Genomic DNA, 72,089 nt, shown 5'->3' with positions numbered 1-72,089 from the left:
ACTATCAAAATATGTTGCTGCAATAGCATCCCATATTGCCTTGGCCGTTGGAAATCTGATGTAGCTTCCAATCAGTTTTGGATCCATAGAATTAATTAGCCATCCCTTTACCACTGCATTTTCAGTTCTCCATTTTCTGAAATTGGGATCTGATTCTGATGGTTGTAAGAAATCTCCATTTATATATCCCCACTTATCTTTTCCGGAGATATACATCTCTACAACTTGTGACCAAAGTCCATAGTTTGTGCCATCCAACTTAATACCAATTGGAACAGCAACAAGTTCATGGATCATTGGAGTTGGTGGCTAACTCAACATCTGTGATATCTTAGTCGTGAAGTCCTCAACCATGCTTGGGAACTTTCTGTTGAAGGAGTACGATCTCCCATTCTTCCCTCCTATTCATTTCTTTCGTTTTGTAATCCACAAAAAGAATTACACAGGTCCTAGAGTCTTTTGCTCTAACACCATGTTGAAAATGGTTTTCTCTTTTATTAATTGTCATTTCTAAAATACATGTTTCCCTATTTACATATACACAATACTACCAACTATGGAAAGAGCCAACTAGTTTACACAAGTTTAGGCTAGAATAATGGTAATACATGATTTAAGAGATTAATTGATCCTTATTCCATAATTACAGCAATCAGTCCTATTGATAGTAAGAGATAGCTAATGCTAACAAATACTAGTCCGTCCATATCTTGCTTCTCTCTTCCATTTACGTCCCTAACTAATATTCTGATTATGTACTCATCTACCTAATCCCACACCTTCTAATAAGTTTCCAAGACTATCACCCTCACTCACCCTTTCCACCACTGTACTAGCAATCCCACCCTCAGCTAAACAACCATTAAAGAGACCCTCCTCACTGAGACACTCAACACCCTCAAAAGAGTCCTCAACCAATGATTCATCCCTACTATCTACTTTACTACTACTATTAACCTCTACTGCCATTTCCCTTTGAGGTGGAATATTAATCTTATTAACTAACTTCGAGCCACCATCAAAATCATTAAAGTTTAGTTCCTTAACCAATGTCGTAATTAAATCCCCCTCCGTTTCTCGTTCCTCATGCTGACTCCTTAGAATTTTCAGAGGGGAGGCTCTAAGCCATTCGCCATATTAACACTGAGTACCTCCTCTCACGTCACTACTCTCAAGCTCACAATCAATATCAATATGGCCCAACGTTCCACATTGTAACAAAAACTACCTAGACGTTCATACTTTATTTGAATCCACTTCGACAATCATTCTCTTCTTTTATGTTAACTCCTTTAAGCAGCCTCCTTTTGACGTTCATTTTGATCCTCACTCTAACATATCTGCTCCACCCACCTAATCTTCTCATGAATCTCAATCACCTCCCCTACCTACGCACCAAGCACGCGAGCAGTTTCCACATTCATTCTTCTCCAAGGTAAATTGTATAGCCTAATCCAAACGTGAATAGACGAGAACTGAATTTCATTAGGCACTTCATTTATGGTCATCTCATGTAACAGTATCGGGTGATTATCAAACATCCAAGGGTTTCCCTTGATCACTTTTATTTTATTTCTCTCATGAAAAAATTGAAACACAAAGATATTGTCACCCCATTCCTTCACAGTGTAACCTCTGTGTAATCTCCATACACTAGAAAATGTTCTGTGGATCGCGTCACAATTCATTGGCTTAGAGGACAGGATCTTCCTCACCAAATACATGCATACCCTGATCTCGTTCTCTTTATTCTGGATTTCATGTAAAAAGATTTTAACCGATTCCTCATTCATTGAAACTAGATTCTCAACATCCCTCCCCTTCTAGATCCCATTGCACCCCCCCACAGCTATGGTCTGATAGTCCCAAAAGGAAGACAAAAGCTTGAACTACAAGAACTGACGAAGTCCTGCAAAACCCTAGCCTCCAGAGAAAACCTAAGTTAAGAGAAGAGTTTTTTTTTATAATTCACTATATTAACAATACATTTTTATTATTTATGCGAAAGCAACGAATTAAATAAAAAAAAACTAAATACATATAAATTATAAGGTATTATTAGTTTGGTTTATATTATTAAATAACTATATTTTTTCTCATCTAAAGTTTATAAATCATAGATTACTAATATTATGAATGGTAAAAAGAAAAATTCAAACTAAGATTTGTACAATCCTCACGGATGAAATCACCAACTATAGCTACAATCTAAGGCAGTGAACATATCGATGTAGAGTAGCACAAATGGTGAGTATCAAGGTCGTATTCTCGGGAAAAGGGTGATCCTAGAGCTACTGTAGCGTCTTATGTTATCTAACCTAAACAAATCAATGAAGTGTTATGCTATGATTAAATATGAATAAACACTTAATTAAATGTCAAATAATCTGAAAGGATTTAGAAAAACTCTCGAAGGAAAAAAGCAAACCCTAGGGGACCTAAGTTAATTGGATTTTAGTGAAGATAGAGATTAAATTGATTATCAATTATAATTACTCGTGGACGAAGTCTTATCTGAATTCGGGCTCCCTTTCGAGATAACCGAATTTTTCCTAAACCTAATAACCTAAAGTTGGAATCTCTTCTTAACGATCGATTATTCGATTAGCATTAAGGTTTAACCCGCCTCTATTAAGCTTTGTTAATTCTTAATCCGGCTAGTCAATTACCCTTATCTCTAAGTGATTATTAACCAGTTCTTGCTATTCAAATTTCCAATTACTAAACGAATTTCTCAATTACATAAAGCAATCTAAATACCATAATTCACAATGTCTCATGAATAAAGTGATTTCTCATTAATAATGAAAGCAAGAAGAATTAAGAATTGACAATCAAAATCTCATAATATTAAAATCAATCCAACAACATAGGAACCCCAATTGGGTTTGAAAATTTAGCTACTCATACTAATAAGCATCACAAAATAAAGAATAGGTTCAGAAAAGTAAATTAAAGGCATGTACACCCTTCTTCTTCAAGTTGGATGAGAAACCCTAAATTTCCAATTCATAATAGCAAACCCTAATTTGCCTCTTGAATGCTCCCAAATCTTGTCTTGATCTTCAATTTGATGTTAAAACAAGTGTAATCCTTCCTTCAATTGATGAAATAATCTTCCAAGGTCAAGAATTGAGTCTAGAAACATATGGTTTAAGCTTGTATAATGGAAATCAAGTTAGAAAATCGAACCCTAATTCAGCAAATCGTTTTTACCTATATAGTCCCTTCAGCGCAACCGTGGTCAAGCCTGTGCTGATCAGTACGGGCGGAGTCCAGGCCGTGCTCAACCTCAAAATGCTAGTCCTTGCTCAATTTGATGGATTCTGGTCTGTAATTACGCATATTTCCCTCGATCATTGATAATGTCCTTCAATAATGACCTGAAACGTGAAAGGAACTAAAAGACAGGTGATTCTAGCATAAAATGAGATAATTATGCACAAGAATGTAAACAATTGGGCATGTAAATATGTATAATATGAGGCCTATCAAATCACCTCACACTTAAGCTTTTGCTTGTCCCCAAGCAATCAATAACTCAGTACATGCACAAGCAACAATCACCCTTTAGAATCCATGCTAAAGTCCACAACTCAACCTTATTCAACATATAAAGAATGAAACTCAAGTAACTAACAAGTTATACACCTTTAAGAAAGAACTATAATCATATCATCTCGAAACACAACTTACATAACAATCAGCATTAAAGTCTAAGAACCATTGCCTCACAGGAATCTCTCAAATCACTCACAGTGTTTACAGTTAAATAAGAAAACTCCCTCAATGCAGCTGCATAAAACCTGTTTACCATAAGCTTGCTCATAAATCTCATCTTCGCTACCGTGAATAATTGAATACCAAAATCAAAGGGTCTTTTTAAGGGTTGTAATGAGGCTGAGGTAAAGGTATGCATATTTGGATAGCAATGTAAAGTATACTGAAAAATTATGCACTTAATTGAACTGAATGCTTCAGGAACTGAGTGCTAAATAATAAAAGTATTCACTAAGCCTTATTTGAAGTAAAGGATGCTCACAAGAGTTAAATTCAAAAGAGCTAAAAGCTAAGAAGTAAGTCATAAATTTTTTTTCTTTCTTTTTCTCTATATATTTTTTTCTTTTTTGTTATATATATTATGTACATATATCACAGCAGCTTACAAAGGGGCTGCTATGATTAGTGACATAAACAATAAGAATAAATATCCAATTTGGAATGAAAGGAGCATAAAAGAATGACTGAAAAGATTAAGTGAATTAAAAAAAATGTTAGGCACTATGATCCCATAAATGAAGAAACATAACACATAATTACTCAGTATACAAGGTGAAAGGAAAGACAGATGTAAAGAATGGTGTATGCGTAGTGATTAGGTGTAAATTATGAAGAAAAGATTACGGCTCAAACTAGCTGACTAATGGAAACAGAGGGTAGGCTTTTGCCCAGATGTGGTGAAATCCTAAGTTACCCAAATCATCTAATGGTATTCAAAAATTCATGTAACCGCAACAAGCATTTTAGAGCAAGTTCTAGAAACGAAAGTAAGTACAGCGCACATTCAAACAAGAAAAGTCATGAGCATAATATGCAATGGATGCTCAATTTTTTGTTCAAAAACTCACGTTGGAAGTGTCTAAAATTTGCAATTGGTTCCCAGACTTAAATCGATTGAATCATCACATAAATTGAATACGAGATTGACATAATCAAAGTTCACAGTCAAAGGTTGTAAATTCGCAAGGAATTCAAGTAACACCGGTTTAACCCAGCCAAATTGATATATTGAATACAGTGAAATTACTTTCAAGAACAGAAGATAAAGAGGGACAATAAGTACTAGTGTGTGAATTAGGTCATTAATTATAAAAGAATAAACTAAACTTGAATGTCATGAAAACCCTAGGTCCTAACATCCTAAGAATAGTCCATTATCATTGCATTTAAACAATTAAAGGATACCCACCCCACACTTGAGTATAACACTGTCCACAGTGTTAGAAAAATTGAAACTAGGTATGGCACATAACTAGCACATCATAATCCTTGAAGATCATACTTAGTGTTCATTTCAAAATGGCAAAGCATAGTGTTCTACTAAAATAAATTGACATGAAAAGAAAAATGAAAGGAAATAACATAAAATTAAACATGCAAAAAGACAAGAAAATAAAATAAAATAAAATAAAGAAAAATAAAAAGAAAAATAGCACAGGTTTTTGTTTCACTGTTGGTAGTCTGCTGACGGCGTATCCTCACTGGTTGGATTTGCTGGAAGATGAGGAGTAGGGAAAGTCGCTGAAGGAGGGGGCGGCGGTGGCACAAGGTCCATGAAGCATCGTGCCAGATCAAACTCCATATCATCGATGAACCGCTGATTTTGTGCTCTCTAAATATCCTTGGAACCACTTGTTTCTTCTTCCTCTTCATCCTCCTCATTACTAGACTCATCATCGGATGAGTGCCAAGAATTGGGATGGCAATGAGGTGTCCTATGATGCTCTTGTATTTCGATAAGGTCTTTATGAACATGTTTGAGAAGCCTATAGAACTTCTCAAATCTCTTTGCTTTTCTTGTCATGAAGATCATCATTTTGTTCTTTATGGCGATCATCCACTAAGGTACACCCGTTTCTTCTTCACTTCTTGTTTCCTCAACTTCCTTTTCTTCTTCCTCTTCACCCACCTCAATGTTCAACCATGTCCGTTTCTTTTCCCTTGCTTGTTCCATGGATGGCATGGCACTAGTACCCAAAATGACCTCCAAGGACTCATCATTCTTTTTCTTTAGAACTTTGGAGCAAAAAAAGTAATGAATGGTTATATAGCTGGTGCGCAAGGGTAGAGGGGTTTTTAGAAAGGCAAGGTTTGTGGGTGTTAGGAGTTTAAAGTAGTTTGTAATCATGGAGACATAAGATGAAACCATGACACTCCCATGGGAAGATTTAAAGAGATGGAGAAGGTGATCAATAAGGAATTAAGTTAATTGAATGGGCTTGTTGTGGACCATGCAATAAAGAATGTAGAGGTCATTTTGGGTCATCTTCTCATTACCACCCATCTTCCATGAATGGTTAGTGTGATGATCTTAAGAAGAGTCTAATGGAGAAGGGACTTGAAGTGTTTGGCATTTGAGTTTCTATCAAGTTTAGTCTCAATAAAAATTTCTTTCCAAAAGGAAACCAAACTTACCTGTAAATCATTGAGGCCGTGATGCCATGTTCTTGGAAGTTGAAAATTCTTCCAAGTTCACTTCTTGTCAATTGCATCCTTTATCAAAAAAGGTTGAAGGAGATGTCAAAATAACCAAGTTCGCCTCATTGCCTCTTGCTTACTTCGAGAGAACTTAGGAACTCCAGAGTTAGTTCCTTCTACTCATCCATACTTGGGTACACCAACTTCTTCATTTGAATGTTGTTGAGGTGCTTGAGAATATCTTCATAGATCCCAAGCTTTCTCAAGTCTACATTGAGAGGGGCTCTTGATGCCTCAAACTTCTTCTTGGCAAGAGTTTTGTATTTTGTTCTTGCCTCTTAAGTGGTACCTTTCATTCTTGTGGGTATGTCTAATGATGAGGCAAGAAGATCTTCATATTGAACCTTACCCTTGCCCTTATGCCTCTGAAAGTGGTGTTCTTAGGAGCTATTTAAGAGAGAGAGAGAGAAGATGAGGATGAAATGAAATGTATGTTGAAGAAATGAGAAAAAGATTTGAGAAAAAGAGAGAAATTGCTTAAAGAATGTTTGAAAGAGTTAAAATGCATGTAATGAGGCCTGAGTGGGGTATTTATAACAAAATGAGGTAAAAAATATAAAATTGCATTTAAGAAATGTAACTCGTAATTTGTCCAAAATAATGGTAAATTTTTTTGTAGGAATCGTGCAATTCGCGACTGTGATCATGGAGTGCGACTGTGAATTTTAAGTTCCTGTTAAAACAACTAGTTTGACTAGCTTTGCAACCGCGATGATAAGGGTCACAACCGCCAAAATTGGTAGTTTTACCACAGAAGCAATGCTTCAATCTTTGCCATTTTTCATGACCGCTACCATGACTCGTGAGTGCAAATTTTGAAATTTAGCATAAGGTGATTAAAACATTGAATGCAAGTGGTGTCTTCTTTTGTCCCACAATATATGCAATTCATATTGATGTATGAATGGATGAATCAATCAATAAAATTATCTTATTGATCTAAGTTTGATTCCATTCATAATTAAAATAAAAAAATCAAGAACCAATCAATTTAGACAATTTCCATCAAACATGCCTAATTCTCTCCTAATGAAGTTTAATCTATCCTCATTAAAGGTTTAGTGAAGATGTCAGCAAGTTGATCATTTGTGTCAATGAATTCTAGCACTACATCTCAATTTAGAACATGATCTCTTAAGAAATAGTGTCTGATGTCTATATCCTTACTCCTAGAGTGTTGAATGGGGTTCTTAGATAAGTTTATTGCACTAGTATTATCACATTTAGTTAGAATGTGACTAAGCACTTGGCCATAATCCTTAAGTTGTTGTTTTATCCATAAAATTTGAGTACAACAACATCCAGCTGCAACATATTCCGCTCGGCGGTGGATAAGGCAATCGATACTTGCTTCTTACTAAACCAAGATACTAGACATTCTCCTAAGAAATGACAAGTTCTGGAGGTGCTTTTTCTATCTAAGAGGCTACCCACATAATCAGCATGAGAGAAGTCAATTATGTCAAAAGATGTATCCTTTGGATACCAAAGTCCTAGACACATGTTCCTTGAAGATATTTTAAGATTCGCTTAACAACATGCAAGTAAGACTAGATACATGTTCCTTAAAGATATTTTAAGATTCGCTCAACAACATGCAAGTGAGACTCTCTAGGACTATATTGAAAACAAGCACACAAGCATATACTAAACATGATATCGGGTCTAGAAGCTGTGAGATAGAGTAAAGATCCAATCATATCTCTATATTTCTTCTTATCAATAAGCTTACCCTTCTTATTATTGTCCAACTTTGTTGATGTGCTCATTGGTTTCTTAGTAATCTTGCATCCTTCCATTCCTAACTTTTTAAGAAGTTCCTTTGTGTACTTAGATTGGTTGATGAAGATGCCATCCTTGTATTACTTGAGCTCGCCCATCATGCTCATTTCAAATTTCCTAGTCATGCACTTAGAAAATTCCTCACACAAGGATTCGTGAGTAGCACCAAATATTATATCATCAACATAAATTTGAACAATTAGAGTATCATGCTTATGAGTTTTTACAAAAAGTGTTATGTCAACCTTCCCTTTTGAAAACCATTTTGCAACAAGAATGAGCTAAGTCTTTTATACCAAGCTCTAAGAGCTCGCGATTCTTGAAATGCCTCCAACGGCTATCTGAAGTGACGACATGGCTTTGGCGGGTTTCTGATATGACCATTGGCGGTTTCTAATGAATACTTTAGTCTTCAGTTTTTGCGGTTACAATTTTAAGCTTTTAAAGGCTAGAGACTTCTGCCTTCAAACCTTCAATTTTTATAGTCGTGCCCTACATGGTGTAGTTGCGATTTTGAGCAATTGTAGATTAGAAGTTGATGCCACCAGAGTGTTGATTTTCACAGGCGCGTCCTTGTGGTGCAATCGCAATTTTGAACTTGACTTATGCTACATTTAATGAAACTCAAGAAAACATTAGTCCAAGCATCAATTTGTTTGTTAAGATCAAAAGATAGGAGAATAAGCCATGTGACAAGGCACTTAGGCTAACATTGTATTTCGTGGATATTGGTTTAGTTCTTAATATTCTTAAGCTTTCTTTTTCTTTTTATTCCACTCTTCTTGTTTTTTAAATAATTCAATCAAAGAAAGCTGTAGCGGGGAGAGATAGAAAGGAGCAATATCAGATATTCAAACCTATCATCAAGAATGGTTTTATTGATGAAGATACCTTTGCTAATGCCTTTCTCTATTCTGAAGAACCAACATATCATCAAGGTGAAATGGATCTCATTGTAGATCAACTTGTTTGTGTTATTCTTGATAGACTTTACAATTTTTAAGTTTTAAAAAAATTATATTTTTATTTCTCTCTCTTCCTCTCTATCTTAAGGCAGCTTCAATAAATTCTACATCTCCTTCCCACATTAATAGGTAAGTTGTTTCTCTTCTTTGTATTATGGGTTATGACTTATTTGTTGGATTCTTTTGTTATAATTTGGTTTTGGTGAGAGGAGAATACAAAGCTTGATGGTTTCTTCTCCACTCTTTACTCCTGCCTCTGATCATTGTTTTCGGAGCTCCCTTCGTAGCTAAATTGACTCTCCTTTTGAGAATTGATAATGCAAGGTTCCAATTACTTAAGATAATCTAAATCTTGCCCTTCTTCAGCTACTACTCATGTGGTTAGTCTTTAACTTTTTTTCTTTTTTTCCTTAGAAAGATTGGAACTGTAGAGATAGGTTTGTATTTTGATTCCTTTTAAAAGAAAATTATGAGTTTTTAAGAGCTTAATAAAAGAATCACATCGAGTTTAAAGAATGAGTCATGAGTAATATATGATAAGGAGGATGTAATATGCACTCAATCGAAAATTCAAAATTTTGATGGAGCATCACTTAGATTTCTTTCATATTTTTTAGTTTTGAACATGGTTATTATTTTCATCATTAATTTCTTATTATGGACGAGAGTATTTATTTTTTTATAAATTAGTTTTGAATGCTTATATAGAATTCTTTTTCTCTGTTTACCTATTTAGATTTAATATTTTAATACAAAAGAAGAGAGAGCCTCTTCAAAAGAAGAAGGGGGAAAATAGAAAAATTAAATAAAATAAGACAAGCTTTTCTTTGACTTTTAGCTTGGTTTCTTCTCACATTCTTTGTCCGTTAGAAGAAATTTAATCAATTAAATTGAAAACTTATCCCATACAAGGTATTTCTCATATTCTCCCCTTAGTCTTTAAACAATCAAAATTCCCAGATAGATTTTTTTTTTGCCTTCAACTTAAAAACATTAGCATCGTTTATTTTTTTTATTATTTTTTATTAAGTAATATCATCTCAATTTCGTTTTTTCTGATTCTTTTATAATGCAGTTCCTATCACCTTTTATTTTTCTATATCTTTAATTTCAAAGATCTGTCAATATAATATTTGATTAGAGATTTTATTTGCAGAGATTGACTTGGATGAAGCTTTAAAATGAATATATATAGGTGCAAATATGTGAAGCCAACATCTATATAACGACATGCAATTTTGATCTCTCTTAAAGGTCGAGATCTAATAACATGCACCCGACTGGTTTTGGCAAGACTGCTGCTTTCTGTTTCCCAATTATTAGTGGAATCAAGGACAAAGTGCACAAACGGTTAAATATTTATTACCCTCTAGCTCTTAATTAACAGGTATATATTGTTTATTTGTTTATTTGCGCATCTTTTAAATTCTTGTGTTTTGTGATTTTTTTGTTAATATATTTCTTAATTATATTTTAAAGATTAATTATTATTATGGATTTGAATGGTTTCTTGATTATATGCATGAATGAAATTAATTTTTATTTCATTATTTTAATTTTGATTTTTAATTTCTTAGTGTGTTGAATGGACTTTTGAAATGTTAGAGAAAAAGACAAAGTGCATGTAAAATTGGCTAATTGATTGATTTTATTGTCCAGTTCTTAGTGACGCCACTATACAAGGAGATCCAAAGAGGTAAACTAAGTTGTATTTTAAATTTCTATGTCCCTGCTTGCTTGTTATTGTTGTAAAGAAATGCACTTTGTAACATGCTGCTTTACTATGATTAAACTAATTTAATGAAAGAAACACCAACATCATGCAGAGAAGAGACATTTCTTTTAAAATTTGAAAAGTATGCAAATGTTGATGAACTTTCTTAATGGATATTTATTTATCAACATTCGTTCCTCTATATGCAACTTGTAAAAATAATGCTCCTCTTCTGCCGATTTAATGTATCCAAGTTTATATTCTATGTGCTGGTGGATCTATGGCTTTTGCACTTTGGAGTTGTACAATTGGGAAAGACCTTTTAAGAGCTTGGAACCTTGAAATAGAGTGTGGCTAAAATGGAACTATGCGTTTTAGTGTCATATAATCTCTTGGCAAGTCCTTCCTTTGATAGAAAGGGAAAAATGATTAACAAAATGACATATTGAATAAGTGATGATGTGGATATGTGTTGTGCTTCTCATCCAAGCTATTCCACTTTTTCAATCATAGGAGGCTACTAAGTGATTCTTTTCCATAGTGCTATTGTGGTAAGCTATAAATACATTTGCATTAGGATATTATGAAGCAATTGCAGTTATGATATAAAGTAGACTATATAAGTGTTTTAAAAGAAAAATAAATTATTTTTTTCCTCATGGCAATGCACAATGCCATTGGTGAGAAAACTTTGTAGTTTAATAGGAATTATAACTTGAAATTTTACAAACTCAATATATTGTTAATATTGATTTTCTTTGATTTATTTTTCTTATTTTCTTTTGACTATTAATCTCATCAAGTCACTGAACTTGGATGTCTGAACTAAATATTTTCAATATTTCATATTGAGCAGGGTTCTCATGAGAGCTTGATAGCCCTAGTGTTGTTACACATAATATATATCACCTTATAGTGCAAGCCATAGTCTTATGATTGATGGTTCATCCAACAGACCTTAGCACCACAACTGTCTATTGAAGTATTCTGCTTCAGCAGTCTATAGTGCGATAGGCGCCTATTTCTTGGTTAATCAAGAAAGTAATTAATGTCTAAGGAATTTGCAAATGTCAGATGTGTTCTTTTTATCAGCTCTACTTCTTGCATAGCTAACATCACTATATCTATCTTAAATAAAAAGAATTACATTTAGCTTATCATAGACCTAGGTTGCTAGTCCATGTTAGATATTTGAATATTCTCTTCATATTGATTTGATGAGACTCCTTAAAATCTGCTTAGGATCCGCTATACGTCTATATGTTGGCTCGGATGTCTGGTCTTTTGGCTGTCAGATGTAGTAGGGATTCGATAATTCCTTTATTTAGTTTGATGTCATTTAGTTTTTCAACCTCATGTCTCTTAAGTTTAGTTGTCTAATTGATTAGATCTCCAATGCTTTGACTATCAAACTTGAACTTCTTTATAAACTCCTTGGTGTATTTGATTTTGAGAAATGAAGATTCCTTCACTTGTTCACTTTGCAATCCCAAGAAGAAGTTTGATTCTCCTATAAAACTCATCTTTCTCTTGATTGTAGCTTTGGGCAACTAATCTAGTTTTGTTTCTTGTAGTTCTTCCTTGCTTATCTAATTTATTTCTAGATACCCATATTTTTTTTTATGATAGATTGTTGTATAGGTCTAGGTATCAACTTCCATACTTAATTTCATTCAATTTGATTTTGCTTATCTATTATGGCAGATATTTAAGTTTTCATCAATTTGAGTTACATCACAAGATTATGGCTCTCTTTGAGGTTGAAAAGTTACATTGTCATTGGGATGTATGAATGTTGATATTTGTTAATTTCCCTTATGATGGGTTGTCTGGTATCTTCTGACTTGGATGATTCTTATGATACTTTCAGTCTTTAGGTAGATCAGATGTCTAACTATTTAAGTCATCTTCAAGTAGATCATATGTCTCATCAGACGTCTCATCTTTATTTGAACTGTTATCATCTGATTCTTTATCATTGTATAGAATAATCACTTGTATCATCATTTTTGCTTATTGTTTCCAAAGAATGGTTAGATATATCAAATATCACATGCATTGATTCTTCTACAAATAAGGTTCCTTCATTGTACGCACTATATGCTTGACTTACTATTGAAAGATAAAATATTTACACCTAAATGCATGAACATATGAAAGACTAGGCGCTCTTCCTTTTAATAGCCTCTAATATGTCTTACCCGTAAATGATCTTATCAGAATATTATTTAGGGTACAATAGGTTGTGTGTTTGAGACTTATGCCCATAAATATTTTTGCAGGTTTCTTTTAGGTAACTCCCTTCTAGACATCTATGAGGATTCTATTCTTTCTTTTATCCACTCCATTTATTGTAAAGTGCTTGGGGCTGTGAAATTGTATGATTTCATTATGGTTGCTTTTAATGAAAGTTGTGAAGTATTCTTTCAACTTTAAATTCTTTTGTAAAAATAAATGAATGTAATATAGATGTCTACTATTGATGCAATGAACATGACCCATGTAAATTTAAGATAATCATCCACCATCACACATATAAAATTATTTCCATTTAGACTTCTATATGTGATAGAACTAAACAAAGTAAATTGTAGCAGTTTTAAAGGCCTAGATGATGATAATCTTTTATGCTTAGCCAACTGTTTTCTTCAAGAGAAGTGAGATATCCAATTTTAGTTTGCATTTATTTAAGTTAACCATATAAGCATTGTGGTCCAATTGATAACCATGATAATCAACAGTAAATTGGACTTGATAGTGGTTGTCTTAAAAATGACTCTTTTATTTTTAACCAATTAGCTGACTGATGCTCAATAAATTTTTCTTTAAGCCTTCTATCAATGAAACTTATTTAGTTAGGGATCTGACTTGATAATTATTTTCAGTGATTTTCTCTTTGCTTTTATCTCCATGTCTCACATATCCAGTTTTATCTTTATGGACGTAGTTTTATACCTAGTCGTCTATCTTGAACAACTATTGATTATGCATTGGTCATATGTTTACTGCTTTCTACTAAGATATACCTACATATAATCACTTAAAATTTTGGTACCCAATTTTAATTGGGTCCTGAATAGCTAGCAAGCATGTTAGATTTGGTTCCTTTTAGGACCCCAAACCTTTCTTATAAACATTTATTTTATAGCATATGCTATGTACAGATGTCTGACATGATAACAATGAGAGCAATGCCTATAGAGAGCTATATTGTAGTCACTCCCAAAAATAAAAATCTTATTATATGGATGTGACACTGATGCACTATTAGAATGGGAGACAAATAAAAAGTTTCATAATTTTCTCAAGAATTATAGCTTCAAAAATTGAATTAGCTATCTGTTTGTCTAAGACCTTAAAAACACACTCTTTTGAAATTCATTATTGACATTTAGGAACTACATAAAATTAGATTTTCTAATTATCAACCTTATATGCTGAAGAAGATGTTTATAATGTTTCAGAACACAAGATAGATCATTGCTTACTTTTCAATCTTAGTATGCAAAAACTCATTTTTCATGTGATCTATATGCGATGAATGATCGAGTTCTTGAGTGATGGAAATTTTATGCAATTCAATCATAAGCAGAGTCAGAATCAAATACCTTATTTTAGATGTTTGAACTAGATTAGTCATCTGTTTTTGGCATTAGACATAAGTTAGCTACTTCAGCTCTATCTTATTTGCCATCATCAGTCTGAGATGATCTATCATTATCACTTGAGGTGGCTGAACTTGTCTTTCCTTCTCTACACTTCTCTTTTAGTTGAGGACAGTTTGGATTTAAATGAATACATATGTTGCATTTCGCCAAACTAGTCAGACATCTACTTCTGCCTTAAGTCAAATTAGGAGAAGTTAATCACTTTGAATGGTCTTTTGTTCCTCTTACCACTTTTCTTGAATAGCCGTTTCATCTTCCAAGCTAGTGCAACCATCTTTTTATTATCATGCGAGTCTGCACTATTATTCTTTGAGTTAGCTACTAAGGCTACTCCTTCCTTTTTCTCATTTTTAGCCTTAGAAAAGATCTCCTCAGTTGAGTGATTTCGAGTGATTCTTAGAAATCAGTACGCCAAGTATTTATTTCAGCAATGGTTTCAATTTGCCTCATATGAAACATCTTATTATAATGCTTGAGAATGCTTAACTTTGCTTATTTGACTTGACGAATCCTTTCATAGATAACTTTTAATATCTCAACCTACTTTGCAAATGCATAAGCAGACACCTAGTTGAGTTCAATAAGTGTTGAAGCACAATGAGTTTATATTGAGTATTGTAGTATATAGAGATATTTGTCTCCAATCAATAACATTATGTTCAGATTCCTCTTAAGGAACTTGTGCTTTCAGAAATCTTCATAGGAACCTTGCGATAATTAATAATAAATCTCCATTCTTCAATATCAGTAGACTGTATAAAATTAGTCATTTGACGTTGGTGATGAAGGTCTAGCAACAAACTGTCCTTTAGGTGCCTAAGGATTTAATGCTGCCATTTTTGGATCTTTTCTCAAGGATATTAAGCCTTCAATAATAGAGACCTGCTCTGATACCAAATGTGAGGTATGCGCATACATCTAATAGGGGAGGTGAATTGAACATCTAAAAATTCTAGTAGACTTGTATTACTATTTTAGAATATGAAATATGTATTTTTCTTTTATGCTCAACTCTTGAATGTAAGCAATAAATGGTATGCAGAATTAAGAAGGATTTCAAAGAAGATTGGATTTATAAACTCAACTCGTAAATGAAATATATATATATATATATATATATATATATAGTTATGTATAAATACACTTGGTAGATATCTAAAGCAGTAAGCCAGTTAATCAATTAGATTTCTCATTAATTGTGAATCAACTATAGCACTATTTTAAGAATATCATATATTAGATTTCATAAAAGTTCTTAGATGTCTGAAGTAAACTGAAAATACATCTAGTTGTACAAGAAAGCACTCCATAGATATCTAAAATGGTAAGCTTGCTGATTAATTAGATTTCTTTTTAACCGTGAATCAACCATCTTTTCAACAATATTAGATATTAGATTTCACAAGAGTTCTTAGATGTTTGAAGCATACTGCAAATTCACTAGCGGTGCATGAAAGCACTCTGTAGATATCTAAGGCAGTAAGCCGACAGATTAATTAGATATCTTTTTATTTATGAATCTATTTCTAATCAAATATACAGCCGTTAAAGGAGATTCAACTAAGATTTATGAAGAGGAATCGTTTAAAATCAAAATTTTTTAGCTTTTCTAATGCTTTGATTATATTTAAATCACCTTGTAAATTTAACAATAAAATAGATGACTATGCAAGATAGAAATCATATTTTCATATGAGAATGAGGAGCAAGAGTAAATAAAGACACTGCACAAGGATTTATACTAGTTCGGAACAAAGACCTACATCCATTCCTTAAGGATTATACCATAAGCTTTTTCTTATTATATAACTCTATTCAAATGGCTAGAATCAAGAATCATAAAGTGTGAGCACGGCTTTTTGGGATCTGCCCTAAGTAATGAGCGACCTCATCATTAAGTCTAAAGTATTGTTCTTCGTACTAGGCCCATTTTGAAATGAGTCATTCGGTTGAGGGTTCTAAGGGATTACGAAAGGCCTTAAGACCATTCAGAGAAGGAGTTGCCACCCGATGAGATCAAAACAAGCTTCGGGAGTGAGATAACGGCTTTGTATCCCTTACAGAGAGCCTAAGTTTTTCCCTCCCTAAAATCAAAGATTCTAGGTTCAGAAAGTTAGGTATGAATAAGGAAGGTTTATACAAGCACCCATATCCACCTAGGCTGTGAAGCCTATCCTCCACTGGAGTATATGAGCCTTTACTAATCCTAATAACATTCCCTTAACCTATTTTTACCCTATATTCGCTTTACACATCAACCTTTTCTTTCATCTTCTTTAGCATGTGAAGTGAGTGATCAAAAGTCTAACCTAGCGAGGGCATTTGAGTACCTTGACTATTTCCTAGAGGGAGGAACATTAGTGCCTTTACTAGTCCTAGACGGGAGGCAATTTAGTGCCTTAGATTTTTATCTTGTCATGCAAAAATGTCCATAACATTCATGCAATTTTTATTAATCCTATTCTAAGTATCAGATTCATTTTAGCCTTAGCATTTGAGGTGAGCACATAATGAAGCACGGGAGCTTAGTTTGGTAAGCTTGAACTCATTTTATATCTTTTGCACATGTGAGGTGATCATAACAATTACTAAGTCCAATTTTACCCTTTATTGCATGTGAGGTGATTTTCTAAGCATAAATTTAAACATGCATAGAATATAGGTGAGGAGAACATAAACCAGAAAGGGATTAAGGAAACCGGGGATAGATCAGGGGACCTAAACATACAAATGGCTTAAGGGCCTTAATACAAATTAATACATTCAAAATAAATAATGATTTTCCTAAAAGGAAGCAATCTAGCCTTTAGAATGGATCTTTTAAGGAATGGTAAACTCTGCACTTCGAGTTAGCATTAAACACAGCAAAAATAATAGATACATATAATAAATTAAATAATGTGAGGGAAAGTAAAATAAATAACACAACAGAATTAAAATGAGGCAGAACTTAAATAAGGCATGAAATTAAAAAATAAATAAAATAGTTCATATTTTCATCCTTAGGGTTGACTCGCTTGGATACAGGGTCTACTCGCGTGAGGATAGTCCCCTCAGGACATAGAAGACATGCAGCATTGTTTGGAACACTAGCCTTCTAGTCTACACAAGATAGACTGAACCTGCACGAGTACATGTCCCCTCGCGCAAGGTTAGTCCCTTAATCATAAGCAACAGAGAGAACAATGTCGTTTTTGCCTAAAGCCTGACGTTCAGGTTCATATAGGTTCTGGACTCACGTAAGCAGAGGGTGACCCTATGCAAGCTCAGGGGTCCAGAGCCTAGAATGCACCAAATAGCATTGTTTTAATCAAGAACGACGTCGCTTCAAGCCTTGGGCTCCCTGACCTTATGCTTGGAGAGGGTGACCTCGTGTGCGCTTAGTGGTACAGGTCCCAATGGCTTTAAAGTGACACCGTGTTAAACAAAACATAGGATGTAAATACTCAAAATGATTTAAATCTGAGGGACAGAAGTTGACCTCGCGCGGGTATAAGGTCTACTCGCACGAGGTCAACAAGCCCATAAAATATTAAAGAAATAGTTGTATAAAATTGACAGAAAATAACTATAATTTAAAAGAAAATAAATGAAGAAAAATGCAATGAATCGTGAAGAATATAAAAGAAATAGAATTAAGAATAAATTTAAGCCCTCAAGTTACTACCTTTGTGACTTTGAGTCAAGAAAAAATGGGTCTTTTAGAAAAAAGAAGAAAAGAGAATTATTTTTTTAAAACCCTATATTGATTGCCCAAAAAAAAAAGAATGAAAAGTGTTTTCTTGTTTTTCTCTATTTTTTTTGGCTTTTTCTTAATAAATATTTATCTTTTTGAAATAAATAAATTTCTCAAACAAATAACCAACCATGGACATAATGGAGGGTCTAAACTATTTATAGAGGGACTTTGACATGTTGCAAATGTGATTGGATGGAATTCTCCTGCTAAAAAACTCTACAATGGATGGTTGACATGTCATCCAAAGTTGACCTTTGTGCAGGCTGAACACGCGCGAGGTCAAAGTGTGTCTTTGCTCTGTCCTTGCGCTAGGTGAAAGTGACCTCGAGAAGCACAATGTGGATTCGCATGAGGCTAGAGCTAGAGGCTCATGGTCCTAAGACAATATCCCAGTCCCGCGAGGTCTAGGTAGACTCGTACAAGTTCATTGTGAACCCGCACAAGGTCACTATGGACCGGCGTGTGCTCAAGCTTTTGACCGGGGGTCTTATGACTCTTTCCTCTTTTTCTTTTTCCTATTTCTCAATTCTGTGAGAAATCTTTCCAAGGTTTTGAGGACTAAAATGCCCTTTCCTATCTTGACTTTCGGCAATTTAAACTTTCTCGTCATCGAGCTTCATATAACTCTAAGTTTTGAATTTTTATGAATAACACAAAGCATTTTAAAATAGACATCTAACATAAATGAGTTATCCTACTCTTCTGTTGACCTTTAAAATTTATTCTGACTGCCTCTCACAAGCTTTAGTAGGTGCAAGTGAACCTCTCACAAACATCCAATTGGGCAGTTATGTCACCCCTACTATCAAACTTCAGTAGGCGTCTGACGACCTCTTACAGACTTCTAACTAAACAGTTATGACACATAACTCAACCAAAAGCTCTTTGTAACACCCGGAATTTTTTATATATTTAATAATGAGTTTTTATTTAAGTTAATTTTAGCTTTATTTTTATTCGATTTAATTGGAATGATTTAAATACAAATTTTGAATGTTCATGTTAGATAAATAAATGAGTTATTTTCCTTATCCAATTAGTTTGATTTTTAAGGAGTAATTAAGTAAACTATTTGAGAAATGATTATATTTTGGTTATTCAAATTTTTTTCCAAATGCATATTTATATAAGTAAAATTATATATTGGAAAATTATGGTAGAATTGTAAAGGATGTTTATAAAAGAATTTTGGAAAAATTGGTATTATAATTGATTAGTAGTATTAAATTTTAAGTTGGAAATTGATTATTTAATTTAATTGTGTGTTAGGACTAAATTGGAAATTTATTTTGGAATAAGGATTGAAAGTATAATGTTATTTTTATGGGGTTTTAATGGAAATTTGTGAGCTTGGTATTTTTGTAAATAAATATGTCGGTCAGGGGTATTTTTGTAATTGTATATTTTCAATAATTCGGATTTGGCCCAAATTAATTAGTTAAGGGCTTAATTGAAAGGCTAAAAAGAAGTTTGGGGGTCAAATTGGAGTTCTACGGGTTGAAATTGTAAGTAATTAAGAAAGTTGAGGGACCAAGTTGTAATAAGGAAAAGTTCGGGGGCCTAATGTCGATATTGAAAGGAATGGAAGTCGAGGAAGAAGAAGAGAGGAAGAGAGATGTCGGGGAGAGAGGTAGCGGAGGAAGGAGCTGGTGTCGGGCGATCTGTCCGAGGCCGGGTGCGGGTCGGCGTGGCACCAATGGGCGACGGCAGCCTCGCGAGGAGGAAGATGGTCGAAGCTTCCTTGCCGCCGTGCGGGCGTTTCCAACGTCGGTGGTCGCTGATCTTGGTGCCGATCGACTCCTCTCGGCCTCGGCTTTGTTTTGGCGGCGGCGGTGTCGACAGTGGTGGCCGGAAACGGAAGATCCGGTAGAGAGAGAAAATGGAGGCAGCCGAGGTTTTTGGGTTTTTCCGGCGAGCTATGGAAGATCGGAGGACGTATCCCGACTCTCCTCAGCTCAAGCTTCGAAATGGCACCGGTTTCGTGGCGATCGGGCTTTGTTTGCGAATCGACGGTCGAGATCGTCCGCAAATCTCTCCGGATGATCGGGTGTCAGATCGGAAAATTGGAAGCGGGGATCGTCTTCAGCGCGTCGTTGTGAGTTCGATGGTGTGTTCGGATCGTCGATCGGACTCCGGCGGCCGGAGGCGAGTCGACCGAGCGATCGAGCGTCTCGGTAATTTTCTTTGGCCCGTTAATTTTAGAAATTCTTGGTGTAATTGTGTCTATTGGATTATATTGAGTATTTGATGATATTGTGAGTCAAAAATAATTGTCCGCTACCGCCTTGTGTTTTGTCTTTGTGTGAGTCGGAAATAGTGAAGTTTGGGGACTGACTCCCGTTGTTTAAATTGTTGGATATTTAGAGTGTTTTTCTGGCAGGTCCTGGACCCGTTTTTACGGGGGGTAATGTTCGTGTTGTAGGGGAGGTTCTGCCGAATTTTCGGTAGTTCCTGAGTCGAGATTCTTAGATAGTCAGTCCTAGGAATCTAGACCTAGGATCTATTGTAATTGTTTCATCGTTTTGATAATTGTTTTCCGTGACTAGATTGTCAGTTCGTTCGGCTCGCTCCTACCGAGGCACCGGAGCAGAGCTAGGAGGTCGCCAAACCTGTGAGTTAAAGTCATTTAATCATTGTACTATTGCTAAGTCTGATTTTAATATGATATTTTGGAAGTTTATGCATAATATGGTTATTAGTATCACAACATAAATAATTTTACTTGATTATTAATTATTGAAAATAATATAAATATTATTATTAGTAACGTTATAATAATACAGATATTATTATTCTGTCGACACGAATTGCACGTTGCCTTATCCTAAATTTTTAATCTTTATTTCGATATGTGTTGAATTATTTCATTAGACAATGATATTTATTAAATGTGGTGATTGCGATTTGGGAAATGTGGCTTGTAGAACATGCCGCCTGATGGGTTACATCAGGACCGCGTGCGCACCGGTAATGATCATGGACATGTAATAAGATTTTCATGGGTTTGCCCTGGTCGAGCATGGCTCTCTGGGCTGATTTGTGTAAATTGCCGGAGGTAAGGTCCCTGGTCGAGCATTGCTCTCGGGGCGCCGGCTTATTTGGATATTTAAGTGACCGGAGGTAAGGTCCCCGGTCGAGCATTGCTCTCGGGGCCTTGATCTTATTGGATTAAGAGAGCCGAATGGCTACTAGATTTCTTATTTGGATACTTAAGTGACCAGACTGGAGGTAAGGTCCCTGGTCGAGCATTGCTCTCGGGGCGCCAGTCTTATTGGATTAAGAGAGCCGAATGGCTACTAGATTTTGGGGTTTAGGGTTCTACCGAGCCACTCGTCCCGTAAAAGTAAAAATATATTTTTATTTATTTATTTATTAATTTATTATGGTATGATTATAATATGGATTGTATTTACGTGCATGGTTGACATTTTGATTCGAATGATTAATATTTTATGTGAAGGAAATAGTAGGGTATGATTATAGTATGGTTTGATATACTGATTTGAATAATCTATGTTTTTTTTAGAAGAAGCAATAGTCTCTAGATTATTTGATTTTAACTCACTCTAGACCGGTCTCCATTTATTTTTTTCGATTCGTGACCTTAGTTCTCCGACTCTTATTCAACTCCTTCATCATCGGGTGATGTATTTGATTTGGTATGTAAATTGGTAAATCTTAGATTCTCCGCGGTAGTAATAGTAAATGTATCGGTTGTAAATTTTTCCGAGCTTCCCGGGTCTCGCCCTAGTTTTTCCGGTAGACCAAGTAATTTTGTAAAGTGTAACTATTAAGATAAATTGTGGCTTTAATAATATTAATTTTAGATGAGATTTGTTTAAATCAGTGAGTGTCAGGCTTACTACGGGTTTCGGTGGCCTTAAGCCTACCCATTCCCTAGTGCCGGTCACGGGCCCACGGGTGGGGTCGTGACACTCTTCATCTAGCTACTTAAAGAATTAAATGCTATCTCAAGAAGATGTAAATAAAGACTAAATTTTGGAACAAGAACTCTCTTGAGAATTATGAGTGGTAGAACAATCCTTTCTTTTAAATCAAAATCAAATTTTGAAAAGACTCATGGAAAATCCAAAAGAGTAAAAGATGAAGAATGCATACTTGATGAATAACCTCTTTAAATTTCTTGAAAGATCTAGAGTTGTAAGCTTTTCTTTCTATAAAATTTGATTTAAGAGAGACCTTTTGAAAAATCAAAAAGACTACAAATGATATATGAAGTTTGATAAATGGACTCTTTGAATTTCATAATAGATTTAGAGTTAGAGCACTACTCTCCTTAGTTGTAAATATGATGAAGAAGAAGTATTTTATAAGATACAAAAAACTAGTTGTTAAAAAGGATAATAAAGAATAACAATTTGAAATTTTCCAACAGCTATATTGTTAGATTTCTGCAAAGTCTATATGCCAGCTTCTAAAAAAGTTTATTGCCAGACTGTGACTGTTTATAGAAAGCTGTAGTTGTGTCTGCAGAAAGACTATCTTGAAATGACTGTGCAAAGTTACTCTTTCTTCTTCAGGAAACTAGTCATTATACCCATGTGAAATATGTAAGAGTGTGAGAAATAAGTATGACATGGCATAAATGATTAGATACCTAACATGTATCGAGTAGATGTTCTGATGAAAGGTAGATTTCTCAAATTAACTTTTGTGTGTAAAATCCGCTTTTAAGAAATACAATATATAATATTTTACGCTGTGCACTAAACATTAAAATTAGAGATATTGCGGTGTGCATGAAGATGATATTAAAGTCAAGAGATATTGTGGTGTGCATCAAAATCAAGATTGTATATGTAAAATTAATGGGTGTATTTTTAAAGAATTTGCATATGAGAAATTAATTCAATACAGAAGGTCAAAGCTGATCTATTTAATAAAATGACTGACTCACTATTTAGAATGTCTTAAGACATCTAACTTTTAAGACTTTTGATTCTATTCAGCTTCAGGAAGGTAGGCTTCTGATATTATATTCCTCAACAAACTTCCAGACGCTTAGTCATATGATCAGTTTATTGAGTCATCTGATTCTTTTAGGTACGATAGACTTCTTATGATTGTATATATATGTCACAGCTATCTTCTGTGCTTTTCTCCTCTTAATCAAATTATTTCACCTTTCAATAAATCTCCAACATACACATATAGAAATATCCAGAAATACATTGTTTTATTATCATCAAAACTTAAATTATTAACTTCTTGAAGCTAACATAATATATTTAAAATAAACAGGTAGTTGATAAAACTATAAAAATATAATCAACTAACTCCAGTAGGGCTCACATTTATTTTCACCATGCAAGACTTACAATTATTAAAAATTAGGAACGTCTCTTTTACTTTAATATATTTTTCATTAACATTTTCAATTCACTTTTGTTATCTAAAAAATAACTTGACATTCTAACTTTAAAATTTTATTAATAAGTTTAATAAAATTTTAATTCATGTATAAATTAAAAGTGAATTATATTTTTATGATGAAAAAATTAATTTCTTTGTTAACATGCGTTGTATGTGAATATTAAATATTTAACTCATTAATTATTTAAAAATAAAATATTACATATTTTTTAAAATTTATCAGCATAAATGTTTTTGGTCTTAAGATAATAACAAAATTCTTAAGTTATAGTAAATATAGCTACAAATTAATCTATTTATACCTCGTAAAATTTATACTGATTAATTTTATAGCTAGTAATAAATAAATTTAGTATATTATTACAAAAATTCAAGATTCACAAAAATTTTAGAAGTACATTAATTTAATTTAGAAATTTGTACACAAGTAATTTTTAATTTTAATAATATACATATAGCAAACACTTTAAGAAAATTATAAACTAAGCCTTTTATTCAAATATTCAATTTAAGTTTAGATATTTAAATTATATTCAAGTTACTATCACTATTTAGATTAGTAATAATTAAATATTTGTTTGGAGGAAGAAATTATTTTTTATTTATGTGCATTGTGTATAAATTTAAATAATTTAACTCGTTATTATTTATATTTTAAATAATTTTAGATAGATAAATATATATTATAATCAATATTGTAATTATATTGTGAATCACCAATGTAAAGACAATGAAGGATTATCAAATAATAATACAATTGTAACTAGATGATGCATGCGGCCTTTAATGGGTGTTTGGTTGAGAAATTTTATGCAACTATTAGTTACTTCTCACTCAACAGTTATATTAAACCTGTTTGGTAAGACTTAACAATCAGCAACTGTTAGCTAATTTAGTCTCAATTAGCTGTTTATTTTATCAGGTTTATTTTAGATTTTTTTTTATCAGTTGATAGCTAATTTAATTTCTTATTTATTTGGACAACATTATCCGTACTAAGACTTATCAATAATAACTTATTTTAAGTTATCTCATATAATTAATTTTTTTAATTTATGATAAATAATATTATTTTAAAATTATATAAATAATTAGTATATCCGAAAGGATAATTCTTCTACTAGTGAAATTTAAATTTTAATCCCTACTTTCAAAATAATTTGTATAAATAAAAAATAATAGATATAATTGAATTAAGTAAAACTATTTATTAATATTTTTAATTATAAGATATTTTTATTAATTTGTATTATTAATAATAGTGTTATAAAATAAAATATATCTAAAAATAAATTATATTTTTTATGGTCATTTAACATAATAACATCAACCGCTAATAAGATTTTACCAAACGGTTTAATTTATCAGCTATCAACCATCAACCACCTATCAGTCGCCGGCTATTAGCTGCATTTATCACCTAAACCAAATAGGCTCTTAGTAAGGTTTATTTAGTAATAACTATTTTTTTTACTCACATGTACTACAAGTGAATTATAATCATTTGACTCGTTATTATTTATATAATAAAAATAAGATAATTTCAAAATAATAATTAATATGATCATGTATTTAACATATTAATATTAGATTAAATATAATAAATATTGAAAATATAATTGATATACTAATTTTTAAGTTTAAAAATTATTTTATAGTTAGAGGACTAATTTAACAATTACTATAATATTAAAATATAATTAATATACTATAATCTAAAATTAGAATAATTGTTGATTTAAAATTCTAATATAAGTAGACTTCTAAAATTAGACTTGTACTAAATGAATATTGGGAGAGACAAGCTACTTTGCCATTTTTCCTCTAAGGGATTAAGAATTTAGTTAATGGGATTATTTAAAAGAAATTTATAGTCAAAATGGTTAATATGGAAAAATATAGTGTAAAATGCACAAATGGTACTATAATTATGCCTCATGTATTCATTTGGTATAATAACTCATAAATTAAAATTAATAATACTCTCCATCCACATTAATAAACCAGGTGACGTTTTTGTTTATTTTATGCTGATGTGGTAACTGGATTTTTCACCATATAATATATCACCTTATCTAATATATCAATTTAGTCTAGTCTAACATGTTAAATTGATACATTAGACAATGTGATATAATATCTAGTGAGAAATTCGTCTGTCACATCTACATAAAAATAGCTAAAAGGTGTGTAGGTACCATCACTTGAATCATTAGTAGGGAGGAGGAGTCCTATTAATTTTGATTTATGAGTTGCAAACTAAATGAATACATTAGGCATAATTATAATACTATATATACATTTTATCAAAAAAATATGTTCCCTTTTTAAAACAATGAATAAGAATAAAATAAGTTAAAACTACATGGATTAGTTACAATAACGTAGTTCACAAGAAGAAACAAATAAATTAAAGAACCTGTTGATGCGTTGGGTAGGTTTCACATGTTGCATGTCACAATAAATTATCAATATGATTAATTACAAATATTTGATGCTTTAGTTTTATATTAAATTGAAATCCCAAAAGTTTGAAACATTTTAGAATACTCGATATTTAAATTTCATTAAAACATTTGTTATACTTTTAATAGTTTAAAAATTCTACTTTTTTAGTTTTTGAAATTCTAATGAGTGCAGTTGTTTGCCTTCAACTTTATAGGGAGCAACAACAAGCACACCAGCAAGTGCTCCAACAAGTGCACTAGGAAGCACACCAACAAGTACTCCAACAAACACACTAGTTAATATAACTGCAAGAAACTTAGGAGGAAAGTGTGTAAGAAATTGAAGGAGGACAACTGTTTTGGATGTCATGTGGACTTGAATACAAGAAGAATAACTTACAATGTGAGGGAGCTTTTCATACTTGTTTTTTTCTTATAAATCTTAATTTGTGGCATGTTTCATATGAAATTTTGACATTCACAGCCTGGACAAACTAGTGAAAGAGTAATTAGTAAAGGTCTACAAGCAGAGGAAACGGAAACTGATCCTCAGACTAAGTTCTTAATACCATGTGAAAGAGACTTGAAAAGAAGCAAAGAGAAAAGGGATGCATCATCTATACAAGGACATTCAAATTCACTGAAGATGGCTCAGACTACTAACCTGTCATTTGTAACTCCAGGACTGCTACGGAGAGGGGGAGTTGCAATTACCTCATCATAATTGTAAGCTCAAAAAGAGCAACTAATAGACAGATAGAAAAAGAAAGGCAAGATAGTTAGTAATACTACTACAACTATAACAGACCAATAGTTTACCACTTTGACAATATTGACTGAAATACATTTTCTGTATTTTTGTTACTACTTTGGTGTTTTGTGCCTTAGAGTAAGCAATATTCTTTTTTTGTATTTTGTTGCTACTTTGGTATTTTGTGCCTTAGAGCAAGTAATTTTTTTATTTTGTTGCTACTTTGGTGTTTTATGCCTTAGAGCAAGCATTATCTTTTTTGTCAACATTTAACTATAGTAGCAAGTGATGCCAGTAATTAGCTTTTGTATATTATCGCTACTTTGGTGTTATTTGTTTGAGAGCAAGTGGTGTTGATACTTTAGTTCAATATTGACTGCATTATGCTATCCATTGGCTTTTTGCTTATTGGTTATGATTATGAATGTTGTTTAGCAAAGCTTCTCTATTTAGAGCAATTTATTTTAGTGCATAGCCAGTGTTCAAATCAAGTCTCATAATTTCATTTCATCAACCCTTAACAAAATTATACAAATTATAGTTGTACTACAAGCAATTTACCACAACTAATTTCATTACACCAAAATCCTATAAATAATCTAAGCTAATAATGCAATTAACAAGACAACAAAATCATTTTTCATCTTCTTGTTTTCATGTTGAAGCTATTCGATTTCTGTTTGTTTGCTAGCTTTCAGATTCCTCAACTCAGTCCACATCTTTTCCATTTCAGTCTGCAAATTAAGTTTGCAAATCTCTTTCATTTCTTCCATTTCATCTTTTTCTCTATCTTGATGCTTCAATTGCTTAATCTCTGCCTTTAAAAAAGAGTTTTCAACTCTCAGTTCATTAATCACTTCGAAGTAGCCACATCCCCTAACCTAGAAATCATATATATCTTACATTATAAACATATTTAATAAAATCTAACAAATTGGAAAATAATATTTTCAGCTTACAGATGAATTTAGCAAGTAGTTAAGACACTTATTTTACAACTAATATTGAAATTTTCTTAGAGTTGGACTTCTAGAATTAGACTAAATTAATAAGACCTTTTATTAATAAAAATAACTTAATTAATTCAATTAATTAAATAATTAATAAAATTCTTTTAGTAAATTTATATGTCTTTCCTCCTTCACACGTCTATATATATTATGATAAGTGTTAGGACCCATTATAGAAACCGTCGCCCACAGTAGACAAAAAGCATAATTGGCCCTTGAGCTTATCATTTTTTTCGTATCTAGGCCCCTGATGTATCACGAGCCTCATAGTGAAACAAATCTTTCACTTGGCTCTATTAAGTTTGACAGTATAAAACCAATTTTCATAATTTGAGAAATAAAAGAAAAAAATTATTTTTGTAATAGAAAAAAAGGAAAGGAGAAGAAACACTCCTAGGTATAAAAGAGAGATTTAGATTTTAGGGATAGGATTATTTTCAAAATTGATCTAATAAAGAAAGGGTTTTTTATGAAAATTGGAAATCTCCCTAATACAACAAAGCAAAACAAAAAAATCTCAAAGTTTTTTTTTTTCATTTTTTTTTATAAAATTCAAATACATACCATATATAGAAAATAAAATAAAATAAAAGGTTAAAGAAAATCACAACATCACAACAAAAAGTGCTTTAAATCATCTTCATTGTATACAAAAGAAAATCGTCTCAACAAAACTTACATATGAAACAATTGGTCTCACTGAAAAAAATAATTTCACAAATAGAAATCACAAAAGAAATGATTTCCATCATCAATCACAACAACCAGTGTTTTTCTTTGTATTTTTTATATGAATTATAAGGAAAAAACCACTAGAGAAGAATGAGAGTAGAAGTCACGACGCTAGAGAAGAAGGAAAATAAAATTGTTGTTATTGTTGTTGTTAGATCAGATTTTGGTTAAAGAGGAATAGAGAAAAATGAAAATGAATATGCTCTGAGATTGGGAGAGAGTAAAAGAATTTGAAGGCAAGTCATTTTTTCTTTCTTTATTAGATAATTAGTTTTAAATTTTTGACACATCAACTACCACTAAACTTTTATATTATTTTATTATTAATAGGGTTAACGCAATTTTAGAAACGTTTCACATGTTTCACATACACGCATAAAGCTTTGTTTAACTAGAAGTCTCGTGACACCAAATTACAAAGTTGAAGAACTCATTTTCTACTATTTTGAATATGAAAGCTCTAAATATATATTAAAAAAAATGATAAATCCCGAAACCAATTATACTTATTGTCATATATATATATATTATAATTTCGAAAAAAGAAAAGTTACTTTCTAGTAGGATAACTCATGATGTAGGAATTATATCTATGACTAAACGAGAACTCATGTTTTTGTAAATGATAAGTATATATATATATTACAATCTCAAAAAAGAAGGAATTGCTTTTATAATAAAACATCTCATATTAGAGGAATTAATTCTTTGATTGGTGTGTGGAAAAGGAAAAGTAATTATAATAAATTAAAGGAATTGTAAGAAAAGGCTGCAAGGGGAAGAAAATGCGCCAGTAAAGAATTGGCGTATTTTTATAAAATGTTGAGCTTAAAAGAGGTTTTTGCAAACTTTTTTTTTGAAAGGTCATAAAAAGAGAGATTTACATAAAAGAACCCAATTTAAAAACCTTGTGAGAGAAATTCATGAAACCACTTCTCATCCCTTGTAGTTTCACTTATCATGCTTTGCATCCTTGTAACTTTTTACCCTCCATAATGTCTTAGACATGGATGATATGAGTCAATGGGAAAACCAAATTTAGAGCATAAGGGACCACAAATGAAGACAAACTGAGTTTGATATTGCCAGTGAATTTCTCTTCAACTGCAAAAAAGATCAGTTTTACATAATGCCTATTCTTAAAATTCAGTTTTACATAATTTACTTTCAAGTAATACCTTTAAATGAAACTCTTGTGGCAGCTGCATTGCTAACTCTCAGTTGATCCAATCAATTTTTTTCAAAAACTGGCATCTCTTTGCTGCATGACTTGGTGGTGCATCAGTTAACTCCCTTCTATCTTATAGGTGAATTGCCCACTCTTTTCAAGGGAATAAATCTTGAATATCCAGGATATCAGCAAGCACACCAGCTGCTGTGGTATCATTACCAGCTCCAGCACCTTGAATGACCAATGGTTGTTCGCTATAACATCTACTGTATATCTCCAACTGCAATATCATCAAAGAAAACACGGTTCAAGTTTCACATGAAAGCAAATAATATAGTAACCATGTGAAAAGAAGAACAAAGAAAGAAGAAAATGAACACTTTTCAATGTTTAAGCATGCAGCCACCGTAGACAACATATCTTCTCATGTTTGCAACTGTACTCTCTGACTGTGTTTTAATTTCTAGATTTAAACATATGGAAGCATTAAAACTATTGTAGGAAATTCATGCTAGGAGCATTCTGCAAAAGTAATGTGTCACAACACCAGTTTATGTGATTGGCGTCTGAGAAGAGAAGTAAATATAATTTTTAAAGCCATCAAATTGACAAGTTGTCCTTCATTTTACAAGGCAATATGCAGTTGCAAATAAATTAAACCAGATTGACGGCTAATAGCTGATAAATGAAGTGTGGGATGTATAGTTTTTGAATCAAGATTAAGTGCAAGTAGGCAAAGAAAAGATTCAGAAGTTTGAAGACTAGAAGAGAAAATAGTGCTTACCACATTATCACTTCCTCTGAGTCTCCCCAAAGCAGAATTCTTAGGCAGTTCTTGAATGCCAACCGCACACCTACCAACAAAGTAATAACAAAATAGAACATCAAAATATGTTTAAACAACTAAGTAGAAGAAGAGAAACCTATGACAGTAATATCCAGCAATGTTTATTTCCAGTCTATTCACATGAATATAAGCAATAATAACTAATATTTTGCTAAGGGCGGCAAGGAAATAATTTTCATACGTTATTATAATAAACCACTAGATCTATGAGTAGATCTATGAGTTTCAAATCAAGACAGAAGAAGTTCAATAAGAACCATGTTCAACAGCCAAATTATCTTACAATTATGTAGGGCCACTGCAGACCATTCAAAATCTCATCAAGGAAGGCAGTATAAAGCTGTTCAATTAGGTTTTTTTTTGTTCGCAGCCATTTTTAAATTTTAAAGCATTTCTTCATTTTAGAAATGATACTTTCTCTGCTTCTCGATAATGGTCCAAAGGCCACATTTTCAGTTCAATCATGCTATTATAATTTTGTATGTGTTATAGTTAGTTTAGTAACCAAATTCTATTATACATTATCTAGGAGCACAAGCCCATGTACAATTAGGATTGCTTAATTATAAGCATGTGATGCTTCCAATTTAACAAAGATCAAATTCTTAAAGAAAATTTAGAAGCACTTGCTGCTTTTTGGGATTGTTTGATGTAACCCTGACCCTAAGTGTGAAATATTTTATTCTAATGTAATGCATAGATATTTTCTTATCCGACTTTGAAGCTTAGCTTAAATCAAGATCTAAGCTGTGTCCTATACAACCCTGAAAATTATCCATTTTAAACGAGGATCTATCCTACTTCAAATTAACCTGAATACTAACACAAGCAGCACGAGAGCACCTAGTAAACATCACAGTACCAAGGCAGTGAATTAGAACCATGTTTTCTTCGGTATATATCACGCCTAATCAAGATTATTGAGAACCTTACAAGCTGCATGTTTATTACCAAACCCCTTAGCCACCTATTATCAATCTTAAAAGGCTATTAGGGCCTCTAATGACTAAAAAACCACAATACAAGCCTCTAATGTATGACTTCAAAAAGCCACTTCACTTTTCCCCCATGTCAATAGGGAGTTCATTCAATTCCATCCACCTGTCCTATATCAGCTTCTTTTGCTCTATAAATTGTGCAGAAGTAAATTCCTGCACACTATGTAGATGCCTTAATTAGATACACCAAGAACAGAGAAGAGGAAAGAAAAAATGAAGGAATACCTTGAGTCCTCAATTACACAAACATAGCGGAGCACATTCCCCTTCAAAGATGCCCTTTTAACTCTTTCTTGAATGTCATTATCAAGTAACATAACGCCGCCATCTAAAAACTCTTCAACTGACATAACATCAGGTCCCATTTCATCAGGATACAAGCTCTCAATCTACAAATAGGACAGAGCATAACACGGGGAATTCAGAGTTTAACAAGTGCCCAGATGCATATCTATTAGTGCACTAATGGTTTAACATTTGATGAAGCATAAACATAATGGTTATTTATAACTTTTGCTGGATAAAAGTAGGAGTCAGAACTAACTTTAATGCTATCCAAGTTAATCCGCCTTCCAAGAAGTCGAGCAAGAATCAAAGCCTGTATAAAATCCAAATGAATCAAGTATAATGTCATATACTTATTCATAAACTTAACTAAATTCTTGTCAGTAGAGCATAGCATATTTTAGTTACTGTTATATAAGAACTTGTGTTATGACCAGAGATTTTAACTGGTCCCTAGTATTACTGGAAGCAAAGTAAATTTGAAGATCAAGGATATCATCATTGCGTCATTCAAACCATAAAGTATTCATTTAAAGAGCTTTTCATTATCTGTTGACCAACAATAGATAATTGCAACTACAACATGAGTGAATCAATTTGAATTTTGCATTACCAAAATAATTAAATATTAGGTCAAGCATATAGACTATATTGTGGATATTACTAAAGTACAGTAGGTGGCAATGAGATTGATTAGACAGATGATAAACAGTTTTGATTTTTTTGCATCAAAACTAGAAGCTGCATACTTAAAAAAGTGTACAGGTAACCAGTCATCAATATTAGGCAGAAATATATTCAAACCTTCCTTGCAACATCCATCCCACTAAGGTCATCGCGAGGATCTGCATGAAGGATATGAACTTAAAAACCATATCAAAGAAACTCCATAACTATAACTGCAAGAATATGGGATTTAAGAAAACTGAAAAGAAGAGTCCAATAAATCAACAAACTGAAGATACTTGTCTGGTACATCACCTTTTTAGTTTATATTTACTAGTTGAAAAAAGAAATTACAAGAAATCCAAGGCTAAGTAGAACTCTAAGAAATACAAATCAGAAACTCAAGCGAAATTGTTCCTTTAAGTGAACTTCAATTTTTATGTCTCTATAAGAAACCTTTCTACTAGATAGTAGATAACATAATTTCAAATTCCTAATTGCTATTCTCCACAAAGAACTTGAAGAAATAAATTCTATGAAGGAAAACAACCAGATCCTAGAATACCATAAAGTATCATTACTCAACAATACCAAGAAAATTATTAGTCACATGTAACAGAAATGGGGCTGTCATGGCCATAAAGTAACAATCACAGAAAGTTGCTACACAAGTTCTTTTGATAGATGCAAAATGCATAATCAATAGATATTCAAGAAGCTGTTTGTAATCTAATTCAACTAACCAGTTAGCATAAATACATTACAGAAACATTTGCATAAGCCATTTAGACAGTATTCTTCGCCAACTTCTATAACTAGGGTAAAACCAGAAAAGATTCAATGTTTATGCAATCAAAAACAGTGTCTATGAAGGTCTTGAGACAAAGAGTATCAAGTGAAAATCTCATGCGTAAGAGTTTAAGTAGTATATATTGATGTAGGGCAAAGAAAGGAGAGATCGGTGACTGCAGAGAAAGGAAGAGAGCTTGGTTGGCAGCTAAAATAAACAAAGCAGGCTTTTGTAATTGGTAACAGCAGCCACCATAAAGTAAAAGCCATATAGTTCGCTTACATAACCCTTAAAATTGCTATGGAGTAGGGATGAGCAAAACTCTGAAAAACCTAAAAACTGAATCGAATAGAACGAAAACCGAACCGATTCCGTTTGGCTCGGTTAGGTTAATCCTTTTCTTGTAAATTCAGTTTATTCAGTTTAGGCTTTTTAAAAAGCCTAAATTATATTGGTTTGTTTCGGTTTTACGTCAAAAAATTCTAAATAACCAATTTCTTTTAATTATTTAGTAGAATATATTCTTATTTTTATTATTAAATTTAATTTCCAAAGTGATTTTAGGTTCGATTATTGTGATTTACCCTCCTATTTGGTTCAGTTCATATTCAAATATGAATAAGTTAATTCAGTTTATTTTAAATTTGATTCGGTTCAGTTCATTTTCAGAGCTGGATTGGTTTATTAGATAGAGCTGGTTCGATTCAGTTTTGAAGCAAACAAACTGAATGCTCACCCCTAGTATGGAGAAGCAAAGATTGATTAAGTTACAACTTCTTAGTCACAAGTAGATCACCTAGCTACAAAAATTCTGCAAGAATTATGCCCAATCTCAGATAGAAAGATGCATCGAAGAAGTAACAGCATAAGAAATGAAAGAACTTTGATGATATTTGGCAACACTGACACATGTGAATGGGACAATAAACCCCAACGGCACATTAATTCACGAAGTCCACAAATGAAAGTTATAAATGCAAATCATTTCAGCAAACATATTTTTATGCAGATATGCATACTTAGAAAACACCACAAGCTGTACCTGTCAAGAAAGTGAAATAAAAGCAGTTTTAAATTTGTATACATACCTGGTTCAGTGAAGCCCAAACTTTTAGCAGACTTAACAACTTCACTCAGAGGTTTTCCATCTTCGACCTCACTCATTACATATCCTAATGTACCTGTTACAAGCATTTACAAGAAACAAATGGAAGAAGTGATAAGCATATACATATATGATGATCATATAGAAATGCAAAGAAGCACTCGGAACAAGTAATCCAAAAAAGTAAGTGCAGAATCAAAGCCTTGCGAAAAAAAATTTACCACTCAAACTCCCGATTATACGGTGAACAGGGTCTCCTGATGAGAGTATCCGATTTAAGGATGCTATAACAGGAAGGCCAGCACCAACCTATCAGGAACAGTTTCAAGTCAGTAGAAGCCACTTACAATGTTACCATAGAGATTTTTCTTTTCTTTTTGTTAAGACACATTAAGAGGCATCTATGTCGATGCAAACAAACATTGAATGAAGAACTAAGATCTAGAATTCTGTGCAAAAGAATCATGTGTAGTTATCATATTGTTAATACTTACTAGCATGTTAATCAGATGTAACAAAATCGATGCAGAATCCATGACAGAATATTAACTCGATTAGAAAACTTTCTTTAGATAGAAACAATATGATATATGTAGCTTAGCTACCAAATGAAGCGCTGAATAGTTTTTGCAAGGTTCAAACTTGACCAAATCTAAACGAGTCTGCTGCAACAGATCTAAAACATTGATGAGAGACAACCAAAATCTTTTTAAGTATTTAAGAGTAGTAGAGTACAGAACACGGAACTACCACTACATGCAGGAGCATCACTCAATAGAAAGGTTTAGCAACAATGTAGCAGCGAAACTGACAATCAATTGCAATACCATGATAACATTAAAAAAAGTTTGAACTTTAAGTCTTGCTCTGTTTTTGTATGAATGGTTGCACTGTATTTTCTTTTACTACTCCACCCACATTTCACATTACACTTCGAAATGGTTGAGTTAGATACAGTACTAGAATACATCACTTACAGTTGATTCATGCCTAATCCGGCGTGGAAAGGAAACCAATTTGTCATAGTCTTCCTGCAAGAAAAAGTAAAAGAGTTCAGGTTCTCAATATATTGAACCGAAGATCAGGAATAGAAACAGAACAAATAATTGGAGGCACTGCCAAAAATAGCACAACGGAAAGCAAAGAAACAGAGGTAAAGAGTGGACAGGTAAAGTATTCCTTTTTTCCAGATATCCAAACAATAAATGAACAGAAGAAGCTACGAGTAGAGAGTCTTATTATTGTCAAATCATTAATCTTCTCTAGTTATTGCTTATTTCATTATCCAGCCTAGTTTAGAGAAATTGCACTTTACTTCCAGTATTCTCTTATCATTTCCTCATGGCTAAGGTTGCCAAAATCTTTTGGTTTTAAGGAAGAGATAAAGATAGAATGACCAACTCATAAAACCAGATAGAATAGGGAATCATTTCCAAGCCAAAAAGTTTAAAAAGGTCTGAGAAACATTGCATATTCAATAAAATGCTTACTCACGTGGGGCATACAGCCTCTATCTATCTACGTATAATAAAAATGGACCAAGGTTTTATAATAAAGATGGACCAAGGTATACTCTTATAATACCTCATAACAATTCCTATTAGAAATTTGAATTAATTGATTAAGGTGGGAGTTAAGCGAATGGGTAAAGTGTAGAGCCCAACTAATGGAATCGGGTTTGGGTCCAACCAATACCAAAATGACTAGAACTAGTTATTTAGTTTGTTGGACCTTAGCACTTATAAATTGTTTTTATTTTTTATTCTTTAGTGATGTGGGATCTTTAACAGTTCTAGTATGATTCAAATAAAAGATTCAAGTTTAGTCATTTCTAGTCCCAATCTGACAAAAAAAGAAAAAAAAGAAACTGGCACGACTAGGGACATCCATTTGCACCCAAGACCGTGAAATTTTTTTATTTTCCAGATAACAAGGATGGCAACATAAGTTAATTACTAGCGTAGAAGTGAGAGGCTTCTTATTTGCCAGGACAATGCAACATCCTAGATCAACGACTCGATTCAGCACGCCAATAGTATCAATACTTGCAGAGCAATCTACAAAAGCCAAACCTGTCACGTGATAGAAACAAAATAAGCACACCTCAAACATCAGAAGCTATATGGCGTCAGTTTAAGTCATAAAATCAACCGAATGGAGTTGGTAATAGCACATAAAATAGTTTTTTTGCCAAATGCATTTCATTTTACTGTAAGAATCTACACCTCTGACAACTACTAGAAGAAGGAAACATAAAAACAAAAGGGAAGCACATAAAGAGAACAAACCTGTTGATTTACCCAGAAGAGCGGCAATATCTATAGCTTTCCTTTTTGACTCCAAATTCGAGTATACTAGGCATTCATCTGTGCAGAAAAAAAAAAAAAACAAACATAAATAATGTGCAGAATCCAAAATGATCCTAAACATGAAACAGTATATAATATAATTACTCACCACAATTACCAAGTGTGGAAAGAGGTGAACCATTCAACTTAAGCCGGCAAACTTCAGATAAAAATTGATCATTTAATTCCCTGGTGAGTACATCAGATGCAACAACTAATGATTTACTGTCGCATACTCCCACCACACGCAAGTGGACTCCCTGCCACACACAAAATGTGGGGAATGTAGTGGTTGACCGCATAAAAGCATAAATAACAAATAAGCCCATTTAACAGAACATATATTTGCTTACAAATGAGTTTATAAATCAAAACACAAGTATCTTTCACTGGTCATCTCTGTAGCTTGGCCATTGAACTAGTAAGTGCATTTCAATTCAATTCTCGTAAAATCATGTCACTCGTGGCAGGAATTCATTTCCTTCACGATGCCTTGTATTTTTCAAGTTGACAGAATTGAATTTGGGCAAATACTACGAGAATTTTGACTAAATAGTATACAACCCAACTGAATTCTTGCATTTTAGACTTCCCATCGAGGAAATGAATTCACTTTGAAATGAATTGATCATTTGGATTGGAGAGAAAGAGAAAATTCACATAGGAAAGCTTTTAAAAGAAAAAAGGTTGCTTTCTTTCTTTCTCTTGCAAAATTTTAAAATGGGTTAACAATTTCTTTCAAACCTGTGTAAGCAATTGTAAAATAAACCAATAAAGAACCAAAGAGAAAGGTTTTAAAACAAGACAAGAAAAGAAAAGGAACCTGACTGGCGTGAAGAGATCTGCAGGACAGAATGTGTTGAAGGAGCTGACGGCCAACACCTCCACAACCCATGAGAAGCAAAGGTATACTCTTCATTCTTCCCTCTCTTTTTTCTTTCTGAATTCTGGGCAAAGTTTTTCTTTTGGTTTCTCTATTTCACCTGCCTTGGGGTTATGGGTTTTAGTGAAGGACATATTTCGCATTCGCAATATTTTACTAATACACCTACGGAAACGGTGCTTTTTTGCACCTAATGTTGAGGGTCAGACGCACATTGGCACTTGAAATGTTTTTCTTGTCCAATTAAGCATAGAATTTCTAAGAACAACTAACTCTCAGTTTAGTTCGAATTGGATTAAAAATTAAATAACTAAATTTTAAAATTTTACTCACAGAACCAAACCGAATTATATAAATAACTGAACCAAATTGGTTGATCAGTTTGGGCTGGGCTTTTTTTCCTAATTTAAACTATAAATGACAAATAATATATACTTCTTTCTCTTTTCTATTTTTTGGAATGAGCTTAATTATTATTTCTAGCTGTTTGGTAAAAAATTAATTGGGCGTGACACATGTATAGGTACACAAACTGTTGTAATTAATATGCCTTGAAATTGATTTTTTAATCAAATTTATGTAAATTCCTAAATTCTCTTGACAATTTGCTTAGATTCTCAAAAGATACCACAAAAATTAAAACTGAATCACAGTAAATATTTATAAATAAATAAATTAAAAGGCTTGTATTAAGGGGGGACATGTCGGGAATAAAGGGGGGACATACTGGACGTAATCACTCCCTTGGTTGGGGGTTGTGCCCCTCATTCGCCCTTTACTAGACCTCGGGAAGACCGAAGGATGGTGGCCCTGCTTAGACTTCAGTCTACCTCACCAAGTTTGATTTGATGCGTGGTGCACGAATCGGCCTTGTTGCTCCTTGGGGGAATGCAGAATCTATATCAGGCCACTTCACAGTGGATATATGAAAGAAAAAAACTTATTCGGAGCCAAGAAATGAAAACAAAAATTTGCATAAAGAAGCGAGTGTTTGAAAATAAATGCAAAGAAATAAATGAAACAAATAGTTTGCTGAAAACTAAAATATTTGTAAAAAATTTGTATTTGAGTGTATGATTATTACAGTGTAGTTGTTGCGTTTGATTGTTGATGTTGATCCCCTCTCTCCATTCCCTGCTTCTACTTTTTATAGAGTCTCAAGTCTCCTTTTCTTGGGGAGTACATTCATCCTTTGTGCCATAGAGCCCTATTATCTCCCTCTACTTAGGGAATGAGGATAACTACTTATATAACTCATCCTATTACTTCATGTATCTAGCTGTTACTTTTAATTACTAACTAACTAAGCTAACTAATTAATTAGTTAGATTAATGATTATGGACTTTCGGCTTGGACTTTTATTTTACTTCTTTAGTCCTAAAAGATAATTATAGGTCAAATAATTATCCTCCGTGCGTGTATTGGCTAATTACACGTATAATTTAGATTCATTGTATTTCCTACATTTAACACGTGCAACTATAAAGAAGCCACACATATTTTTTTTCTTCTATTTCTCTCTCTTCACTAGCAGCCTCTTCACTCACTATCAAAGATGACAGTTTTTTCACTTGGCCTTCTTCTATCGACGTCGCCGTTATATAATCCCTGTTGATTGCCAACTACTCAACCAGTCCAAGATTATTCTCTTTGGGTTAATTAGTGAGAATCTATCTACATAAATTTTTTTATTTAAAATTACCCTACTCATAATTTGGAGAGCACAGCAGTAACTTTTGCTCTTAAAATCTGGAGGCACTATCTCTACGGTTAGATGTGTGAGATATATACGGATTACAAGAGCTTGAAGTATATATTTCAGTAGAAGGAGTTGGACCTGAGGTAGAGGAGATGGTTGGAGCTTCTAAAGGATTATGATTGTACCATTATCTACCATCCAGGTAAAGCAACTGTGGTGGTAGATGCTTTAAGCAAGAAGTCAGCAGGTAGCCTTGCTTACATCAGCGCAGAGAAAAGACCTCTGACTAAAGAGTTGCATGAGTTGTATGAACAAAGGTTGCAGATGGAGGTATTGGAATCGGAAGCATTGTTGGCACATTTTAGAGTTAGGTTTGTGCTTGTTGACAGAATTAAGTTAGCTCAGAGTCAGGACCCCCAAATAAAAAAGATCTCGGAAGAAATGCAGTATGGTCGAGTTAATGATTTTATTATAGATGATGACAGTATTCTCAGGGTGGGCACTAGACAATGTGTTCCCAATGTGGATAATCTCAGAAAGGAGATTTTAGAAGAGGCTCACTACATAGCTTGCAGTATCCACCTAGGTTCTACCAAGATGTATCATGATTTAAAAGGCATTTATTGATGGAATAGGATGAAATTTGTTTATATAAATGTGTGTGTGTGTGTGTATATATATATATACAAGTGTAATGTATTTAAATTGGGGATGTTCTTATAGCATAAATTAAGGTGATGGACTAGAAATAAATTTTACAAAAAAAAGAGAAGAAGTCGGGATGTATACAGTGCCCCACCTTCTTCTCCTTCCTCTCTGTCACAAACTTCCTCACCAAACAAAAATTTCTTCCCTTCACTACTATAACAACCAGCCACCAAGCTTCCTCTCCTTCCTTCTTCTCATGACCCTTTCCTCCCCCCCCCCCCCCCCACGGTTTTCTTTCTTTGTCAAGGTGGGAAGGCGTCCACTTCGCTGTTGATAAGTGCTAAAGGCACTTATTTTTAAGCTTTATTTTATATTAATTTTATCTTTAATTGAGTTTGGTTTATTTTTTCAAGCTTAATTTTTAGTTCTTTTAGGCACTTTTAGGATAATACATGTCAAGGAGTCAAATGGAATCGAAAAGCATGAGAATCGGGCAAAGAAAAGGTATATTTATTCAAAAACTTGTATGACACAGGAAGCCACACAAACATATGGCCTTCCCGTGCGAGTTGTGAAAATGGAAAATTGCATGAGGGGTCCACACGGGAAGCCCACATGGCCGGGTGCTCCCCGTGTCAGATTAATAGGCGAATTTCAGCATTACGCAGATTTGATCGCATTAGCTTTAATGTAGTTTTCCATGATCTTACAGATCCATAATTCAAAAGTGGTCTTCAACAACTTTATAGAGGACTTCCTAAGGTATAATTATTATGAATGGCTTGACTTCATATTAGGTTGCTAAGGATGGAAAATTTGGGTCGAAATCAAATATTGTATAGTTCATTTCTATTGGGTCAGTCTCAGTGTTTGGGCTTTACCTAGAGCTACAGATGTTTGATTGAGGTGATTCAAACCTAAAATAAACTACTCTTCAAGAGCTAAAATGTTGATGGAGAACGTAAATCTCAATTCGATTTCAAAAGTGCCCTAAAATAGCTCGCAAAGTAAAGAACAGATGGAGATATATATTCAAGCTACGAAAAGCTAAGAATGTCACATGGCTGTATGGTGCCTGTGTGGTCTCCGTGTCAATCATAAAAATATACTATTTAAAGAGACTTTTAGGGTTATTTTAAAAGAGTTCTATCATTTTTTCATTTATGGAGAGAAAAACTCTTAAAGACTTCATATTTCTTTCATTTCTAGGGCTTTGATTGGTATTTCTCAAAGAAGAACATCATTTCCTTCATTGCTTTTGAAGATTGAGGATTCGAGATTGAAGATTTTCATTTCTTCTCTTCCATGACTAGTTTGAGATCTTCCTCCCCTGATCTTTATTTCTTTATTGTAATGCCTAGGAACTAATATTCTTGTTATTTAGATTTTGATTAACCCAAATTTATTTTGTATGGATTGATTCAAAATTAATGAAATTAATATTTTTTATGAGTTGTGTTATCCCTTTAATTACTTATTTATCTATTTCAATTGATAAGTCGACGTATTAATTGAGATTTATTTTCATAAACTAATTAGAGACAATATTTTATGAATTAATCACATCTTAGGACTTGTGGATTGATTGGGATACTAGAGATAGATATACAAGATCCTTTAGTTTAATAGTTCCTTAGTCTTAATGCTTGATCTAAGTGAGTGGGTTTGAGAAGAGATTCATCTCCTTCCTCTTAGGATTAGGGGTTTAATTATTTAGAAAGGTCTAAACCTAATTTTATGGAATGCCAACTCGACTCTTGATTTGAATTAATTGTATGTTTGTTTCATGTAATATTTAACTTACTAGGGGGATTCACTACCTAAATAGGTTTTATCCTTGATAAGTTTACTAATTGTTTTAATCTTTATTTTCTAGATTGTTTTACTATTAAATATAATTACACCCAAATAATATTTTGATTTAGACATTAGTGTATGATTGAAGGTCACAATTAGGTCCTCAGTGGAACGATATTCTTATTCATCATTATATTACTTGATACGATCGATGTACTTTGTCGTGTGCGGATAGCGCGCATCAGCTGCCATCACCGGAATTGCCACCTGCAGCCATTTTCTTGCAAATCCAACACTAGAATCTCATTCCCTATCGTCGAAAACCCCCAGGTTAACTCTTCCCCGCCATTTTTCTCAGTGGAAGCTAGAGGTGACACCTCACTGCAGCAGCCTCTTTCCAACTGTGATCTAGCGGTTGCCAACAAAGGCAAGGCTGTGATTTTGGTGTTTTTAGCTTCAACATGTCTCAAACTTCACAGCGTGTCGTTTCGATTCAATTCCGACACCATTCTTTGATGCGGCCCGAACCCTAGTGTTTTTCGAATGAAGCGAATTTTAATTTTTCGGCTCGGACGTGAAAAAATTATTTAGAAATTATTAGAAGATATTTAGTCCATTAATTGTTGATTATAAATAAATAATTAATTTAATTTAATTAATTAGTAGCTTGAATATAGAAATACTGTGGATTAATTATAGTGGTAGTTATTATTTAGTTTTGTAAATTGAGGCTATGAGTAATTAAATTAAAATGCGAGAAAATTATTTGCGTGTTGAATCATGAAATAATATTTATTGACGGATTGTTAATTATTATATTTTGAACTGGGTTGTATTGCGTAGTCGGGAAAATAATGCAGTCAAGGGTGACCTAACTCTTGTTAAATAATTGGAGAATATTAGAAGTATTTTCTTAGCAAGTACTAGACCCGATTTTGGGGGGTAAATATCTGTATTTTAGGGGAGATTCTACCGAATTTTTGGTAGAATTTCCGAGTCGAAATTCTCAGACAGTCAATTCTAGGAGTCTAGGACTGGGATTATTTATATTTTATTTTTATTGATTGCATTATTCTCGTGAATACCCATCGATTCAGCCTGCTCTACCTGAGACGTAGCAACAAAGTAAGGGGGTTGTCAGAACTGTGAGTTAAAGTCATATATCCTCTGCATATATGACATGCCAATTTTTAGGTAGCATTTTTTACTAATAATTATTACGAATATTTTTAGTATTTTTTATTATAGATGTTGCTTGAAATTTTTTATTATTTATTATTATGTATTTAATTAATTGATTTATGGATTTAAATTATTTATTTATTTATTTGATTTATGGATTTAAATTATTTATTTATTATTTATCTAATTAATTAATTTATGGCTTTAAATTATTTATTAATTATCTATTTAATTAATAGATTTATGGATTTAATTATTTAATTATTTATTATTTATTTAATCAATTAAGTTTATGTCTGTAATAGATGTTTTGTTGAATCTTATTTAATAAGTTATTCAACAATGGTAAAAATCCTTGTTATTTATGTTGTTTTTCATATTGTCAATGTTATGATTGTATTATGACTTGGGATGAGACTACAGTAGAACATGTCACCTGATGAGTTGCATCAGGACCGCGTGCGCACTAGTATAAATCAAAGATAGGTAGTAAGGGAATATTTTTATGATGTGCCCTAGTTGAGTATAACTCTTTAGGTTGTGGAAATTTGGCTGCCGGAGCAAAGGTCCCTGGACAAGCATTGCTCTCTAGGCACCGGCTATATTAGAAATTAATTCACCAGGCTAGATTTAAAGATCCTGGTTGAGCTTTGCTCTCTGGGCGATAGTCCTATTGGAATAAGAGAGTCGTAAGGCTATTAGGACTAGGGTTAAGATTCTATTGAAATGCTCATCTCGTATGAGTTAAAAATCACATATTTTTAAATTATGCTATGGTGCAATTATTATTTTGTGATGTTCTACATTATTTAATTAATCATTGTATTTACGTGCATATATTTATGGCTGTTTAATTTCAGATATATGATTTTATCTCACTTCCGAGACTGACAGTCTCAATCTTAATTTTTCAGGTGACAGCTAGGTTATCCGCCATCTTTCTCGGAACAGTCTGACTTCCTTCCCCTTTGGGCCTATTGTAATTAATTTCTTTCTTTTGCATTTTAAATTATTTAAAAATTTAGACTCTCCACAGTAGTGGTTCTAAAACTTAACATTTCATTTTGGTAAGTTAAAAATATAAAAAAATTATTAAGTAATCATGCTGATAGATTAATTTAATTGTGTTGTGATTATGTGAATAAATTGTTGCTATATTTAAGTAGAATATATATATGTGTGTGTGTGTGTGTTTATCTGAATTATTGATTAGTTAGGCTTGCTACGGGTTTCAGCGGCCTTAAGCCTACCCATTCCTTAGCGCCGGTCATGGGCCTATAGATTGGGTCATGACAAGTTAGATGTCTTAGGACATTCTAATAGTGGTTCAGTTAGTCATCTTGTTAAATAGATCATCTTAGACCTCTTGCATTGAATTAATTTCTCATATGCAAAATCTTTAGAAACATATCCATTAATTTTTCATATGCAATCTTGATTTTAATGCACACTATATATATATATATATATATATATATATATATATATATCTGTGTATGTGTGTGTGTGTGTTTATCTGAATTATTGATTAGTTAGGCTTGCTATGAGTTTCGGCAGCCTTAAGCCTACCCATTCCTTAGCGCCGGTCATGGGCCCATAGATCGAGTCGTGACAACTTAGATGTCTTAGGACATTCTAATAGTGGTTCAGTTAGTCATCTTGTTAAATAGATCAGTTTTGACCTCTTGCGTTGAATTAATTTCTCATATGCAAAATCTTTAGAAACACATCCATTAATTTTTCATATGGAATCTTGATTTTAATGCACACTATAATATCACTCGACTTCAAAAATCTTCATGCACACTACAATATCTCTAATTTTTTATTTTAGTGAACATCGTAAAATATTATATTTTATATTTCTCAAAATTATATTTTATGCACAAAATTTAATTTCTTAAAATTCCTTGTCTTTTAATAAGTTCGTTTTTCATCAAACATCTACTCGATACCTGTTAGGTATCTAATTGTTTTGCTATGTCATACCCTTTTCTCACACTCTTACATATTCTTATATGGGTATAATGACTATTTTTCTGAAGAAGAGAAAGTAACTATACACAGTCATCTCAAGATAGTCTTCTGCAGACACATCTACAACTTTCTATAAATAGTGACAGTCTAGCAGATACCTTTTTAGAAGCTGCTAAATAGACTTTGCAGAGATCTCACAATATAGTTGCTGAAAAAATTCAAATTGCTATTTTTTATTATCCTCTATAACAACTAGTTTTAACTTTCATAAGCAAGTCTGGTGCTATCGGTTAAACATGCCTCTTTCGGAATTGAATGCGCAGTTAATAGGACAAATGCCAAACCAAATGCACAGAAGAAGCTCTTAGGTCTTTATCTGGTCTTAGCATAAAATCCTTCTTTTCTTCCTCAGATGTCCACAGAAGAAAAGGTTTAGCGTAGCCCAGATCAGATGCCAAAATCCCATCATATTTACTATTAAGAAGAGTGGTGTTCTAACTCTAAACTTATCACAAAATTCAAAGAGTTCATTTATCAAATTTCATATATGATTTGTACTTTTTTTTACTTCTTAAAAGTCTCTCTTAAATCACTTTTTATGGAAAGAAAAGCTTACAACTTTAAATCTTTTAAAAAATTTAAAGAGGTTATTCATCAAGTAGTTATTCTTCATCTTTTACTCTTTTGGATTTCCTTGAGTCTTTTCAAAAATTGATTTTGAATTAAAAGAAAGGATTGCTCTATTACTCATACTTCTCAAGAGAGTTTTTGTTCCAACATTCAATCGTTATTTAAATCTTCTTGAGATAACATTTAATTCTTTCCATTCAAATTCCTTTTGTGTTTATTGTTGATTTATGTAGGAATTTGTGTATTATCTTTGATGTTCAAAAGGAAAGTCTTGTAAAGGTTTCAAGCACCTAGATGAAAAGCTTATGGTTGCCCACCTAGTTAGAAATCTGTGAGAGGTCACTAGACACTTACTGAAGTCTGTTAAGGGTGTCACAACCACCTACTTAAAAGTCTATGAGAGGTCCCATAATTTCAAAATCTCCCTACCGAATGGCCTATTCTCCTCGATCGGAATAGGTGAGTCAATTCCTTCCCTTAGAACCATACTTGAGAGTTTCCTACCTCATACAGCTCAGTAGTAAATTTTTTTGGTGTCCCATTTTTTCTCGAGTTGACCAAAAGAGGTTAATTATATAAGTTTCATAATTTGATTTGATTAATAGAAAGTTTTTTTTTCTCCCACCTTTAGAAGAATAAAGTGTAGGTTTTTTACTATCGTTAGAATTTTCTGAAAGGTAACTCTCTCGGTTTCATATAGAAATTTATATAGAGAGAAAGACTTTCCCTCATAAGAAAGAAAAGAGACGCCTACTGAAGTTTGATATTAGGGGTGACACAACCTCTCAATTGGAAGTCCGTCAGAGGTTCATTTGCGCCTATTGAAGCTTATGAGAGGTAGTTAGAAGTCTGTAAATTAAGGGTCAAAAAAAGAGTGGGATAACTCATTTATGGTATGTGTCTACTTCCAGATGCTTTGTAAGGCTTGATTCTAGCCATTTGAATAGAGTCATCTAGTAGAGAAAAGCTTAAGGTATATGATCCTTAAGGACTAGATATAGGTCTTTATACAGAACTAGTATTAGTCCCTTGTGCACTTTTTCTATTTACTCTTGCTCCTCATTCTCATATGAAAATATGATTTTTATCTTGCACAGTCATTTATTTGTTATTGAATTTACAAGGTGAATAAAATATAATTAAAGTGTCAAAAAGGCTTTTAAATTCAAACAACTCCTCTTTATAAATCTTAGTTGAATCTCCTTCAATGGTTGTATATTTGATCTGATATAGATTCACAAATAAAAAGACATCTAATTAATTAGCTAGCTTACTACTTTAGATATCTATAGAGTGCTTTCATGCATTGCTATATGTATTTACAGTATGCTTCAGACATCTAAGAACTCTTATGAAATCTAAAATCTAACATTCTTAAAAAGAGTGGTCAATTCATAGTTCAGGAGAAATCTAAATGATTAGTCGATTTACTGCTTTAGATATCAACAGAGTGCTTTCTTGCACAACAGATGTATTTGCAGTTTGCCTCATACATCTAAGAACTCTTGTGAAATCTTATATATGATATTCTTGAAATAGTGGTATAGTTTATCCAGAGTTAATGAGAAATCTAATTGATTACCTGGCTTACTGCTTTATATTTATATACAACTAGATATACATGTAGTTTGCTTCAGGCATCTAAGATCTCCTATGATATCTAACTCTGTGTATTTCATTCATGAGTTGAGTTTATAAATCCAATCTTCTTTAAACTGCTTTTTAATTTTGCATACCATTTGCTTCTTACATTCAAGAGTTGAACATAAAAGAAAAATACATATTTCATATTCTAAAATAGCAATAAAAGTCTGCCATAATTCTTAAAAATCCAATTCCCCCTTCCTCTTGGATGCCTGTGCATAACTCACATATTATTCTTTAATATAACAATAATTAAGTTTATCTTTATGACTTTTTGATTAATTTGATTATAATAAATTAAAATAGTTATAATTATATGATATTATATTTATATAAATACATTTCAGTAAATACAAAAAAACATATAGATGTAAATATAATAATATATAAAGTATAATATATTATTAAAATACTTTTGAGATAAAAGAATAATTTTGGATAAAAAATAATGAAAGAAATAAGATTAAAAAGTAAAATTAAAATAATAAATATTATAAATTAAAATTTTTAGTTATAAAGATGTATTTTCACATTAAATAAATTACCATATTATTTTTTATTTAAAATTATTTTAATTTATAAATATATGAATAATAACGATTCAAATTATTATAATTCATGTAGAACGTATAAGGAGGAAAAATAATATATATAGAAAAGTGAAATATTGATTCTTATAAAAGCATGAATTGCTATTTTGTCCTTTTATTAAGTTATTTATTGACAAATACTATGCCTTAAATGACCAAAACCCTATTATCTTGATTTTTACAAAAGCATGAGTTGTCCTTTAAAATACCAATTCCTACATCATGAGTTGTCTTATTACAAAAGTAACTCTTTTTCAAGATTGTTATATATAGAAAAGTGACACATTGATTCTTACAAAAGCATGAGTTGTCATTTTGTCCTTTTATTAGGTTTTTCATCAACAACTACAATGACTTAAATTAAGTGTCCAACTTACTATTTCATCTCTTTTCACTGTTCAAAATTATGTAGTTTCAGTCTATCATTTTCTATCATATAATCACTATTCTAATCCTGATAAGAAAGAAGTTAACCTTAATTTATAAATAAAAAAATAAAAAATTTGATAAAAGAAATTATAAAGCATTCTAAATATAACATGCTCTGAATGGTATAATTTTATAAATTTTAATATATGTTATTATGAGCTCTTTTCACTAGAAATGGTTCAAAATAGTTAATTTTAGAGTAAACGGATCAACAAAATATAGTAAAAAGTTAGATATTAAGAAGATCTATTTTTTATTTCTTATTCCTATTGCACTAATAAGAAAAATAACAAATAAGAAATAACAATCGTAGTAAGCATAAAACAATATAGATTTAAATATTGAAATGTAATCTTTCAACAAAAAAATAATTTTTAATATTTGAAAATTTCTTTAATAGGTGTGGGTAGCGGTTTCGGCCCCGCATCTAGTGTCTTTAGCGACTATAGCACTGTAAGGTTTTTCAACCTAATCGGGAACATGCTAACTAGTCATCGAGACTAGTGCGGATACGAGAGTCGCCACCCGAGTAATCACCGGGATACTTTTACTAATGAGTTGCATTTCTCAGATTTCATAAGGAAGCTTATGCCACAGAATTCGGAGATGGATCCGAAAGCCAACTTTCTTACTTGTTATATTAGTCTTTAATTTTATTGTTTAGCAAATTATTCCATATAAATGCAAGCAATTCAAACAGAGGCATGCCAAAACAACACACATGACATACCTAAATCTAACCCATTTTAATTAAACACAACCAGTATTAAAATAGTTAGCCTAATTTCCTAATCAATTATGTACAAGGCCCACCTAGTCTAGCCCAATTACCAATTATGCTCTTGAATTCTAGCCTTTAAGCCTAATGGACTACTTGTTATGAGAAGACTCATTTATTTTGATCTTAACTAAGTTCAAGCCCTAACTAAACATGCCAAAGCCCGCTAAGTCTACTTAGATTTTAGGGGTTTTAGGCTCAGTTAAAGTTGGCTAGCCTATTGGACTACCAAATTCATGTTGGATCAATTCTAACCCTAAGTCTATATAGCCCATTTTAATTAACCAATCATATAATCATATATTTAATTAATATATAATAAATTAGAATAAATAAAATAAAGCAGAAAGTGAAACTTAATTATTACAACCCGCCTACAACTACAATTGCGAAAAGGAAAAGAACTAAAACTATACAAAAATTAAAAGTATATAAAATATCGCCAAAAAACATAAAAATTGGAGTCTGGCTTGAATAACCGATCGCTCAACATATATCCAATTGGCTTTGTATTGAGTTGATCAGCTTTAGGGTTCCCACGCTGATTTTCATCGTTTGTCAGTACAATTTCGCATCAAATAATAAAAGAAAACAAAAAAAAAGAATGAAAGAATCGGTTTTATGATGATAGAGCAGCTAGATTAAAGGAACCCTCAGGTTGTCAACATGAATACTAAATCTGCGAGTCTCAAGCGATGAGGATGTAGTTGAATCGAAGACTGAGTAGGAATCCAGTGCTGGATTTAGCTTTGAGAAATCTTATGTTGATTAAAAAAAATTTCAAAAATGATCTTTCTTAGTGCTTTGTTTTCTAAATTTGTTCTTTCTTTAGTGGTTTAGATCATTTAACGATGACTATGATCGATAATACTTTTCTTTCTTTTTCTCTCTGGATTTTCTCTTTTCTCTTTCTTTCTTAGTGTCTCTCAAATATCAATCTCACTTACTGCCAATTTTCAGTTCTTGATTCCTCCTTAAAACCCTAAATACCTCTTTCTATTTATAGAGGTAGGGTTTCAAAGGAAATCCTAGAGAAAGCGATATATTTTAGAAATATCGATAAATATTTGATTTTATTCTTAAAATTTAAATAATTATCGATAAAGATGATGATTATTGTCAAGAAAAACTTCTAGAATCTGTATTTGGACATGAAATTGTCATAAAAATGACGTTAGAATGCAAAAATCTCAATCTGCACTATGTAAAGCTGATCAACTCTATATGTAGCCGATTGGCTCTACATAGGAAAAGTTTATAAAAAAACTTACAATTAGGTTCCTGAATTTGTAATAACTATCATTTTGACCCTCCTACTTAATTTTTCTGACAATTAGGTCCAAATTGATTTCAGTAAGGTAATTCCAGCTAGATTAACCTCGACCTAGCCTCGGGTTCGTCTTTCCTTCACCCTTCGAGACTCGAGAAGTTAGTAACTTTCATCATAGGGTTTTCTATTTTTTCTCTTGATATCTAGATCTAGAAAAGGAGTGCTGACAGCTGCCCCCGATTTATCAATATTTATGAGCATACAAATGCATTAAGTAAATAGAGACAAATCACAGACATCAAGGGTACAAAAAAAGGATACGTGAGCTATACAAGCCATGTCTCATAAGCTCAAACTTTGATTGTTGATTCAATATGGGGCCACGCCCATTTGAATTGAGGACTTCGCCCCACTAAGGATTTGAAAATTTACCTGCTTGATTTGAGGGCTTTGCCTACTTAGATTGATGGCTTCGCCTGCTTGAATTGAGAACTTCGCCTGCTTAGATTGAGGACTTCACCTGTTTGTGTGTTTAAGAACTTCTCCTGTTTTAATTGAGGACTTCGCCCATTTTGATTGAAGGACTATGCATGTTCAATTTGGGAACCATGCCCATCTAATTTAGAAACCACGCCCGATGATCTAGGAACCACGCTCGTCTAATTTGGGAGCCACGTCAGTTGATTTGGGAACCATGCCCATTAATTTAGGGACCATGCTTATTAATTTGTACTTGTAGAGACTTCCCTCTAGGTTCTTGATCATTTTCCACTTGGGGATGTAATTATATTATAATTTCCACTTCTGGTTGTGATTTGGCATGTACTTTACTCTCTTAGATAACTGTTGATTCTTTGAAATTTAAACTGATTCTCTACTTTCAAAAAATAGGCTGGTGAGCTTCCACTGATGATCTTCCACTTATTGTATTATATTTTGGGATGACGATTATTCCGCTTCTGGATCTTCAGCTTCGGAAAAAAGCTTGATAATCTCTGCTTCGGGAAGTAAACTAATGCATTTGCCACTTCGAGAAGCAAACTTGAGTGTAGTACGAGAACTTTATTTCTTTTTAAACTTCTTTCTATTTTCTTGTTACAGGTTAATGATATATATATACAAGTATACATAGAGATCTTATCAAGCAAAAGTAGTGAAGGTATGTGATATGCATGTTATGTATAACATGTAATGCATTTCTAAAAATCATTCTTTAGTTTGGAAAAAGGCATTCCGACGCTCATCAACAAAAGATAGCGCTTTGACAAGTAGGTTGTCTACTCTTCGGCCATAGGGCATGGAGCCAAATGGTTGATAGAAAATGATGAAGACGATGATACATATCAGAAATCTGAAAGTCATGATGACAACAGGAAGTGCAGATCTAGAGATAACTCAAGCATACGAGGACTGAATCATTTTGCCTTGGAGATGTACTAATACTTGTGCAATGACAGTTGGCTTCATGACAATCTCATGCAGATGGCAACCAAATCTCTTTTATTTTTCTTACTTTTACGCCCTAACTTTTGCCTAAATTTCCCTTTCAAGTTTTCAACTTAGCATGCCAATGTCTTAACTTTTACCTAAGCTGCCCTTTCGGGTTTTCAACTTAGCAAACTCTATTTTTGCTTAAGCTGCCCTTTCAGGTTTTCAACTTAGCGTATTCTTTTCTTTATTTTCTCTTTTTTTTTTTCTCTCTTTTTGCAGATTTGATTGCTTAAAAAGTGTGAACTGAAGCACTCGCAGTCCTTTTTGTCAATGCTTGCAGATGCTTCTACTGATTTCAGGACTTTCCCTGAGGTAAGATTTCTTGAAGAAATGCTCTGACTCTATCGATCCATTGTTCATGCTATTAAGATTGATGGAGACTTGAGTGCTGCCAATTCCTAGGTTTTTCATGTATGAGAATTAAAGAAATTGATCTTGCTTTTATTCAAATCTCATAAATTTTGCTTCTTATTCTATTTTTTTCTAGTAGCACACAAGCAATGAAAATTGATGTGCAAGTTTGACAAAAATTCTAATCAGTTTCTTTTCATTTAATAAGGGCACAAACATGTGCATTTTCTATTTCATATAATACTACTCTTATTATCAACTAGTCCATTCAGATTTGCTAGTCGAATATTTTTCTCTCACCTTTTATTTTCTTAACTTTTGCCTGACTAGCCTATACAAGTCTTTTAGTCAAGATGATCTATTTAGTCTATTTTTTTCTTTCCTTTTTTTTAAAGATAGTATCTGAAACAGTACAAATTGACTTGTGAACTTATTGCTCTTGAGATTTGAGCGCCTTTCAGCATCTTTGAGCATAATAATTTTCTTGTCTCTTTTTCTTTCTTGATATGGAAGTTTCTAGCTCGATCTTAAATTTCTTTTTGGAGTCAAGTGCAATAGGTCTTGCACTTTTCAGGGTTAGACCATTAATCTTTAATCTCTTACAATCTTCAAAGATCCTTACTTCAAGGTTGTAATTAATGTAATGGAGGATGAACTTGGCCTTCTTACTTCACCCCCAGTGTTTTGAATATTGTTGCTATCTTGAACTTCAATCATATTGTATCAAATACTATCTCCTTTTCTTTCTCTTTTCTTTTTTTCTTTTTCTTTTGTTCTCTCACTTTTCTCTCTTCAAAAATTATGTTATATGCGATAGAAATGTACATAGGATTGTCATTTTTGCCAGATTAAATAAACCAACTCAAATGGAATAAATGTCCATATACTCATGAAATAATAATTGTCATACACATTACCATCAGGATAAACATCATAAAACAAGCAAAAGTCAAAGTTATATCATTGATCCTAAAGGCATAATCATGTTTTTATGTTAAAACAAATCAAGAGCTAAATCTTGTGAAGCTTCATCATCTTCAGATGGTAGGTCTTCGATCTCTATAGCTTTAAAGTTTTTCATGCTCCAACTAGCTTTAGCATTTTCAATTTTTTATACTTGTAAGCCATTATTGTATAAGCCTGCAAAGGTCTTAGGATTTATCATTTGTAGCTTTTCCACCCATGATGGAAGACATTTCAAACTACCATCCGAACTTGATCCTTGTTAGAAGGCTTATTTTTTATTAGAACTACTTTGTTCCTCCATCTAGTCAAGAAGTCGGAAAGAGACTCATTAGGTTTTTGCTTCATCGATTCCAAATCTCTTATAGAGACTTCTAGGTGAGCATTGTAGTTATATTGCTTCATAAAAGCATCATAAAGCCTTTTCAAATCAGACTTGATGGGTCTTTCCAACCTATGGTACCAGTTCACAGCTAGCCCTTCTAATGAGAGTACAAACAACTTGATAATTTAGGTCTTAGCCAAATGAGTAGTACTCATGATAGTAGCATATTGCTTCAAGTGCACCCTTGGATCTCCGGTTTCATTGAACTTCTGCATTTGAGGCATACGAAACTTAGGAGGTAACTTTTCCTCTTCAATCAATATCAGTTCATCAAAATCAAAAGTTGAATCTAATTCTTGATCTTTCAGCATATCTTGCATCTTGTTAATCCTTTTAGTCAAACTCTACAAAATCTCAGATTCCATAATGGCTTTTGAAGTAAGAGCCAACTCTTTCTTAGCTTATTCTAGCATGTAATCATCTAGATTCCAGAGGTGTTCATCATGTGCTTCCACATAATGAGTAGCAGTTGTAGGGGTAGTAGCAGCCTTTTAGATATTCTGTTTCTCAAAAACCTCAAGCCAAAGCTTGTTGGAGTTCCTCTCAGATCATAATTCTTAGGTAAGCCATGATTGCAATCTTGAAAGCATCAATATCTTGCTTGTGGGCTATATTTTTTTCAACTTCTGAAGTACTACGTCTTGGGCTCTTGTCTTAATTACTAATGAAATAGGCCCTCTTGATATCCATTCTTTTCTTATCCAAATTAAGGATGATAATCTAAAATGGCTAAAAAATAAGGTGTTAATATGATGCATGAGATGTATGGTATGCATGATGCACGTGTAATTGCCAAGTACAAAGAAAATGGTTAGCAAACAAGTTACTATACAAAACATACTCCCGACCTTATTACTACCACACACGGTTTATGGAGAGTCTTTCTCTCCTAGGATTTTTGGGTCTGGGCTTTCTACCAACATGAGATAGTAGGCCTGACGTGCATGCCATAAGCTCTCCAAGTAGATTTAAACAAACAATGCAATGTTTCTCAGTATAAGCATAAAAGCCTGCATATTTTAGGCTTGGGGGCTGGTTCCACATTGGGCCAAGGCCTTTCAATATTTGCGCTTAAAATACTTATAAGGAAAAACATCTCATATAGCAAGCAACAGAAATCCCAAGGGAGATTAGTACAGTCATTACCATGAGCTGAGTCTTGGGTAAGGATACAAGGCTTCCACAAGCAAAAAGTGATTTTTCTTGGCTCGTCTTCCCACTCAAGGATCCATGCGATGGAGAAAATTCACTCATTACTTATGAGCAATGGTAGTCAATATCGCAATTCTAGGATACGAGTGGAACCAAAGAACCACTAACCGATGCCATCAGGGCTATAAGGACCAAAGTGTACAGTGTGTGAAAGTGTAGTGATGCAAGAACAATCTGTTAAATAATAAAATTAAAGATAAACATATACTCGAATCAGCTTTTCTTGTTCCGAGCGGAGTCGCCAGTGTGGACGGTGGTTTCGAGCGCACATCCAAGTGTCTTTAGCTACTACGACATTGTAACGTTTTTCAACCTAATCGGGAACACGCTAACTAGTCACCAAAACTAGTGCGGAGATGGGATTCGCCACCCGGATAATCGGGATACTTTTATTAATGATTGGCATTTCTTAAATTCTATAAGGAAGTTTACGCCATAGAGTCCAGAGATGGATCCGGAAGCCAACTTCCTTAATTGTATATATTAGTCTTTAATTTTATTTTTTAACAAATTATTCCTATAAATGCAAGCAATTCATACACATGCATGCCAAAATAACACACATAATACACCTAAATCTAGCCCATTTTAATTAAACTCAACCCATATTAAAATAGTTAGTCTAATTTCCTAATCAATTATGTACAAGGCCTACCTAGTCTAGCCCAATTACCAATTATGCTCTTGAATTCCAACCTTTTAAGCTTAATGGACTACTTGTTATGAGAAGGCCAATTCATTGTGATCTTAACCCTGACTAAGTTCAAGCTCTAACTAAACATGTCAAAGCTTGCTAAGTCTACTTAGATTTTAAGGTTTTAGGCTTAATTAAAGTTGGATTAGCCTATTGGACTACCAAATTCATGTTAGATCAATTTTAACCCTAAGTCTATGTGGCCCATTTTAATTAATCAATCATACAATCATATATTAACATACAATAAACAAAAAATAAATAAAATAAAGCAGAAAGTAAACCTAATTATTACAATCCGCCTACAACTATGATTGCAAAAAGAAAAAGACCTAAAATTATATAGAAACTAAAAGTACATCAAGAATTGCCAAAAAAAACACAAAAATTGAAGTCTGGCTTGAACAGCCGATCGGCTCTAGGTTCCCAAGCTGATTTTCATTGTTCGTCGGTACAGTTTCACATGTACAAACATTAAAATTGATTGGAATGAGAGAAAATGGATAAAAAATATCAATATAAAGTGAGAAAAGTCAGTCGAACAATCAAACACTAAATTCAAAAAAAACCCTAAGTGCAGTAGACTAACAAATGGCAAATCAGAATATATTTGACAGGTTTAATTACCTAATCATAATGGCAAAATAAATCTAAAATATTAATCCCACAATATATTTCTAATTAAATCTAAAATCTTAATTGGGAAATATCATATCTCAAAATTCAAAGTTCTTATTATCATATTCAAAATCCTATTATGCATATTCATAAAAAAAAAACTAATCTAACTATACTGATCATAAATCAAAACCCTAATCGTGGTTCTAAGATCAAATAATAAAAGAAAACAAAAAAAAGAATGTAAGAACCAGTTTTATGATGATGGTGAATGCTAGATTAAAGGAACCCTCAAGTTGTCACTGAGAATATTGGATCTACGAGTCACAAGTGATGAGGATACAGTTGAATCAAAGACTGAGTAGGAATCTAATGCTGGATTTAGCTTTGAGAAATCTTATATCGAAAAAAAAAGTTTTCAAAAATGATCTTTCTTCAATGCTTTATTTCCTAAAATTGTTCTTCCTGTAGTGGCTTAGGTCTTCTAATAACGACTATGATTGATAGTACTTTTCTTTATTCTCTCTTTAGATTTTCTCGCTGTTCTTTCTTTCTCAATGTCTCTCAAATATCGATATTATTTACTGCCAATTTTCAATTCTTGATTCCTCCTCAAAGTTCTAAATATCTCTTTCTATTTATAGAGGTAGGGTTTCAAGGTAAATAGAGAAAGCGATAGATTTTAGGAATATATCAATAAATATCTTATTTTACTTTTAAAATTTAAATAATTATCGATAAAAATTATGATTATCGTCAAGAAAAACTTCTAAAATATGTATCTAGACATGAAATTATTACAAAAAATGATGTCAGAGTGCAAAAATCTCAGTCGGCACTATGTACAACTGATCGATTCTACATAAAAGTTTTTTTTCATTAGGTCCTTGAATTTGTAAAAAAAAATATTGTTTTGACCCTCACACTTAATTTTCTGACAATTAGGTCCAAATTGATTTCAAAAAGGTAATTCCAGCTTGATTAACCTCGATCTGAGCCTCGGATTCGTCTGTTCTTCACCTCTTGAGACCCGAGAAGGCAGTAGCTTTCATCATAGGATTTTTTATTTTTCTCTCGATATTTAGATCTGAAAAATGGGTACTGACAATAAGTAAATAACAGTTTAAGTGAAAAAATTAAAAATAATTTTTCATATATCTGAAAATCCACTAAACATACTACATCTATCTTAATATTAATCAAATATCAATCAAATATCAACAAAATCATTCAATTATAGAAAAACCTAAATCAAACAAAAAAAATATAAATTAACAGTAAATTTGAAAAAAGTTGAACTTTTTTTTTACAAAGAGTAAAATCCAATAAATTGTAAAAAAAGTTTAGGCAAAAAACCATAGTTGGATTCCTAAATCTTAATCTTTTCTTGTAATTATGTTTCATGTTTAAAACGAGGGAATTTGACCATTTTACTTAATGATTTGGTGTCACTAGCCATCTTAACATCCTTATGAAAGTATTTTATTTTGACTTGACATCATTAAATATATCATCTAAAAAATAAAAATTTGTGCTATTCTTAGAAATTGAAGAAGACTCGTCTCCAAATTCAAATCATATAATCAAAACACATATAGTAAAATACAAGATCAAGAACCTACTCTATATTAAGAATCCACTACCCTAAATGTGTTTTTCCTTGAAAAGAACAATAATGAAATGAAAAGCCAAGAAAGAGAGAAGGCCACCAAATCTAGAAAAAAAATAAAAATCCACAGAGCCATTTACATAATCTACTAAAAGATTTGAAAAGTATTTCAGTTAAAGTTAACATTAGGGTTTTCAGAGTTAAGAGTTTAAAAAAATAAGTGATGGGCTAGCTCTTTCACTAGATCTGTAATTTTTCTGTTGATATTTTTCTTTTATGTTTTTTATTTTTATTTTGAGAAAGAGATTGAAAAGAAAGATATAGAAAAGAGAGAAAAAAAAAAGGGCAAGAAAGAGTATAAAAATTCTTTTTGTTATTAATTATCTATTAAAATATGATTTTTTTTTATTGCTTAACATATGATTTACACGACTTCAATAACAAATGCCACACACAAATGTCTGTTTAGTTAGGGGCATGAATACATCAAATTGCAAAATTGAGGGGCCTAAATACACTAATTTAAACTTAAGAGGCCTAAAGCCAAAAAAATTAGAGACAATTTTTCATAAATATAAACATCAATTGTACCAAACATAATCAGAAAGTCAATCAAACTCCAACAAAAATCATTCAATAACAAAAATATAATCGAACACCACATTGATATCATCAGAGAAAAGTATTCCAGTTTATTTCTTATCCAAACACAAGTGATTTTAACAAGTAAAGACATTTCAAAGTCCCTGGAATAGAACTTTTCCCACTAAATTAATAATGTAGAGTTAGAATCTCTGGCCATCAACATTAGCTTTAATTTTTTCTTTTTAATAAAACGAAAATACTAGCAAAAGAGGTTAGTTTACCCGCCATGCAACTCAATAAGTTTTTCAGGTAAATAGAAAACAATATTCAGATGTGCAAAGAACAATAATATACAAAAAGCATTAGAAGAAAATAACTCAAATATTTTAAGAACAAGTAGAATATACAAAAACTATCTGAATTAGAAAATGTTTTACATATCTACCATGAGACAGAAGAAAGTGTATTTTCCTCATTCCATATTCAGATTTTACCAATCATTCTCCAAAAGAAACCTTGTCTTTTGAAATCTAACAACCAAAATGTCCAATTTCTCTCTAGCCGTAATCCAAATAAACAACAATTGTGGAGAGAGCACAAATCATAAACAAGTTAAAAACAAAAATAATATTACTCATCTTCTCTCCCTAGTTATGTTCTTTTCCCCTTTTGATTAAAAGAAGAAAATTATCCCATCCCATCTCTGACATGAAACAAATTGAGCTGGTAAGAACAAGAAGAAGGAGAAGAAGCACTTGTTCTTTTTCATAAACAAGAAAGAGAAGAAAAAATTGTGATGAAGAAAGAAGTTTTACATTTCAATTAAAGCAATGAAAGAGAAGATATAAGAAAAGAAAATAAATTAGAATAGAGAAGATGGAGAGATGAATTTGACATATAACATGTAGAATGTGCCTAGTGCTAATGACTTGTAATGAGAGAGAGAACAACAAAGAAAAGTAATTAATGTAACTCCCTTTTTTAAATGTTGTTTCCTTTTACCCTCTTAGACTATAAATTCTTTTAAAGCAAAAGATGGCTGCTACTGAAAGTTTGAAACTCCTTATTTTGTGTAGGAAATAGGCATTTGAATATTGGTGCTTTTTCTTCTGTATTTTAGAAAATAATGGATGTTGCTTTATCAATGGAGTAACGTTCTGTTCATTTATTTTCTCATGGAGATCTAACTGAAAATGCAATTTGCATGTAATGACATGGCACTTGCAAGAGGCCTAAGAATATCTAGAAAACAGAAGCTTTTCCCCAAAATGTTAAATGGTGTTTACTTATCTCAAATACATGAATAAAATCAGAAACTGGCTGGGAGTAGGAAGGTTGAGGGTCAAAAATCTGCAACTTCAGTTTGATCAAAATAGCAGCCAGTAGGACCTCCATCTGGTAAAAGAGCACACTTGACAGGACCTCTAGCTCCCTCTTCCACTGGCAATGGTCCGGTGTGCCAATTTATATCTGTATTGACATAGCCAGGATGAACAGAGTTTATGAGCATATTAGGATGCCTCCTGGCGAGGACTCTAGTATATGCATTAAGGATGGCCTTGGAGATGCTATATGCCGGCAACATTAATGACCATCCACCAGCTTCAAGTTTATTCTCTCTCAAATCACTAAAGAATCTCTCCACTACTGCATCAAGTTTTTCTTCTGTTAGTATCTCTACGTCATTAAGTTCGTTTCTCAGTTCTTCACTTCGGATCCTCTGCAAGTAATGATGCTTTGTTAACACAGTTAATACATCAAATTGACTATAATCAAAATAAATACTTAAATTGGTAATAGAAATACTCAAACTGTTGAATTTGCTATTGTGTTCCCATACTTCTTTCACCGTTCTGAAAAGTGACAGGGCCAATACTGTTTGTGGGTGCTATTATTTATATCTTTTGTTAAGGTAGAAGGACCCTGAAAGTTTAAACTTCTAAACTCCTACATCACAATGCAAAACACTGACCATAATATTGTTTCATTTATCCACAATGCTTAGGAAGCTAACATGCAGACTCTAATTGCTTGGGGTTGCTTCAAGTAAAAGTATTTCTTTATGTGCTTTAAGCTAAAAGTCTTTTGATGAAAATTGTACAACATATTCCTCCTACTCTTCTCTTCTCTAATTGTGAAGCTCATATGGATGTAGAAGAGTCAATTTAACAAAAGCATCGAAATAATTTATTATCCTTAAAAGATGCTGTTGGCTCTCAAAAAGTGGCTTCTAGTCTTTTCACTAAGGCATTTAAGAGGTACCATAAAAAAAAACAACTACAACAGCAACCCAATGCTAAAAAATATTAATAAAATTATGCCTAAAATGTTAGCCTAAGGAAATTGAGCTCTCACTTAAATATTTTGTTTATAATGTTCAAACTTCAAATAACTGTTGTTAGAATCATACGATTCACAATTCGAGTCAATTCACCGATATGGAATTGAATCACTCGTCACTTTCTCTCAAAAAGAGATGCAGTGAAGTAGAATTCCCAAAGTTATAACCTTTAATTTCCATATAAGCTATCATCAACACAAGCAAAAACATTTTTCTTTTAAGGGAGTTAATAGTAAAACCATAATATGATTTTCTAGTCTACTTCAGTTGCAATTAAACATTAAACTAAGAAATTCAGGAACAATTTGAATTTAATTCTTCTTCCTTCCTACAGTTTTCTTTCTTTTATTCTGCCTATGAGAAAGATAAACATATAATTAAAGTTTGTGAAAACATTCAAGCGGTATTTATTGCAGAATAGCTACAACAACAATCTCAAATACATTATATCCATCTCTTCAAGCTAAGTACATATCATGTCAATTAAAATATAGCATGTCAATCTAGTAAGATGGTAAGATTGATTTTTCATTATGATCATGAAATTTTACTGATTTTTTCTTTAATTGCTAATACAAAATTAAACTCAAAATAGTCTATGAATTCCAATAAAGAGAAATGCATAAGCTCAAGTGACGAGGAGCTGCTACTCAACTAGATGGTGAAACTAGCCAGGTTAGATGATAACAGTTATAATGAGCAAGGCTGGATATTGGGCTACACTTACTCGTAGCTCACTCCTCAGGGAAGAGACATTAACTATCCTGGCACCTGAAGTGGAAAGCTGTAGAAGTGGGAGGAGAGCTTCTGTTAATCTTCTGACTCCGAAGTAATTTGTGTTTAAGCATTCTTCTGCCTTCTCATAAGTTGTTTTCATCACCTCTTGTAACAGGTTGACTGCCTTGCCTGAAAGCTACACCAAGAGATATGGTTTCCGGCATGAGGGTTGCCTGTACTCTCTGTTTGTGCATCAAGAAACGGTTAGTTCATTACTTACCCAAGTTTCAGGATCTATATTTAAGGCCCTTAAGTGTTCGTCATCAACCACAACTCCAGAGGCGCCAGCATTGTTCACCTGCCATACTTATATATTCAAACCCAATTTCGGCTTGATATAAGATCTCCGCAAATTTAGGCCTTGCTGGAAAACATTTTTATATTTTTTACCCACAAAATATGGAGAAGGCTGCAGATAATTTAGATGACCTAGCTTCCTTGACTGTATTAAAATAAAGAGTCTCTTGCATTGGACATGGACTTTACAGAAGAACTATTGCTGCAATTATAGTAGAAGGGGGTTCAACTTCTTTTCCCATTTTAAGTGTAAATTTGAGTAGTTTTAGTAGTAAAGTTTGTATATGTCTCTACCTATAGACCAAATTAATACATAATAGACACATATTCATTAATTTTAAATAATGAAGTATATATCAATCATCCAATACTAAAGTGTAAAACACTTATACATACATATCAGTCTCCTAATAGTTATAGTGTATACACCAAACTTAGCTAAGAATCATCCGGAAATATATGCGTGTATGATTTCTAAGGTAAAAACAAAAGCATTACCCTTTTATATAGCCAATAGATTAGTCAAAGCTGGTAACATAATTTTGATGACCTTTCTGGCCAAATTACATCAGAACATATTTCGGCATAATAATATAAATGATCATTGAATTTTAAATTTAGTTTTATTTTAGTTATAAAATTTTAATTTATTTTATTTCAATCATTTAATTTTAGTTTTAGTTACAATTTAGTCACTTTGCTAAAATAAAAGTGACATGTCACTTTTTTCTTTTTTAATTACTCTTCTTTTATTGATAATTACTCTTTTCTTATTGATTGTTTTTGTCACGTGTCAATATTTTATTTGTAAAAGTGATAAAATTAAAACTGAATTACTGGATTGAAATGAAATAAATTAAAATTTCGTGAATAAAATAAATTCAAACACAAAATTCAATAACTAGTTATATCATTATCCCCAAATCCCAGTATCTATAGACAAATATGTCATACATGTATGAAACTGCATAATAGTATTTCATATACCAATTAGTTTATACGAAAACTAGTGAAGTAACGCCAGTGGGCAGATAGTCCAATGATCGAATACCTTGCTTGCACAACATAGAGACAAACAGAGTGAAAAAAAAGTCTCATTCCCTTAAATTAAAACAAGAAATTGAAGGAATAGTTAGTACCCAGAAAACAAAAATCTTCAGATCACGTAAATTTGTTTTTTCCTTAGAAAGAAGAAAACATGAACATACATACCAAGATATCAAGCCTTCCAAATGTATTCTGGATGAAGTTCGCCAGGGAGTGGATGCTAACTGGGTCCAAAACATCAAGTTGATGAAAAACAACATTTGTTAAACCCATCTGATGAAGCATAGAAGTAGCATCCACTCCTCTCTTTTCATTTCTAGCAGTCAGCACCACTGTCACTCCTCGAGAAGCAAGCTGCCTCACTGTCTCAAAGCCAATACCCTTGTTTGCTCCTGTAACCACTGCATATCTATAAGATAAATAAAACATATCAAAACACAAAAGTACACCAATCAAGATCAGTTTTTGAGCTGAAACCCAGAAACAGGCTGTGCTTCCTTACTTCTCTGCTGATTGGTTTCCATGGGCTTTCATAGTGTTTGATGGGTTTATGATTATCTCCTCTCTTGTTCTTGGTTGGGCAGATGAATCTGTGTTACAGTTCTTCAACTACTTTAGCCTTTCCTTTCTTTCTTTTTTTATTATAAAATAGTAGTCATTTGACGACGAGCAAATGTTTTTGCAATATCCTGTCCCCAAACAAAGTGCCAAAAAAATAATAATAACAAAAAATACCATTACGTTACATTTTAAAGTTGATCTCGAGATGGTTGAGGCTATTGAAAATTGATTACCAGCTCCAAGGAGTTGACAGGAGTAAGTCTCTGTCGAGAGTCTTGTGGGTCTCTGGCACAAATAAGTGGTATGTGTCAAAGTTCTAAAATAATGAAATTACTGAAATAAATAAAATGAAACTCACAAGTGGAGGAGAGAGTTTGCCAAGTAGCGATGCTGATGAGTTCCAAAGGATAAGTCGCATGCTAGGGCAAGCGAACGAGATTGGACTTGTTAAGTACATTGCTTTCTGAAAGAAAAATGTTTGTCCTTTAGGAGGAGCTTATATCATACCAAATCTGCCCTTTGAGCTATAACTTTGTTGGAAAGGGCTACCGTCATGTAAACTAATGATATAATTGTTATATTATGGAACGGTCCAGAATTCTATATGGACCGAAGTCCATAGATACGTAAGAGAAAACTTTGTAAAATATGCGTTTTGTTAAAAGTAAAAGAAAAGAAAATATTGGCTATTTAAAACAGAAAGTGGGAAAAAACTCACATATTCAGCTAAGAAAAGAACTACATCTCGTATGTCTAATAAAATATTGGTTTCTTCACTTTATTTTAAATTGTACTATTTTTAAACTTTTTTAAATTATAATAAAATAAATTTATGAAATTTTGTGATTCACTGTCGAACTTATTTCAATTCCAAGATTTCGGATCGAATCAGTATTAAAAATTATATATTGAAATTTTTTTTATAAATTTATAAAAATTAATCATTTATTTACATATTATACGACTATTATAATTATTTTATTATCATTATTTTAAAATTTTTTATTTTGATATATATTTTTATTTTTGACATATGAAATTTCTATTTTTTAAAATTATAATAAAATAAATTTAAAATTAATATTATATTAAAAATAATATTTTAAATATATTTTTTATATATTTATAAAAGCTACTCGTTTTACTCGTTGTTGTACGATCATCGTAATTATTTGATTATAAATAATAATATAAATTAAATTTATATATAAAATTAAATAGATCTTCTAATATTTTATAATTAATTAAAATATTTTAAAATAATAAATTATTAAATATTTTTAACGTCTTTATTAGTTTTTTATATTTTAAGATTTTATTAATATAAAAATATAAAAATTATAAATGAATTAACAGTAAAGCTACAAAATTATATAAAAACTTGAATTCTACGTATCAATAATAAATACATGTATTAGAATTAAAAATCTATATGGTAAAATATAGTAACACATGCTATAAATTAAATATTCATTATTTATGAACTTAATATTTATTACGGTTAATATTTATCTTTATTTTATTTAATGTATTATTCATCAGTGTTAATATTAATGTCATTATCTAATACTGCAGTGTTCATTGTCTGTATATATAACGTTTATCAATTTTTTCAAATAAAAATATTTATTATTTATGAAAGCTTTTATTGTTTTTGCGATGCATATTGAATTTCTTTTTTATAATTGATTTAAACATTCATCAATTATAAGCATAATTGTCACAATCCGATCTGTGGGACTCGACCGATGCTGGGGAATGGGTAGGCGTAAGGCCACCAAAACTGATAGCAAGCCTGACTATTCGCTAACTCAGTCAAAGTATAATTCAAATTCTATCCATTATAACACTAATTCATAGCCAACTTTTAACCATCTAGATACTACATATTTAATTCAGTCTGCCAGCATAAATAGGTAATACATGAATTAACATGCCATTACAAAATGATAAGTTTTGAAATTAGTACTACAGAGAATCTAGAATTTAAAAATCAAACATACCAATAAAATCAGTTACATTAAACCTGAAAGTGAAGGAAGTCAGGATGCTATAAGAAAAGAACTGCGGAAATTAACAAACACTTGAAAAACAGTCAAATTTGAGACTGTCAGTCTCGAGAGTGAGTTAAAATTATATATCCAAAAATGAATATAACCACTTCAATAAAATATTTGTTTAATCAAAATAAAATATTAGGTCATGTAAAAACACGTGTCATATGTCATGATTCAAGCAAATATACTTTACATGCTATGGGACAAGTACCTCAGCAAAATCCTAACCCCAACACTAACAGCCTTTTTGGCTCTCTCACTCTAATAGAACTAGCGCCCAGACAACGAAGCTCGATTAGGGTCCTTAAATTCAGTATGGTCACTTAATTTTCAATAAAGCTGGTGCCCAGAGAGCAACGCTTGACTAGAGACCTTTAATATGACAATCAAACTCTACACAGTCCAGAGAGTTGAACTCGACCAGGACAAGTTTTAAAATATTCTTTTACCATCTGTCTCATATTTATACCGGTGCGTACGCGATCTTGATGCAACCCATCAGGTGACATGTTCTACTGCCGTCTCATCCCGAATCAACATGCAATCACAATAAAAATGATGTAGAAAATGATAGAGGAATAGTAAATAAATAAATTATTTACTTTAAATCAATAAATAGGAATTGTTATATTAAACTTTAGTATAACATAGGTATAGCAGATATATGACTTTAACTCACAATTCTGATGACTCCCTTGCTCTGCTCATATGCCTCGGGTGGAGCGAATTGAAATGATGGATTATCTATTCACCGAAAAAACTCAATCAATAAAAGTAAAACATTTAATAAATAACCCTAGGTCTAGACTCCTAGAACTGACTGTCTAAGAATTTCGACTCAGAAATTCTATCGAAAATTTGGTAGAACCTCCCCTAAACTACGGACGTTTACCTCCCGTATAACAGGTCCAGAACCTGCCATAAACACTTATAATATTCATCAATTAATTAACGGGAGTCGGGCTACCAAAACTACATTATTTTTTCCGACTCCGCAACACATCATAGATCACAATTATTGGTAGACGCTCCAACATAATATTTATTTTGACAATTAATACATAAATAATTTTTTCTGGTATTAAAATAATTCAACTCCATCACATCCACCACAAAACAACACAATAATTAATTAAATAATTTTTTCATTAACAATCTCTAAAATCAACAGGTTAAAGAATTACCGATACGCTTGATAAATTGGTCGACTCGCCTTTAGCCGCCGGAGTCCAATCAACGATCCGAGCGCCCCTACAGACTCGAGCAACGCGTAGGTGATGATTCTAGCACCTGATTCTCTGATCTAGTCCCCGATTATTCAAAGAAAATCACGGACAATATCGACCGCCAATTTTCAAACAGAGTTCGATCGCTGTAAAATTAGTGCCATTAGAAAGCTTGTGACGAGGAGAGTTCATCCATGAACTCCGATCAGCCATAACTCGCCGGAGATGGCGGGGAAAGTCTAAAAACTTGGCTGCCTCTCCTTCGCCTAAACTCTCTTCTCCGGCCACCATTGTCGATGCTGTTATCCCCATTTGAAAGCTCTCAAGTCACCTGTCATTTTAAGACCGAAACCGCCGCCATTGGTCGCCGGAAATGCTAGGAACGGCGTCGGAGAAGCGGCTGCCTTCTTTTCCATTTTTCACGCCCCTCGCCATTTGCAGTTGTTGCCGCCACTGTCCCCTGCACTCGCCAGCGACTCCTGTGCCTCTGGTTAGCTTCGCCGTGCCTTAGACGGACGCACCTCCCATCTACTATTGAAGGCCGACATCCTGCTCCTTCCCCCTCTTCTTAATCTTCGTCGTTCTCCTTTTCTTTCTTCCTTATAGCAATTCGGTCCCTTAATTTTCACTTAATAACCATTTAGTCCCTCATCTTTTTTAATTACTAACTATTACCTCCTACAAATTCTTGTTTAACCATCCATATTTTCTTTAGTATTTCAATTAAGCCCTTAACTACTTATTTTGGGCCAAATTAATATTATTAAAAATAGAGAGTTACTTATTTACCCTTGCTTTAATGGTAATATTACTAAAATGCTCTTACTGACATATTTAATTATAAAAAATACCAACCATAAAAATTCTCATTTCAACCCCATATTAATGCAATTATACTTTTAGCCCCTATCTCATAATTAATTGTCAAATTAATCCTAACACTTAATTAACTTAAATAATCAATTTGTTGACTATTTTTTAATTAAATCCAATATCATTTGCTAATTAAAACTTGCCATTCCCCAAAATATTTTTTTATAGTTTCTAAATATAATATTTAACTCATGTCTTCATATTGGAAAATTATAGCGCATGAAATCTAAGAGAATGTAATTCATTCTTAATAGAAATCACTTAATTAATTACTTAAAAATCAAACTAATTAGATATAGTTAAATAAATCCCTTTATTTTTATCTAGCATTAAAATCCTCTTATAAATCATCCAATTTAAAATTTGTTACTCTAATCATATACATGAAATTAATAAAACATATAATTTTGTTATCATCATTATTATAATCCTTATTATTATTAATATTATTATTATTATTATTATTATTAAAAGAAAAACTTTCGGGTATTACAATAATATTTATTAATTTATCAATGAATATTCGTCATTGATAAAAATCATATCCACTAATTCATTCAAATGAACATATATAATATAGAAATAATATAAAACATCCTTACACAATTAGTAAACAAAAAGAATTATCAAGCTAAAGTTATACTACAAATATTTATATATTTTTTTAATAAAATTAAGTTAACAAATAAGAATATTTAATATTTAAACAATGAACACTCAATATATGTTTAATTAACATAAATTATTTCTGAAAAGAAATATATCAGCGTCTGAGTACGCCAGTGTGTGACGCCTGTGTAAAACTTAAAATATAAATTTCTGTACAAGTAAAATAATGTCAGATGGACCCATGGGCCATAAAGCTATATGGATAGGGGTCTATTTTATAATTTGTGCATAAATCCTAATTGTTATAACATGTACCTCGTCCATGATTCTACATGGATCCGAGTTCATAAAATACTTGTAGTGCATTTTTTTTCTAAAATGTATAGTGCATTCTACTTTCAAAGCGTATAACGCGGGGACTTTTGTCTCCACTTCTTTATTTTTTTAAATTTTTTAAATTATAATTAAATAAATTTATAAAAATTAATATAATATAAAAATTATAAATAAACTTGAATTCTACGTGTCAATAATAAGTACATGTGCCAAACTAAAATTATATATGTTAGAATATAGTAACACATGTCAAAAAGATTTTATTAGACTATATACATATTAAATATGTTTTGTTAATTTACATGTACTCAAATGTTCAATTTCTATATGTATAATGTCCATTAGATGTAATACTCTACAATAATCAATTTTCTTGTATTGAAATATTCATTATCTGTGAACTTAATATTCATTATGGTTAATGTTTATGTTCATTTTGTTTGATGTATTATTCATTAATGTTAATATTAGTATTTATTATATGATATTGCAATGTTCATTATCTATATATATATAATGTTCATCAATATTCTCAAATAAAAATATTGATTATTTATGAAATCTTTTATTTTTTTGTGATGCATGTTGAAATTTTTTTATGATTGAAATAAACATTCATCGTTTATAAGCATAATATTCATTAGTTTATCAATAGATATTCGTCATTAATGAAAATCATACCACTAATTCATTCAAATAAATATAATAATATAGACATAACATAGATCATCCTTACACAATTGGTAAACAAAAGAAGATCAAGCTAAAGTTATACTATAAATATTTATATTGTAGTATATATATTTTTTCAATAAAATTAAGTTAACAAACAATAAATATTTTACATTTAAACAATAAACATTCAAAACATGTTTAATAAATATAAGTTAATGAACATTTAATACAAAATTAATCAACATAAATTATTTTTCTTTAAAAAAAAATTTCGTCACCGTCTGATGCATATGTCAGCTCTGATGCTCATCAGCATCTAACGCATGTGTCAAACGTTAACGTAAATTTTTTTACAAACAAAATGATGCCAGATGGACTTTTGGGTCTACAAAGCTATATGAACATAGATCCATCTTATCATTTACGCATGTGAACCTTCGAAATTTTCATTATTTATATATGTTAGTTTTTAGTTTCATGCTTGTTGGGCTCGTTCTTATTAATTTATTATATATATATATATATAATTCTCGTATGTATTAATTCAAAGATTATTAAAGATTTTAGTTAGACTAATTATTATTTTTCGTACTAATTTTATAATTATAATAATCAAGTTTTTAATTATTTTAGAAATTGTGTCAACTTTTATAGTGTTACTTGTTTAAGTTGTAGAATTAATCATCTTTTACTGAAAAGATGATTGAGATAATTTACAGGAAAAAACATGAAATAAATTAAAAGGTTATAATCTACCAAATTAATATTTTAATTAGGAGTTACTTTAAATTAAAAATGAATAGTCAATTGTCAAAACTATAACTTTATTAAGTTTTGTCCTATAACTTATTATTTAAAAGTGTTTATTTTATATGTTCTTTTTTCAGATTTCTAAATATAATCATATCATGAATTCAACTTAAAAACCATATATAATCAAAATATAAATTTATTTATTGCATATTTATTAGTGATACACCCTTAACTCCCTTTATAATTAATAATCAAAGAAAAATAATTTTTTTATTATAATATAGTTGACATCAAGACTGACGCATATCTATGTCCGTAAATTTAAATTTGTCATAAATTATAAAAATATATTTAAATTTAGTCATTCATCAAACCACTTCGCATTAAATTTATATTAGACTTTCGCTTCAAATAACTCTTTTTTAAGGTGTTTCTATTAATTAAAAAATTTTAAAATTGATGCCTTTGTTTTTTATATATTAATAACTATACTATAATATCTATGCATGAGTTTTATACTCTTAATCAACTAGTTTTTAGAGATTTGAAACTGTCATAAAAAAATTGTATTACTTTCAAACATATAAAGTGATATTATTTAACGAAAATTTACTTTTTTTTTTCAAAATATCATATTAATTGAATATATTTTTTATTTTAAAGTATAAATTATATTTCATTTGTAAATGTAAATATAAATTATAATTTTATTAATTTATGTATTTAATTTATATTTATAATTATTTTACTTTTTATTTTAAATATTACAAATTGTTATTTAAACTTTCAACATCATGTCCAAATATGAATATATGTACTTTTTAGTTATTTTGATTACATCATGGTAATTATGTTTTCTAATTGGATTAATAATTTTATTTTACTAATGTTAATCATGAATAGATATTATCATATAGAATCAGGTATGTAAATAGAATTGTTAAAAATTCTCATAAGATAAAATTTTAGGTGAAAGAAATAAGAATGCATATTCCTATTTATTTAAAAAATTTTATTCAACTTAACTTAATATTTTTAATTTATCTTTTTATTACCTAAGATGATATAACTAGTCAATTATTATATTAATCCATCTTTATAGGACAACATATAAGGATATCTTAGTAAATTTGATTGCCTCCCCTTCTTCGCACTTTTATATATGCTATGATGATTATGATTTCTTAATTTATGTATTTTATTTATATTTATAGTTATTCTATTTTTTATTTTAATATTATAAATTCTTATTTGAACTTTCAACGACATGTCCAAATATGAATATGTCTTTTTAGTTATTTTGATTACATCACGTTAATTATTGTCAGCACCCTTTTTGCGGATCTAAATATCGAGAGAAAAACGAAAAACCCAATGATGAAAGTTACTACCTTCTTGGGTTTTAGAAGATGAAGGATAGATGAATTTGCGGCTAGGGTCAAGATTAATCCAACTAAAATTATCTTTTTGAAATCAATTTGAATCTAATTGTCAAAAAAATAAGTTTGAGGGTCAAAACGATAATTTTTACTAAATCAGGGACTAAACTGTATTTTTGAACTTTTTCTATAGAACTGATTAAATTTTAGCTTCCCGACATCGTTCTTTTGGACGATTTTACATCCAGATACAGATTTTAGAAAGTTTCCTTAACGATAATCATCATTTTATTGATAATTATTTAATTTTTAATAAATAAATTGGATATTTATCAATATTTCCTAAAATCCATCACTTTCTTTAAGATTTTTTTTTAAATCCTACCTCTACAAATAGAAATAGGTGTTTTAGAATTTCAGAAGGAGTGAAGAATTAAAAATTCGGCTGAGAGCTAAATCAAAAGGGAAGAAACACTAAGAAAGAAAAAATAATGAGAAAATAGAAAGAAAAGTACTGTCGATGCAAGTCATTTTTTAAGAATCCAAGCTATTAAAGAAAGAGGCATTTTAGGAAATAAGTCACTTAAGAAAGAGTGTTTTTGGAAACTGTTCTTTTCAATCGATAGAAGATTTTACAAAGCCAAATCTAGTTTTGAATTTCTATCCAATTTTTTATTCAACTGCATCCTCATTGCCCGAGACTCGCAGGTCCAACATCCATGGTGACAACTTGAGGATTCCTTCCACCATACATCCGCATTCATTATAAAAATCAGTTTTTTTTATTCCTTCTTGTGTTTTTTTTATATATTATTTGTGCTTAGAAACATGTATAGGATGTTGATCTTTGATAAATATGATTAAATTAGGTTTTTATTAATATGCATGTTACTAGGGTTTTTGAATTTGATAATAAAAATTTAGGGTTTTCTTGAGATTTGATGTTTGAAAATTAGGGTTTTAGATTTGATTAGAAATATATTATAGAGTTAATATTTAGATATATTTTTTATTGCAATTAAATAATTGAACTTGTTAAAACATGATTCTTT

At 31.8% G+C, this 72,089-nt stretch overlaps 2 protein-coding genes across 5 annotated transcripts; both read right to left on the bottom strand.

Moving 5' to 3' along the window:
- Positions 1 to 29,520: 29,520 nt before the first annotated feature.
- Positions 29,521 to 37,788, bottom strand: LOC8267280 (bifunctional aspartokinase/homoserine dehydrogenase). 2 transcript variants are annotated; one of them, XR_003079443.2, is made up of 13 exons: positions 37,494 to 37,788; positions 36,780 to 36,930; positions 36,611 to 36,688; positions 36,279 to 36,394; positions 35,300 to 35,353; positions 34,544 to 34,631; positions 34,306 to 34,398; positions 32,566 to 32,606; positions 32,021 to 32,074; positions 31,702 to 31,865; positions 30,416 to 30,485; positions 29,639 to 29,911; positions 29,521 to 29,564 (listed from the first exon to the last, which is right to left on the bottom strand). XR_003079443.2 is itself a non-coding variant. In XM_002521579.4 (12 exons), exons 1-12 carry the CDS (start codon positions 37,587 to 37,589, stop codon positions 29,786 to 29,788), a joined length of 1,131 nt encoding a protein of 376 aa, XP_002521625.1. In that variant the 5' UTR covers positions 37,590 to 37,788; the 3' UTR covers positions 29,521 to 29,785. The 2 variants fall into 2 exon arrangements, 1 of the variants encoding a protein (XP_002521625.1); XM_002521579.4 differs by having other exon boundaries at positions 29,521 to 29,911.
- Positions 37,789 to 59,243: 21,455 nt separating this feature from the next.
- Positions 59,244 to 63,662, bottom strand: LOC8267281 (short-chain dehydrogenase/reductase 2b). Of its 3 annotated transcripts, none has more exons than XM_015720824.3 (7): positions 63,488 to 63,662; positions 63,315 to 63,414; positions 63,071 to 63,158; positions 62,734 to 62,977; positions 61,445 to 61,522; positions 61,175 to 61,360; positions 59,244 to 59,826 (listed from the first exon to the last, which is right to left on the bottom strand). In XM_015720824.3, exons 1-7 carry the CDS (start codon positions 63,584 to 63,586, stop codon positions 59,449 to 59,451), a joined length of 1,173 nt encoding a protein of 390 aa, XP_015576310.2. In that variant the 5' UTR covers positions 63,587 to 63,662; the 3' UTR covers positions 59,244 to 59,448. The 3 variants fall into 3 exon arrangements, with proteins under 3 accessions (XP_015576310.2, XP_002521626.1, XP_015576311.1); XM_002521580.4 differs by having other exon boundaries at positions 63,071 to 63,257; positions 63,363 to 63,414; positions 63,488 to 63,576; XM_015720825.2 differs by having other exon boundaries at positions 62,734 to 62,969; positions 63,488 to 63,552.
- Between the last annotated feature and the right edge of the window lie 8,427 nt (positions 63,663 to 72,089).

The sequence above is a fragment of the Ricinus communis genome, chromosome 8 (genome assembly GCF_019578655.1).
Source record: "Ricinus communis isolate WT05 ecotype wild-type chromosome 8, ASM1957865v1, whole genome shotgun sequence".
NCBI classification, from domain to species: Eukaryota; Viridiplantae; Streptophyta; class Magnoliopsida; order Malpighiales; family Euphorbiaceae; genus Ricinus; species Ricinus communis.
This window is presented reverse-complemented; position numbering and strand designations above follow the sequence as displayed.

Excerpts from the sequence above, each read along its gene's own strand:
- LOC8267281 (XM_015720824.3), bottom strand. The coding sequence starts at position 63,586 with ATGTACTTAACAAGTCCAATCTCGTTCGCTTGCCCTAGCATGCGACTT. Across the intron at positions 62,978-63,070 it reads GGAAACCAATCAGCAGAGAA|ATATGCAGTGGTTACAGGAG; the intron begins GTAAGGAAGCAC and ends TTTATCTTATAG. Across the intron at positions 61,361-61,444 it reads ATATAGATCCTGAAACTTGG|CTTTCAGGCAAGGCAGTCAA; the intron begins GTAAGTAATGAA and ends CTCTTGGTGTAG.
- LOC8267280 (XM_002521579.4), bottom strand. The coding sequence starts at position 37,589 with ATGAAGAGTATACCTTTGCTTCTCATGGGTTGTGGAGGTGTTGGCCGT. Across the intron at positions 36,689-36,779 it reads TTCCACACTTGGTAATTGTG|ATGAATGCCTAGTATACTCG; the intron begins GTGAGTAATTAT and ends TTTTCTGCACAG. Across the intron at positions 32,075-32,565 it reads GGATGGATGTTGCAAGGAAG|GCTTTGATTCTTGCTCGACT; the intron begins GTTTGAATATAT and ends GATTTTATACAG.